Raw genomic sequence first — 72089 nt, forward strand, 5'->3', positions numbered from 1 at the left:
TCAAGTATATGATCTCACTTATTTGTGGAACATAACAAAGAGCACGGTGGACATGGGGAGATGGAGAGGAGAGGGAGTTGAAGGAAACTGGAAGGGGAGATGAACCCTGAGAGACTATGGACTCTGAAAAACAACCAGAGGGTTTTGAAGGGGCGGGGGGTGGTGGTGGGAGGTTGAGGAACCAGGTGGTGGGTAATAGGGAGGGCACGTATTGCATGGAGCACTGGGTGTGGTGCAAAAACAATGAATACTCTTACGCTGAAAATAAACAACAAAAAAAAATTAAAAAAAAATGGAGTGATAGGTAACGGTATGAAATCATGGGAATCAGGTTGCCTTGGGATCCAGAAAGACATGTGCTTGAATTTCAGCTCTGCCCATTGTTAGCTACATGGCCATCATCAGTTTCTCTGGAATGTAATTTGATTTCTCATCTGCAAAAATGGGAACAATAGTATCATGTTTTTGGAGGACTTTTTTGAGAATTAGAATCAACAAATATAAAGTGCTTGGTACATGACTCAATGATGGTATTTATTATTGTGTACTTACTAATGCTTCTCATCCTAAAAAGCATCATAAACATTTACTAAGATTATAGTCCTCAGCCATTTGCATCTTCCTCAAAGTTTTATTCTTCTTCTTTATGTTTTCTACTTATTTTAAGGTTGTCTTATCTCTTGACTAAACTTTGAATTTCCTGGCCCAGGGATTGTTTCTTGTTTATCTTTATGCAGAAATAGATCAGGAAATGTGTATTTAATTAACTTTAAGGAGGAAAAATGAGATCCACCCCAGTGTGAAGAGTGAGAGGATGTGTTTTTTAAGGGACTCCAGTAGGTACCCCCAGAGCTATTAGGGGACATCCCGAGAACTGCCTGCACTTGATGGGCACAGAGCTGTTGAAGATCAAGGGTTTTTAAGATTTGACAACTTCACAATTTGTCTAGCTGGAGATGATAAAGAGCTGTTAACTTCAGTGTAGTGCAATGTGCATTTTGGAACAGAACCTGCAGTCACCTAGGTTTGAGTTCAAATTTATATTTTTCCTTTAACTTCTTTTAGCTTCCTGAGCCTCAGTTCACCCATCATAAGTCCATTGAGAATAACAGTACAAACTCTGGAGGGTTTTGGATGAAATAAATTCTATGTGAATTGCCTGGCATAAATACTTTTATCTTCAAGTGTGATATCTGAGAAATTTAAAGGAACATGGCCAAAGGGCAGGATTAGCCTAATTTCTAATTCCAAAGAAACTCTGACACATTAAACCGTCTCTTTGGTTATAAGAAATCTCCCTTATGGTTCCATGGGTTATTAACACAGACACCAAATACTAGAAGTGATGCTGAAAATCATATGTCATAACCACCTGCCTTTGGTTCTTCACAAGATGGAGGGGTATGGGTGGGGAGGAAGGGGATGCAGGGGACTTTGACTGCTGTTCATGCTTATTAGAGGCCAAAGTGAGTTGAGAAGTCAAACAGTAGTCAAGTTATTGCTGAGTTAATGATGAAAGAAGCCTCGAATTCATGATTGTCTGACTCTAAGACCCAGGGTTTCTCCTTGAGGCCACATTTTCTTAAAGATGAAGAAAACATAGTATCAGTAATTGTGAAGCTTGTTGTCTATCCCAGCTTTCATATGAGAAATGAATGAACTTATTGATATGATCAGAAAGAAGAAGAACCACATGCCCTTAGTGACCAAAAATTAAAACCAAAAAAGTGCCTAGATTCTTTTTGATTCACCACCACCTCTTATCAACTCCTGTTAGCTGAAGAAACCTCCTGCCCTTTTATTCTCCCTTCAAAGCAGAAGAACAGAACAAAGATATAGCAAAAATCTTTTCCTATGTCAGCTTTGGGCATGGGGAGAAGAGAAATGTGTAGGAAAGATACCTGGATTAATTACAGAAAGCAGAGCAACTGGAGCCAAAGAGTTGCCATGAAATTTCTAAATCCCATCATACAAAGTAACTGTGTATGATTCTCTATGGTGTGGGAATCTGATTTCATAAAAGGAAAATGCCCCCTCACAACCCCAGCAGACAAACTCAAGGTGGGTTGCGACACCTCATCACTCTGAGGGGCTGGAAAGTGACCAGGAGAAACATCATGGAGTCCCCTGAGGGAGAGTTGAGACCCACAATTTGATACTGATCTGTTGACTTGAGAACAGATCTGTTGATGTGAATGTGACACTGGCTTTCAGCATTTAGCATGTTTGACTTCCTCAATGTGGCACCCGGTTACTTTCTACAGATTTAACCTGGAATAAAGGATTAGGCTTCAAGAAAGAGGGGCCTTTTGTTTTTAAATGGGTAACACATAATAGAACTGGAAGCAATCTTGAAGATGTGGTTAGTACAATGCCCCCCATGCCCAACTTTATCGGTAGATTTTAAGGTCCAGAGAGGTGAAGGAACATGCCTAAAAGTCACACAGCCTGCTAATTGCAGTAACAAAATTGTCTTAAAAACAATTCAGCACTCTTTCCATTACACACAACTGCAGAATAATACATTATAGCACTCCTGTAAAATGAGAGGCTCACTCATGGATCCCAAAGCAGCCATGCAAATATGGATTTATCTCAAGCCACAACATTCCCTGATCCTCTAGAAATTCTAAGTCCATCCTTTCCTAGCCTGGAATAGTGAAATTAACCTGTTAACATCCTTGAGGAGAAGAAGCATGAATTGTTCATTTTCTTAATGCCTTCTTAGCCCCCATCTCACTTCTCCCATCTCTCCTGTCAAGCACCACACCTTGCAGAGAATGGGGAGTGGGTGCTGAGGGGGCATGGCTACTATGCTGAGGTCCAGTATGATGAGTTAATACAAACTGAACAAATGTAAAATAAAACCATGAAAAAATGAATCATCTATATTTTCTTTTTACATTTTGAATTAATATCTTCGCAAATTCATAAAATAGAGTGAGTTTGCAAAATATAAATAAAAAAGTATTCTATATTTGTTCATGTCCATAATGATATGTAACTTTTTACATGTATAAAATATACATTTTATATTGATTTTTTAATTTTATATATATATATTTTAAAAATTTATTTCTTTATTTTTTGGTCACCTGTATGATATTTCACTTTTTTTTAAATTTATTTAATGTGCCCTCCCTATTACCCACCACCTGTTCCCCCAACCTCCCACCCCCGACCCTTCAAAACCCTCAGGTTGTTTTTCAGAGTCCATAGTCTCTTATGGTTCACCTTCCCTTCCAATTTTTTTTATATTTATTTCTTATTTTTTAATAATCATATAATTTTTTTTTATCCCCAGGGTACAGGTCTGTGAATCGCCAGGTTTACACACTTCACAGCACTCTCCATAACACATACCCTCCCCAATGTCCATAAGCCCCCCCAAAACCCCCCTCACCCCAACAACAATCAATTTGTTTTGTGAGCTTAAGGGTCACTTATGGTTTGTCTCCCAATCTCCTCTTGTTTCATTTATTCTTTTCCTATCCCCCTAACCTCCCATGTTGCATCTCCACATCCTCATATCAGGGAGATCATATGATAGTTGTCTTTCTTCGATTGACTTATTTCACTAAGCATGATACCCTCTAGTTCCATCCACGTCGTCACAAATGGCAAGATTTCATTTCTTTTGATGGCTGCATAGTATTCCATTGTATATATATACCACCTCTTCTTTATTCATTCATCTGTTGATGGACATCTAGGTTCTTTCCATAGTTTGGCTATTGTAGATATTGCTGCTATAAACATTAGGGTGCACATGCCCCTTCGGATCACTACGTTTGTATCTTTAGGGTAAATACTCAGTAGTGCAATTGCTGGGTCATAGGGTAGCTCTATTTTCAACATTTTGAGGAACCTCCATGCTGTTTTCCAGAGTGGTTGCACCAGCTTGCATTCCCACCAACAGCGTAGGAGGGTTCCTCTTTCTCCGCATCCTCGCCAGCATCTGTCATTTCCTGACTTGTTAATTTTAGCCATTTTGACTGTTGTGAGTTGATATCTCATGGTGGTTTTGATTTGTATTTCCCTGATGCCAAGTGACGTGGAGCACTTTTTCATGTGTCTATTGGCCATCTGGATGTCTTCTTTGCAGAAATGTGTGTTCATGTCCTCTGCCCATTTCTTGATTGGATTGTTTGTTCGTTGGGTGTTGAGTTTGCTAAGTTCCTTATAGATTTGGGATACTAGCCCTTTATCTGATATGTCGTTTGCAAATATCTTCTCCCATTCTGTCAGTTGTCTTTTGGTTTTGTTAACTGTTTCCTTTGCTGTGCAAAAGCTTTTGATCTTGATGAAATCCCAATAGTTCATTTTTGCCCTTGCTTCCCTTGCCTTTGCCGATGTTCCTAGGAAGATGTTGCTGCGGCTGAGGTCGAAGAGGTTGCTGCCTGTGTTCTCCTCGAGGATTTGGATGGATTCCTTTCTCACATTGAGGTCCTTCATCCATTTTGAGTCCATTTTCATGTGTGATGTAAGGAAGTGGTCCAATTTCATTTTTCTGCATGTGGCTGTCCAATTTTCCCAGCACCATTTATTGAAGAGACTCTCTTTTTCCCATTGGACATTCTTTCCTGCTTTGTCGAAGATTCGTTGACCATAGAGTTGAGGGTCTATTTCTGGGCTCTCTATTCTGTTCCATTGATCTTTGTGTCTGTTTTTGTGCCAGTACCATGCTGTCTTGTTGATGACAGCTTTGCAGTAGAGCTTGAAGTCTGGAATTGTGATGCCACACATTTTGGCTTTCTTTTTCAATATTCCTTTGGCTTATTCGAGGTCTTTTCTGGTTCCATATAAATTTGAGGATTATTTGTTCCATTTCTTTGAAAAAAAGTGGATGGTATTTTGATAGGGATTGCATTAAATGTGTAGATTGCTTTAGGTAGCATAGACATTTTCACAATATTTATTCTTCCAATCCAGGAACAAGGAACATTTTTCCATTTCTTTGTGTCTTCCTCAATTTCTTTCATGAGTACTTTATAGTTTTCTGCGGATAGATTCTTAGTCTCTTCGGTTAGGTTTATTCCTAGGTATCTTATAGTTTTGGGTGCAATGGTAAATGGGATTGCCTCCTTAATTTCTCTTTCTTCTGTCTTGTTGTTGGTGTACAGAAATGCAACTGATTTCTGTTCATTGATTTTATATCCTGACACTTTAATGAATTCCTGGACAAGTTCTAGGAGTTTTGGAGTGGAGTCTTTTGGGTTTTCCACATATAGTATCATATCATCTGCGAAGAGTGATAGTTTGACTTCTTCTTTGCCGATTTGGATGCCTTTAATTTCTTTTTGTTTTCTGATTGCTGAGGCTAGGACTTCTAGTACTATGTTGAATACCAGTGGTGATAGTGGACATCCCTGCCGTGCTCCTGACCTTAACAGAAAAGCTTTCAGTTTTTCTCCATTGAGAATGATATTTGCGGTGGGTTTTTCATAGATGGCTTTGATAATTTTGAGGTATGTGCCCTCTATCCCTACACTTTGAAGAGTTTTGATCATGAAGGGATGCTGTACTTTTTCAAATGCTTTTTCAGCATCTATTGAGAGTATCCTATGATTCTTGTTCTTTCTTTTATTAATGTGTTGTATCACATTGATTGATTTGAAGGTGTTGAACCAACCTTGCAGCCCTGGAATAAATCCCAATTGGTTGTGGTGAATAATCCTTTTAATGCACTGTTGAATCCTATAGGCTAGTATTTTGGCGAGAATTTTTGCATCTGTGTTCATCAAGGATATTGGTCGGTAGTTCTCTTTTTTGGTGGGAACCTTGTCTGGTTTTGGGATCAAGGTGATGCTGGCCTCATAAAATGAGTTTGGAAGTTTTCCTTCCATTTCTATTTTTTGGAACAGTTTCAGGAGAATAGGAATTAGTTCTTCTTTAAATGTGTGGTAGGATTCCCCTGGGAAGCCATCTGGCCCTGGGCTTTTGTTTGTTTGGAGATTTTTGATGACTGTTTCAATCTCCTTACTGGTGATGGGCCTGTTCAGGTTTTCTATTTCTTCCTGGTTCAGTTGTGGTAGTTTATATGTCTCTAGGAATGCATCCATTTCTTCCAGATTGTCCAATTTGTTGGCGTAGAGTTGCTCATAGTATGTTCTTATAATTGTCTGTATTTCTTTGGTGTTAGTTGTGATCTCTCCTCTTTCATTCATGATTTTATTTATTTGGGTCCTTTCTCTTTTCTTTTTGATAAGTCTGGCCAGGGGTTTATCAGTCTTATTGATTCTTTCAAAGAACCAGCTCCTAGTTTCATTGATTTTTTCTTTTTTTTTTTTGGTTTCTATTTCATTGATTTCTGCTCTGATCTTTATGATTTCTCTTTTCCTGCTGGGTTTAGGGTTTCTTTCTTGTTCTTTCTCCAGCTCCTTTACGTGTAGGGTTAGGTTGTGTACTTGAGACCTTTCTTGTTTCTTGAGAAAGGCTTGTACCACTATATATTTTCCTCTCAAGACTGCCTTTGCTGTGTCCCACAGATTTTGAACCGTTGTGTTTTCATTATCATTTGTTTCCATGAATTTTTTCAATTCTTCTTTAATTTCCTGGTTGACCCATTCATTCTTTTGAAGGATGCTGTTTAGTCTCCATGTATTTGGGTTCTTTCCAGCTTTCCTCTTGTGATTGAGTTCTAGCTTCAGAGCATTGTGGTCTGAAAATATGCAGGGAATGATCCTAATCTTTTGGTACTGGTTGAGACCTGATTTGTGATCCAGGATGTGATCTATTCTGAAGAATGTTCCATGTGCACTAGAGAAGAATGTGTATTCTGTTGCTTTGGGATGAAATGTTCTGAATATATCTGTGATGTCCATCGGGTCCAGTGTGTCATTTAAGGCCTTTATTTCCTTGTTGATTTTTGCTTGGATGATCTGTCCATTTCAGTGAGAGGAGTCTTAAAGTCCCCTACTATTACTGTATTATTATTGTGCATTTCTTCGATTTTGTTATTAATTGGTTTATATAGTTGGCTGTTCCATGTTCTGGGCATAGATATTCAATATGGTTAGATCTTGTTGGAAAGACCCTTTGAGTATGATATAGTGTCCTTCCTCATCTCTTATTATAGTCTTTGGTAAAATCTACTTGATCTGATATAAGGATTGCCACCCCAGCTTTCTTCTGATGCCCATTAGCATGGTACATTTTTTTCCACCCCCTCACTTTAAATCTGGAGGTGTCTTTGCATCCAAAATGAGTTTCTTGTAGGTACATACAGATGGGTTTGTTTTTTTATCCATTCTGATATCCTGTGTCTTTTGATTGGGGCATTTAGCCCATTAACATTCAGGGTAACTATTGAGAGATATGAATTTAGTGCCATTATATTGCCTGTAAGGTGACTGTTACTGTATATTGTCTCTGTACCTTTCTGATCTACTACTTTTAGGCTCTCTCTTTGCTTAGAGGACCTCTTTCAATATTTCCTGTAGAGCTGGTTTGGTGTTTGCAAATTCTTTCCGTTTTTGTTTGTCCTGGAAGCTTTTTAATCTCTCCTTCTATTTTCAATGATAGCCTAGCTGGATAGAGTATTCTTGGCTGCATGTTTTTCTCATTGAGTGCTCTGAATATATCATGCCAGCTCTTTCTGGCCTGCCAGGTCTCTGTGGATAAGTCTGCTGCCAATCTAATATTTTTACCATTGTATGTTACAGACTTCTTTTCCCAGGCTGCTTTCAGGATTTTCTCTTTGTCACTAAGACTTGTAAATTTTACTATTAGGTGATGGGGTGTGGACCTATTCTTGCTGATTTTGAGGGGGGTTCTCTGCATCTCCTGGATTTTGATGCTTGTTCCCTTTGCCATATTAGGGAAATTTTCTCCAATAATTCTCTCCAGTATACCTTCTGTTCCCCTCTCTCTTTCTTCTTCTTCTGAATCCCAATTATTCTAATGTTGTTTGTCTTATGGTGTCACTTATCTCTCAAATCTCCCCTCGTGGTCCAGTAGCTGTTGGTCCCTCTTCTGATCAGCTTCCTTATTCTCTGTCATTTGGTCTTCTATATCACTAATTCTTTCTTCTGCCTCATTGATCCTAGCAGTGAGAGCCTCCATTTTTTATTGCACCTCATTAATAGCTTTTTTTTATTTCAACTTGGTTAGATTTTAGTTCTTTTATTTCTCCAGAAAGGGCTTTTATATCTCCAGAGAGGGTTTCTCTAATATCTTCCCTACCTTTTTCAAGTCCGGCTAGAACCTTCAGAATCATCATTCTGAACTCTAGATATGACATATTACCAATGTCTGTATTCATTAGATCCCTAGCCTTTGGTACTGCCTCTTTTCTTTTTTTTTTTTTTTTTTTTTTTTTTTGGTGGTGAATTTTTCTGCCTTGTCATTCTGTCCAGATAAGAGTATATGAAGGAGCAAGTAAAATACTAAAAGGGTGGCAAAGACCCCAGAAAAATGTGCTTTAACCAAATCAGAAGAGACCCCAAATTGTGGGGGGGTGGAGAAAGGGGATAAAAAGAGGTTCAGAAAAAAAAGAAAAAAATTTAAATAAGAAAACAAAGAAAAAATATAAAAAAGAAAGGAAAAGTATATATAGCACATAAACTACTTAAAAAACTTTAAAAATGAAAAGGGTAAGAGTTTAAAAAAATTAGCAGAAGAAGAAAAAAGAAAGAACAAAAAATTGAAAAAAAAATTAAATTAACCACAAGACTAAAGAATCATGGGAGAAAGCCATGAGTTCCGTGCTTTGTTTTCTCCTCCTCTGGAATTCCGCTACTGTCCTAGGTATTGAACCTGCTTTCCTTGGTAGATGAACTTCATCCTGGCTGGATATTTTGTTGATCCTCTGGGGGAGGGGCCTGTTGTAGTGACTCTCAAGTGTCTTTGCCTGAGGCAGAATTGCACCGCTCCTACCAGGGGCCGGACTAAGTAATCCGCTCAGGTTCACTTCTGGGAGCTTTTGTTCCCTGAATGCTTTCCGTAGAGTTCCGGAGGACAGGAATGAAAATGGCGGCTTCCCAGTCTCTGGCCCAGAGTAGCTGAGAGCCTGGGGCCCCATTCCTCAGTGCGTCCCCAGAGAACAGCGCCCAATCACTCCCATATCCCCTGCCTCCAGCCGCGCTCCGAGCTCACCCAGCCTGCGACCAGTTCAAGGTAACCCCAAGCTGAGAGATCAGTCCTTGGCTCTGTCTCTGTAGCCGGCTTCTCTGTTCTAATACCTGTGAGCTCTGCGACACTCTGACACCCCCCATCCTTCTGTGACCCTGCGGGACCTGGGGCCACGCTGACCCCGCATGGGCTTCACCCCGGTTTAGCCTCTGGAGCAATGTCCCTCAGTGGAACAGACTTTTAAAAGTCCTGATTTTGTGCTCCATTGCTCCGCCACTTGCCGGGAGCCAGTCCCTCCCCCCCGTGGTCTATCTTCCCGTCATTTTGGACTCACTTCTCCGCCAGTCCTACCTTTCAGAAAGTGTTTGATTTTCTGTTTCTAGCGTTGCTGTTCTTCTTCTCTTCGATCTCCGGTTGGATTTGTAGGTATTTGCAATGCTTAGATAAGCTATCTAGCTGATCTCCTGCTACCTGATATAGTCTCAGCCTGCTACTTCTCTGCCATCTTGACTCTCCTCCCATTTTATATTCTTAAATATTATTTTATATGCTTATTCATGTAAGTCCTATATCTTTGTCATATTTATTCCCAAGTATTTTTCCTAATTTTTAAAAATTTTAAACCTACAAAAAGGATAAAAGGAAAACCTAATTTATCTTTTATCCTAGATAGAATGATTATTAACATTTTCCATATTTTCATTCTCTGTCCCTCACAAACCATTTGTAAATAAGTTGCATAACCATAATCACATCACCCTTAAACGTTCTGCATGTATTCCCTTAGAGCCAAGACATTCTATCACATAACCACAATACCATCAGCACACCCAAGATATTTAACATATAAATTGTTAAATATAATTTAATTTGGAGCAAAACACACTGAAAGAAAACTAAATGGTCATAGCTTATTTCCAGTTAAATTGAGGGAAATTGAACCTCATATTTCTTCAACCTGGTTGACTTGAATTTCAAAGTCTAGATTTTGCATTAATACAAGTCTGGAATTCTGCGTTGGCCTCCTTTACTTCACCTCATCACACTGCATATTTTGAATTTTTCACATTGTAAGCACAGGAACTCTAAAGAAACAAACTAAGGTAAGTCTGCATCTTTTCTCATCTAGAGGCTAGTTTCCAGTTTCCTCAAGGGAAGTCAGGAAATGTAGTTAGACTAGCTTTGTAGAGATCTGGGAACTGGAAGGAAGCAAGACAATTCTTGTTGATTTAATGTATGTATTTCCATTTCATGGAAGCTTCTTGTTTTAAATTCAAAAACAGAGCAGAGCATCATGCAGACATATTTTCCACACTAATGTGTTATTTGCTCTGCTTTCTGAGGTGGCACTTCTAATTGAGGGTGCTAGTAATGCTCCCAGTTTCCTGTAAATGCCATCACGGGCTCCACTTAGCTGGTTGTGTGAAACTACAACTGAGTGGTAAGGAGAGGCACAGTGATACCAAAAGAAGGAGAGGGAGAGAGAAAGGGAGAACAATTACATGAAAAAGCACACCCAAATAGCTAAGTTTGAAAAGGGCCACCAGAGGAAACAGGTTGGTCATTCATTAAGAGAGAAAATAGCAACTTCAAAAAAAAATTTAACAAATCTGCCAAAGTCATAAGGATGTAATTTCAACCCCTAGCAGGTATCCTTAGAACGCTCCAATCTTAGAGCCTGCTAAAAAGATAGTGAATGTAGGATAATATCTTGCCCTCAAGGGATGAGGTAGTCAAAGGATTGAGGAACATTTGAGTGGACTGCATGGTCAGCAGACAGCGTTGCCACTTGCTGCATGAAAGTCCTCAATTTCAGTTATTTAAATGCATCTAGGAGGAGATACAATTTCTGATAAGAAAGGAAACTTACTGTTTTCAAAATTTGTAAAAATTATCAAGAATTTGTAATTGCCAGACCTGAAAGAGCTACATTACCAAAGGAAGTGAAGACTCTGCGGTTCCACATTTGTAAGATGACTAACAATAACAAGAGAAAAACTGAATGAACTTCACATACACATTGACAAATATGAAACTTATACTTTGGTTCCTTTCCTAATAATTGTTTTTATTTGCCCCATATTTTTCTCAAAAGAAAACAAATGCAAGGGGGTTGTAAAAATAGATAGTTGCCTCCGTTAAGGTAGAAATTATTGTAAAAAGAGTATTTTGTAATGGCCAGAATGAAAACATCAAAGGATGCATGCAAGTTAAAAGTTTTGCATTGATACCCATTTTACAGAGTCACTTTGTAAGTAGAAAAGCAAATTTTAAAGAATTTTTAAACTTAATGAATCTGTGGAGGTGGAAATCTAGATATTTCTATCTGTTTCATTAATAAAATGGACTTTAACTGCAGGAAGTGAATATGAGTTTTGGAGATTTTCTTTGTGTATATGAAGAGTCAATGTTCTTTTTCTTTTATTTGATTGTGGAAAATGACATAAAGATACATTCAATTATATAATCTGCTGCCTCTTTCTTGTGTTTGTCTGAGATCACACATTTGATTTTCCATGTCCCCATGTGGTCCCAGGAGTGGAAATTCTGAGAGGTCTTTCATGGGGAGTCCCCTTCCCTCCGCCCCCTCACACCTAAAGGCAAAGCAATCAGAAGTCTACAGCTTGACAAACTTGGCTCTAAAAAGAAACTTTTTTTTTATCCTGTGCATTTTCTTATAAATGGGGGTAAAATTTCTTTTTGGTTTAAGACTATACAGTGGTTTAGCAGGAAGCACATTAGAATTATCCTTCTTATACTGTTCATGCATACCATTTAATTCCTAATTCATAGTTGTCAGAATTGAGGCAATTGTGTTTTGCAACAGTGACAGAGCCACAAAAGCCTTCCTCACTTTCAGTCAATTTTCCAATGAATTCTGGGAAGAAGGATTTGGCTTTGACCTGTCCTTCATTTAGTTGTCTGCTTTTTGTCATCTTTCCATAGCCAGGACACAACATTCAGTTATCAAAACAAACTTATATTTCCACTTCAAACATAGACTTTTTATTATGTTCATTTGGCAGGTGATAATTCTCCTGAAAGTAATTTTACAGAAAATTTTCTAACCCATGTGGTCCTCATTGGGCTTACTTTGTACTTAAGTCATGTAATTTTACATTGTTTTGTTGCTATATCCTCTCTCTACAACTACTGTTTGTTTCCCAGAGAGGGGGACTAAAATTTCATCAGCACCCAGCATGACAACCTATATGTAGTGGACATGTATTCCATGTACTCCCTATTTTAGTGATTATCATGGCCACTCTCCACCACCTTTACCTATTATATTACTTGGAATATTTAGGCATGCAAAGTAGGAAATCACTCATTAGAAATAAACAAAAAACAAAGTAAAACAAACAAAATTTTCTAGACATTTTAAAATTATTAGTTTCTAGTCATTTTAAAGCCCTCATGCGTCTTTCAAAATTCTCTGAACCAGTTGAAAATAAACACATTTTCTAAGAAACACAAACCCTCCATTTTCCTCTTTACAAATATCAAAGAACACAGAAGACATTTTGCAGCTACTGCTAAGGGAACTATGAATACAGGACCCCTGAGACTACTCCAGATCAAGCAGACATACCTATGTCAACCCAGATCCAGACCCTGACCATCCTCTCACAAGCCAACCTGAAAGCCAGTGGTTGTGGTCACCTGGACACAGGGCACATGAAGCAGATGTCATCCTTTCATTGGCCAGTGGTGCCCACACCTCATTCTTGGAATGCCTAGAAGTGGCTTTTCTGTGAATGCTTGTACTAGCATAAAAAAAGAGTTAAAGAAATGTTCATTCTAGAAAGGTGGAGAGGAGCCTGGACCCATAGAAGCAGGTTGTGGAGTTCAGTGTTTCTCTCATGGAATCCACTCATCTCCTCTGGGTTGAGAGCTAAGATTTTACACAACAATTCTGGAAGTCACCTTGCTTAATGAGAGTGTGAGCTGCTTTCTCTCCTAGCGTATGTCCTAGTCATGGCTGTGCCTTACCAACACACATTCCACCATGAATTTCTTTCCTGTCATTGGCTGCAGACATAGGGGTTTATAATGTTATGATGTTTAGGTTCTACTGCAGACAAACTGAAAATAAAACTTTAAGGATGGAGCCCAGGCCTCTCTTTTTTAGGTTGATGTATAATTCTAATGTACAGCCTAAGGTAAGAACCACTGGGCTACCATATTTCCAATGACTGGTTTTGGAGCTTTCACCTGACTCGTTCCTAGCCGCTGAGACATGAAGAGAAGTCCACTGGGAGCTTCTATGAAAGTACCTGTCACCCCTATAGAGGAGACAGTAGCTCCTCTGATTTGTCTGGGTGTGACACCTGGCAGAATAGAAGACATCAGAGTCTCAAGAATCACAGCATGTGCAATCAGAGCTTGATACAGTATCTGGAGTTTGCCTAACTCTGGGCTTCTTATGGTAGGTATTAACACTTTGGTTTATTATTTAAGCCTGTTTGAGGTATGCTTTGGGGTTATTTTAAGAGGGAAACATTGTAACTAATTACTGAGTATGTTCCCTCTGACCCTAGTAAAAAAGTCTGGGAGCCAGGTACATAGTTCAGGCACCCATTTCCTATATGAATTCCTATCAAACACTTGATTTCATTTTATGCATCCTCCATTTGCAATGAGAGAGAATGATGGCTCAACCATAAATCAGATTCTAAATGGTTTGTGAGGGCTCCCTGATTCAGTCTAGATGGCAAAGGGATGTGGGGCTTTGGGTGTGGTCTAGGAGTCAGACTCCAAAGTCTGTGTCTCTTTGGAAAACCAGAGTGCTTTCTTCTGTATGCAGCCAGCCAACTGATCACCTAAGGTAGGGAGCCAACCATGGTACAGACCCCACATTGGGCATTGTGGGTACATCTTCTCACTAAATCTTTACAAAGATGCTGTGAGGTAGATGAGATTACCATCCCATTTTTAGAAGAGGAAAGCAAGGCCCAGAGAAGGCTCACAGTGATGAATCAGGGTTAGAATACTGCTTTAGTTCAGCACACTGGTTGGGTGTATATTGGATGCCCTCAGAATGCCCTGCCAATATGGTGGCTGAAAAGACATAGCCTTATTTGGGCATTAGGCAAATAAAAGATCTCATTCTTGTTTTACAAGTTTCTCTCTGAGTGACCTCAGAAAAATTACTTAATTTTTGAGGCTGGGCTCTCTCATATGCAAAATGGGGATTAGAAAATGTATCCCACATTCATCATGTGGAAGTAATTAATTGAGGGCCAGGACTGGCATCAGTACTCAGCAAATGTTAACTGTGTTCTGCTCATCTTGCTGCATTACCACTCTAAATACCCAAGCTATTTACCCAAAACCTATGGGAAGTTGAGATAGAGAGTCACTGAAATATTAATGTCCCAACATGGCAGGTACCAGTACTGGTAGTGAAAAGAAGGGATGGGGCCAACTGGGAGAAGTGTCCTAGGGCATATAAATCTGATCTGAGCAGACAAAAGCTGTTAATAGAGCCTCACTTGGCTGATCTGGTAAGGTCTAAGACATCACGGTCTGTTTTGGAGGAGAAATGGTTCCTCCTGCAGTGTTGTAATTCATTAGGGTCAGATATGAGGAACGCAAGTTTGGCTGATCACTTTAGTATCTGTGACTAAGACTTCTTTAAAATAGTTTGCCCTACTGAGGGCCAGCATTACAAAAGAGAGCTATATCCAGAAATCACTCATATCCTCCATCTTGAATCTGAACATTTTGACAGGGCCTTTCACAAAACTAGGTTTGGAAATAAGGGTTTGACTCATATCACCAAACTAGTTCAGCCTCTCTCTTGTCATGGATGAAGGGCCTACTGCCTGTCACACATTCCCAGGAGGTGGCAGAGTGGCCTCTGCTAAGTGGAACTTCCACCAACTACCCTCTCACTGAGAAGTACTGTCAGAAGATGAAAAATAGTTTTTCCTAAGGAATGTAAGGTGGAAATTTCCCAGGCTCTGATTTATGTCTCTTAATTGTATTTACAAAGCTACTGAAACTTTGCTTACTTTCAGGGACCAGGTGATGGGGAAGTTTGGTATCCTAAATCAAAACTTCAGGAGGCCTGGATAGAAAAGCATATTGTTCTGGAGCCTCCAACTGTGAGACCCTTTGGAAATATCCAAAGAAATTGAGAGGTGGCTTATAAGCCATTACTATGTACTAGACAAAATTAAAAAAAAAATTTAAAAGGTGGCTGAGGCGTAGGAGACCTTAATTTTATCAGGTCCCAGGAATCTAGCTAGATAGCTATCAAACCATTCTCAATACCTGTGAACTCAACTGGAGATGGAATAAAAGTACAGCTGCAACTCTATGAAGAGAAAAGCAACCATTTTCTGCAAGGTACAAGGTGCAGAGAAGTGAATCCAAGGTGATATATAGGAAGATAGGCCCCAGGGGGTGGGAGCCTCCATCAGCTGGCTACCAGCAAGTGATAGAGCAGAAGGAACCCTCGCTGGGACAGAGTGGTCTCAGAATCCTCAGGATCACAGGAAGACCAGGGGTGCCTGAGTGCAGCAGAGTGCCCAGGCATCGGAGCAGGGAAGCCAGCTGCAAAAAGTGAGACCAGGAGTGGGGTCTCAGCTCAGCTTGGGGTTGTCATAAACTGTGATCCAAGGCATAGTCGGGCTACTACTCTTAAAGTAGAGGTTCAACAAGTAGAATAACTGGGGAGAACCCCCTCCCTCACCTGGGAGTTGCAGCCTGGGAGAGCACTGCAGAAGCCAGCTGGGTTTAGAGACTCCAAACGGGATCATACGCCAGAGATAGAAATGCTCGGTCATAGCCCAGGTGAGCATGGAGTGCTGCCAGAGAACAGGAATACAATAATGATTGACTGATTTTCTCTGAGGGTGCACTGAGAAGTGGGCCCCTGAGTTTTGGCTCTAGGGCCAGAGACTGGGAGGTTGCCATTTTCATTCTCAGCCTCTAAAGCGACATAGAATGTCTTCAGGGAACAAAAGCCACATAGAGCAAACTGGAGCAGATTACTCAGCCTTGTCCCAGGCAAGGGTGGAGCAATTCTGGCTGGGGCAAAGACATTTGAGTATCAACTCAACAGGCCCCTCTCTCAGAAGATGCATGAGTCTGTAGAGTTTGGTACATGCACAGGTGGAGACAGATTGACCTGGAATATCTGTTGAGGAAGGTGGACCATGACATTGCAGCTCTGGATCGAAGATTCCTACACAGCCATATTTGCTCTATCCCTCTGAAGAGAAATGGAAAGATGCTAGGGAATAAAAGCTGCACAGTCAACCAGTTCATATTAAGCCATTTCCCTGTCAAGGGGTGGGGTAGCCCACTCAAGCTAAGACACCACAGAAGCTGAGCAGCAGGCCCCTCCCACAGAAGACCGACTGGAAGAACAGGTGAATAATATTAAGCTTATTTCCCACAGGACTATAAAACTCCAGCACCAGGGGAATATAACAGAAGGAGCTCCAGGTGTTCCCTTGTGACTAGCTCATACTTCAGGCTAAAATTTTACATTTCTTTTTTAGTTTCTTTTTTTATCCTTCTTTCTTTTTTAACCTTGCTCCCATCTCTTATAGATTATTATTTCCCAACCTATGTTTTAAGTCATTTCTCAACTTCTATTTATTTTTTCTCGCATACATGTTTTATAAATTTATGCCCCATACTAACCCATTTCCCGCTCTATTCAATTTTATTATATATATGTGTCTATATCATATATATATTGAATATATATAAATATATATGTGTTAGAAGATACTATATCCCAAAAAAAAGAAGATACTATATCCCAACACTGCAAATAAATCACTATATATATAATATATACATATACAGATATATATACATATAAATACATATATAAATATATGTAAATATAAATATATTTATATATAAATATTTATAAATATAAAATATATAAAATATAAATATATATTTATTTATAATGTTTATATTATTTATATTATATTTATATATTTATCATATATATTAACATATATCATATACATGATCATATATATTAATATTTCTCATATATACTATATATAGAAATCACTATATATATATGATACATATCATATATAGATATATCCATATACCTTTATATATTTATATATTATATTTATATAAATATATTTAATATAAATTTATATTTATATTAATATTTAAATTTAAATTTAAATTTAAATTATTATATATTATATTATATTATTATACTATTAATATATATTACATAATATATTATTATATTTATATTTTATATTATATTTATATTAATATTTATATTAATATTGATATTCATATTTATATTAGATTATATATCATAATTGCTAAGGAAATGTTGAAAAACAAAAACAAAACTGGCGGCATCACGTTACCCGATTTCAAGCTTTACTACAAAGCTGTGATCACCAAGACAGCGTGGTACTGGCATAAAAACAGACACATAGACCAGTGGAACAGAGTGGAGAGCCCAGATATGGACCCTCAACTCTATGGTCAAATAATCTTCGACAAAACAGGAAAAAATATTCAATGGAAAAAAGACAGTCTCTTCAATAAATGGTGCTGGGAAAACTGGACAGCGATATGTAGAAGAATGAAACTCGACCATTCTCTTACACCGTTCACAAAGATAAACTCGAAATGGATAAAAGACCTCAACGTGAGACAGGAATCTATCAGAATCCTAGAGGAGAACATAGGCAGTAACCTCTTCGATATCAGCCACAGCAACTTCTTTCAAGATAAGTCTCCAAAGGCCAAGGAAACAAAAGCAAAAATGAACTTTTGGGACTTCATCAAGATCAAAAGCTTCTGCACAGCAAAGGAAACAGTCAACAAAACAAAGAGGCAACCCACGGAATGGGAGAAGATATTTGCAAATGACAGTACAGACAAAAGGTTGATATCCAGGATCTACAAAGAACTTCTCAAACTCAACACACACAAAACAGATAATCATATCAAAAAATGGGCAGAAGATATGAACAGACACTTCTCCAGCGAAGACATACAAATGGCTATCAGACACATGAAAAAATGTTCATCATCACTAGCCATCAGGGAGATTTAAATTAAAACAACATTGAGATACCACCTAACACCAGTTAGAATGGCCAAAATTAGCAAGACAGGAAACAACGTGTGCTGGAGAGGATGTGGAGAAAGGGGAACCCTCTTACACTGTTGGTGGGAATGCAAGTTAGTGCAGCCACGTTGGAGAACAGTGTGGAGATTCCTGAAGAAATTAAAAATAGAGCTTCCCTATGACCCTGCAATTGCACTGCTGGGTATTTACCCCAAAGATACAGATGTAGTGAAAAGAAGGGCCATTTGTACCCCAATGTTTATTGCAGCAATGGCTACAGTCGCCAAACTGTGGAAAGAACCAAGATGCCCTTCAACGGATGAATGGATAAGGAAGATGTGGTCCATATACACAATGGAGTATTATGCCTCCATCAGAAAGGACGAATACCCAACTTTTGTAGCAACATGGACAGGACTGGAAGAAATTATGCTGAGCGAAATAAGTCAAGCAGAGAGAGTCAAGTATCATATGGTCTCACTTATTTGTGGAGCATAACAAATAACATGGAGGACATGGGGAGATGGAGAGGAGAGGGAGTTGAGGGAAACTGGAAGGGGAGATGAACCATGAGAGACTATGGACTCTGAAAAACAACCAGAGGGTTATGAAGGGGCGGCGGGAGGGGGTGGGGTGGGGTGGGAGGTTGAGGAACCAGGTGGTGGGTAATAGGGAGGGCACGTACTGCATGGAGCACTGGGTGTGATGCCAAAACAATGAACACTGTTATGCTGTAAATAAGCAAATAAAAATAAATAAATTAATTAAAAAAAAGATTATATATCATATTATATTGTATATTATATATAATATTATATTATTATATTATTTTTATATATTAAATATATCATTATATATTATATATTTATATATTAAATATATTATTATATTTATATTTAAATTTAATATAAATTTATATTAAATATATTTATATAAATATAATATATAGTATACATATACTATATATATATATAGAAATCACTATATATGTAGTGATTTCTTTGCAGTGTTAGGATATAGTGTCTTCTAACACAGAGACCAAAAATCAAGCAAGAATGGACATATCACCCTGCTTTGTCCACCATGAGAAATTATAATCTCTCTCCCTGCCCCCCTTTTTCTTTTTCTTTCTTTATTTTTTGTTGTTTTGAATCATCTTGCTTCTGGTGGTATATCTGAGAAAGCGTTCCAACACTTCAGATTTTTTTCTATGGTGCATTTCCTTGGGTTGTGGTTGATATTTTGGACTCTGTTCATTCCCTCAACCATCCCTCTATAGATTGAATAGGAGGAGGAACACCCAACAAAGCAAAGAACCAAAAGAAATGACCTCTGCCACAGATCTAATGGATATGGATATAAGCGAGACGTCAGAGAGAGAATTCAGAATAACAATCATAAAGTCAATAGCAAAGCTTGAGGAAAGCATTAGTGACAATATAGAATCTCTAAGGGCAGAAATGAGATCCAATCAGGCTGAACTTAAAAAGATAATGAATGAGATCTTGGTGGTCTGAGGAGGGGTAAGATGGTGTAGAAATAGGAGACTGTGTTTCAACCTATCCCCTAAAGTGAGCTAAATATCTACCAGAACACTCTGAACACCCAGAAAAATCAGCCTGAGATATAAGATTATATACTTACGGATCTCTACAGGGACAGAAGACATCAGTGGAGACGTAAAGTGCAGTGGGAATACTCTGATGGATATCAGAGGATAAACAGAAAGGGAAGAAGCCACCAGAAGTAACCCACTAGACAGTAATATCCCAGTACAAAAGTACCTTGTGGTTGGGGAACAGCATTAACTTGGAGTCTGGTTAAAAGCATTCAAAAAGAGCAAAAGATCTTAAGGGGCAACTGGTAGAATCAGGCAGTCATGGGCATGGGTCTAAGCCCACGAACCCAGGACGGCCACTTCTGGTGACCACACATGCCAGAGAGAGTGCAACAGAGCCTCCAGTCAATGGCCCCTGTGCCCCCAGCTTTCTGCTGCTTGCATCACTGCTCAGTGATGCACACTCCCACCCTCGCTTGAGAGTCTGGTAAGGACGCTGGTTGGCGCACTCTATGTCGACAGTCTTCTGTGCTCTGCACACCCTGCACAAATGCAGGCTCTGAGTACACTCCTGTCCCCTCCTGAGAGAGCTTGATGTGGGTGCCAGTTGGTGGTCTCTAGGACCAGCCAAGGGTCAGAAAGCTCCCAGCCCATGCCTGAGAGAACCCTGCCTGATCGCTGGTGGGGATCAGACCTGAGTGACAGCAGGGTCTGAGTGCACCCTGCATGGGCCTGGACCCCAGAAAGCAGTCCCAGCAAAGACTGGAAGCGGGCTACCTGGACCAATAGCACTCATGGTTTTAGTGGCATGGGGGGGGTGTGCAGAGAAAAACAGGCACCTCAAGCGACCACTGAGACAGTGGCTGAGAGTGTGCTCCACCTGTGGGGGTTGTGCTGTTCACTGGAGCTTGCAGATGTGGAGTCTGTGTGTTCTGGGCCACCTCAGAAGACAGGCTTCTCTCTGAGGTGGAGGTCTGAGCATAGTTTGCTTTCCACTAAATCTTGAAAAAACTGCAAAAAGCCACCAAAGAACAAAAGCCTCCAGAGAACAAAAGCCTGAAAAACCAGTTTCCACAGAGCCCAGCCCCTTAATAGGGTGCAGGACAACGCAACCCAAGCAAGATTGACTGAAAAACCCCATGGCAGGCCCCTCCCCCAGAACGCAAGCAAAAAGAATGAGAGGACAAACACCATAAAACTGTAAAACCCCAACAACAGGGGAAAACAATATATTAAGTTCATGGTATTGCCCTAAAACCTGTATATTTCATAAACACCACTTTGTTTTTTTTAATTGTTCTCATGATTCTTGTTCTTTTAATTTTTTTAACCTACTTACTATTACAACTAGAGGTTTTTTTTTTTAAGATTTATTTATTTGACAGATAGAGATCACAAGTAGGCAGAGAGGCAGGCAGAGAGAGAGGAGGAAGCAGGCTCCCAGCCAAGCAGAGAGCCCGATGCGGGGCTCGATCCCAGGACCCCGGGACCATGACCTGAGCTGAAGGCAAAGGCTTTAACCCGCTGAGCCACCCAGGCGCCCCTACAACTAGAGTTTTAATAAAACATATTCCATAATAACCTTTTAACTTGAACTTTTTGCATACATATACCTGTGTTTTTCTTTTTCATTTTTTTTCTATTTTTTATTTTTTATTTTTTATTTAAGATTTTATTTATTTATTTGACGGAGAGAGAGATCACAAGCAGGCAGAGAGGCAGGCAGAGAGAGAGGAGGAAGCAGGCTCCCTGTGGAGCAGAGAGCCTGATGCAGGGCTCGATCCCAGGACCCTGAGATCATGACCTGAGCCGAAGGCAGCGGCTTAATCCACTGAGCCACCCAGGGGCCCCTTTTCTATTTTTTAAATATGCATAAAGGTATAAACCTCAATGTACTCCTTTTCCCTTATTCAATACTACCCCTATATATAAACTGTTTTAATCTCCCTTTATCTCTGGAAAGTTGAAAACTTAAACAAAGATATCAAGATACACCCGGGAAGAACCAAAATAACATTCCTCGCCCACACTGAGGGTTTATAACCACCCTCCCTTCTTTTTCTTCTGTCAGTGTTTCTGTGTATTTATTTTTGTTCTGGTATTATATAAATCTTACTCTTGGGGTTCATTTTGGTTGAGTATTTTTTTCTTATCATTTACATTGTCAGTCTTTTTGTTTTTCTATTTTTGTTTATATACCTTATAAATCTTATTTTGGGGGCTTATTTTAGCTGGGTTGTCTCTTTCTCTCTTTCTTCATTTTTTCTTTCTTTATTGTGGTGACTTCTGGTTGCTCTTAAATGTTTCAGGGTGCACCTTGCCTGGGTCATGGTTGATATATTCAGCTATACATCATCTCAACCACCTCTCACCAAAATGATTAGGAGGAGGAAAAACCAACAGAGAAAAAAATTCAGAGACTATACCCTCTCCATCAGAGCTATTGGATATGAATATAAACATTATGTGAGAAAGGGAATTCAGGGTAAGAATTATCCAGGCAGTGGCTAGGTTGGAGAAAACCATTAGTGACATCATACAATCTCTAAGGGTGGAAGTGAGAGCTGACCTGGCAGAAGATAAAAATACTATCAATGAGATCCAATCTATACTAAATCCTCTAACAGCTAGGGTAAATAAGGAGGAAGACAGAATTAGTGATCTAGAGGACAAACTGATAGAGAAAAAGGATCAGCAAAGACCTGGAGCAAACAAAATAGAAGACATGGAAACAGAATTAGTGAAATAAAAGAAATAAATGGAACGTTCCAAAATCAGAATTATTGGGATCCTGAGGAGGTAGAAAAAGAGAGAAGACAAGTAGATATGGTTGACGAAATTCTGGATGAAAATTTACCCAAACTGGAGAATGGAACAAGCGTTCATGTCCTAGAGGCAGAAAGAACAACTACCAAGATCAAGGTATATAGAAAGAACTCAAGACACTTGATGGTGAAACTGACAAATCATAATTTTAGAAAAGGGCTTCAGAGGGCAGCTAGGGGGAAAAGATTCCTTAAGTACAGAGGAAGGTCCATCAGAATAACATCAGACCTGTCCACAGAAACCCGGCAAGCCAGAAAGTGTTGGCAAAACATATTCAGGGCACTAAATGAAAAAACATGCAGCCAAGAATACTTCATCTAGCAGGGCTCACATTCAGAATGGACAGAGAGATAAAGAGCTTCCAAGACAATCAAGGTTCAAAAGAGTATGTGACCACCAAGCCGGCACTATAAGAAATATAAAAGGGGGTTCTATAAAACATATCTTTTAATAATCATTCTCAATGTGAACATCCTAAATACTCCCATTAAACAGCACACGGTTGCAGATTGGATTAAACAACAGGACATGTCCACATGCTGTCTACAAAAGACATATTTGAACCTAAAGATACATCCGGACTGAAAGTAAAGGTACGGATAAGCATCTATCATGTCAATGGGCCTCAAAAGAAAGTTGTGGTAGTGATTCTCATATCAGATAAATTAGCTTTTAAGCTAAAGACTGTAGTGAGAAATACACAAGGACACTACCTCGTTCTTAAAGGGTCTAACCACCAAAAAGATCTAATAATTGTAAATATTTATGCCCTCAATATGGGAGCAGCCAACTACATAAGACAATTGTCAAGATAAAGAGTCATATTGATATGAACACATGTAATAGTAGAAGAGCCAAACATATTACTCTCAATAATAGATCATCCAAGCAGACAGTCAATAAAGAAACAAGAGCACTGAAAGACTCATTGGACAAGATGGACCTCAAAGATACATACAGAACATTCCACCCTAAAACAACAGAATACTCATTCTTCTCAAGTGCACATGGAACCTTCTCCAGAATAGACCACATACTGGGTCACAAATCAGGGCTAAATTGATACCAAGAGATTGAGATAATTCCCTGCATATTCTCAGGTCAGATCGGATCATATTCTTTGAAACTGGAGCTCAACCACAAGGAAAAGTTTGGAAGGAACTCAAACACCCGAAAGCTAAAGACCACCTTGCTAAGAATGTTTGGATCAACGAGGAGATCAAAGAAGAACTTAAACAATTCATGGAAACCAATGAGAATGAAGACATTTCAGTCCAAAACCTATGGGGATACAGCAAAGGCGGTCCTAAGGGGGAAATACATAGCCATCCAAGCCTCCTTCAAAAAAATGGAAAAATCAAGAATACATCAGCTGTCTATACACCTTAAAGAACTGGAGAATCAACAACAAATTAAGCCAACTCCACACACAAGAAGGGAAATAATCAAGATTAGAGCAGAGATCAATGAGATAGAAACTAGAGATACAGTAGAACATATCAATGAAACCAGAAGATGGCTTTTTGAAGGAATCAATAAGATCAATTGGCCAAACTAATTTAAAAGAAAAGAGAGAAGGCCCAAATTAATAAAATTATGAATGAAAAGGGAGAGATCACAAATAATACCAAGGAAATAGAAACAATCATCAGAAATTTTTATCAACACTTATATGCCAAGAAGTTAAGCAACCTAGATGAAATGGATGCATTCCTGGAAAACTATAAACTCCCAAAATTGAACCAGGAAGAAAATGAAAACATGAATAGACCAATATCTAGTAACAAGATTGAAGGAGTGATCAAAAACCTCCCAAAACACAAGAGCCCGGGACCTGATGGATTCCCTGGGGAATTCTACCAAACCTTCAAAGAAGAAATAACACCTATTTTCCTGAAGCTGTTCCAAAAAAATTGAAACAGAAGGAAAACTTCCAGACTGTTTTTATGAAGCCAGCATTACCCTGATCCCCAAACCAGGGGAAGACCCCACCAAAAAGGAGAATTTCAGACCAATATCCCTGATGAATATGGATGCTAAGATTCTCAACAAGATCTTAGCAAATAGGATCTGACAGCACATTAAAAAGATTATCCACCGGGGGGGGGGGGGGAGGAGTCAAGATGGTGGAGAAGTAGCAGGCTGAGACTACATCAGGTAGCAGGAGATCAGCTCGATAGCTTATCTGAACATTGCAAACACCTACAAATCCAACAGGAGAGCGAAGAGAAGAAGAACAGCAACTCTAGAAACAGAAAATCAACCACTTTCTGAAAGGTAGGACTGGCGGAGAAGTGAATCTAAAATGACGGGAAGATACACCGCGGGGGGAGGGGCCGGCTCCCGGCAAGCGGTGGAGGAACGGAGCACAAAATCAGGACTTTTAAAAGTCTGTTCCACTGAGGGACATTGCTCCAGAGGCTAAACCAGGGTGAAGCCCATGCGGGGTCAGCGTGGCCCCAGGTCTTGCAGGGTCACAGAAAGATCGGGGGTGTCGGAGTGTCGCAGAGCTCGCAGGTATTAGAACGGAGAAGCCGGCTACAGAGACAGAGCTGAGGACTGAACTCTCAGCTCAGAGTTACCTTGAACTGGTCGCGGGCTGGGTGAGCTCGGAGCGCGGCTAGAGACTGGGGATATGGGAGTGATTGGGTGCTGTCCTCTGGGGGGGGCACTGAGGAGTGGGGCCCCAGGCTCTCAGCTACTCTGGGCCAGAGACTGGGAAGCCGCCATTTTCATTCCCGTCCTCCGGAACTCTACGGAAAGCGTTCAGGGAACAGAAGCTCCCAAAAGTGAACCTGAGCCGATTACTTAGTCCGGCCGCCCGTAAGGGCGGTGCAATCCCGCCTCGGGCAAAGACACTTGAGAGTCACTACAACAGGCCACTCCCCCAGAAGATCAACAAAATATCCAGCCAGGATGAAGTTCATCTATCAAGGAAAGTAGGTTCAATTCCTAAGACAGCAGCGAAATTCCAGAGGAGGAGAAAGCAAAGCACGGAACTCATGGCTTCCTCCCCATGATTCTTTAGTCTTGTGGCTACTTCCATTTTTTTTCTTTTTTCAATTTTTTTTCTTTTTTCTTTTTTCTTCTTCTGCTAAATTTTTTAAAACTTTTACCCTTTTCTTTTTTAACGTTTTTTGACTAGTTTACCTAAATATATATATATTTTCTTTCTTTTTTATATTTTTTCTTTATTTGTTTTATTTTTAAATTTTTTTTTCTTTTTTTTCTGAACCTCTTTTTATCCCCTTTCTCTCCCCACAATTTGGGGTCTCTTCTCATTTGGTTACAGCGCATTTTTCTGGGGTCTTTGCCACCCTTTTAGTATTTTATTTGCTCCTTCATATCCTCTTATCTGGACAAAATGACAAGGCGGAAAAAATCACCACAAACAAAAGAACAAGAGACAGTACCGAAGGCTAGGGACCTAATCAACACATACATTGGTAATATGTCAGATCAAGAATTCAGAATGACGATTCTGAACATTCTAGCCGGGCTCGAAAAAGGCATGGAAGATATTAGAGAAACCCTCTCTGGAGATATAAAAGCCCTTTCTGGAGAAATAAAAGAACTAAAATCTAACCAAGTTGAAATCAAAAAAGCTATTAATGAGGTGCAATCAAATATGGAGGCTCTCACTGCTAGGATAAATGAGGCAGAAGAAAGAAGTAGTGATATAGAAGACCAAATGACAGAGAATAAAGAAGCCGAACAAAAGAGGGACAAACAGCTACTGGACCATGAGGGGAGAATTTGAGAGATAAGTGACACCATAAGATGAAACAACATTAGAATAATTGGGATTCCAGAAGAAGAAGAAAGAGAGAGGGGAGCAGAAGGTCTATTGGAGAGAATCATTGGAGAGAATTTCCCTAATATGGCAAAGGGAACAAGCATCAAAATCCAGGAGGTGCAGAGAACCCCCCTCAAAGTCAACAAGAATAGGTCCACACCCCGTCACCTAATAGTAAAATTTACAAGTCTTAGTGACAAAGAGAAAATCCTGAAAGCAGCCCGAGAAAAAAAGTCTGTAACATACAATGGTAAAAATATTAGATTGGCGGCAGACTTATCCACAGAGACCTGGCAGGCCAGAAAGAGCTGGCATGATATATTCAGAGCACTCAACGAGAAAAACATGCAGCCAAGAATACTCTATCCAGCTAGGCTATCATTGAAAATAGAAGGAGAGATCAAAAGCTTCCAGGACAAACAAAAACTGAAAGAATTTGCAAACACCAAACCAGCTCTACAGGAAATATTGAAAGGGGTCCTCTAAGCAAAGAGAGAGCCTAAAAGTAGTAGATCAGAAAGGTACAGAGACAATATACAGTAACAGTCACCTTACAGGCAATACAATGGCACTAAATTCATATCTCTCAATAGTTACCCTGAATGTTAATGGGCTAAATGCCCCAATCAAAAGACACAGGGTATCAGAATGGATAAAAAAACAAAACCCATCAGTATGTTGCCTACAAGAAACTCATTTTAGACGCGAAGACACCTCCAGATTTAAAGTGAGAGGGTGGAAAACAATTTACCATGCTAATGGGCATCAGAAGAAAGCTGGGGTGGCAATCCTTATATCAGATCAATTAGATTTTAAGCCAAAGACTATAATAAGAGATGAGGAAGGACACTATATCCTACTCAAAGGGTCTGTCCAACAAGAAGATCTAACCATTTTAAATATCTATGCCCCTAACGTGGGAGCAGCCAACTATATCAACCAATTAATAACAAAATCAAAGAAACACATCAATAACAATACAATAATAGTAGGGGACTTGAACACTCCCCTCACTAAAATGGACAGATCATCCAAGCAAAAGATCAACAAGGAAATAAAGGCCTTAAATGACACACTGGACCAGATGGACATCACAGATATATTCAGAACATTTCATCCCAAAGCAACAGAATACACATTCTTCTCTAGTGCACATGGAACCTTCTCCAGAATAGATCACATCCTGGGCCACAAATCAGGTCTCAACCGGTATCAAAAGATTAGGATTATTCCCTGCATATTTTCAGACCACAATGCTCTGAAGCTAGAACTCAATCACAAGAGGAAAGCTGGAAAGAACCCAAATACATGGAGACTAAGCAGCATCCTTCTAAAGAATGAATGGGTCAACCAGGAAATTAAAGAAGAATTGAAAAAATTCATGGAAACAAATGATAATGAAAACACAACAGTTCAAAATCTGTGGGACACAGCAAAGGCAGTCTTGAGAGGAAAATATATAGCGGTACAAGGCTTTCTCAAGAAACAAGAAAGGTCTCAAGTACACAACCTAACCCTACACGTAAAGGAGCTGGAGAAAGAACAAGAAAGAAACCCTAAACCCAGCAGGAGAAGAGAAATCATAAAGATCAGAGCAGAAGTCAATGAAATAGAAACCAAAAAAAAAATAGAAAAAATCAATGAAACTAGGAGCTGGTTCTTTGAAAGAATCAATAAGATTGATAAACCCCTGGCCAGACTCATCAAAAAGAAAAGAGAAAGGACCCAAATAAATAAAATCATGAATGAAAGAGGAGAGATCACAACTAACACCAAAGAAATACAGACAATTATAAGAACATACGATGAGCAACTCTACGCCAACAAATTGGACAATCTGGAAGAAATGGATGCATTCCTAGAGACATAAACTACCACAACTGAACCAGGAAGAAATAGAAAACCTGAACAGGCCCTTCACCAGTAAGGAGATTGAAACAGTCATCAAAAATCTCCAAACAAACAAAAGCCCAGGGCCAGATGGCTTCCCAGGGGAATTCTATCAAACATTTAAAGAAGAACTAATTCCTATTCTCCTGAAACTGTTCCAAAAAATAGAAATGGAAAGAAAACTTCCAAACTCATTTTATGAGGCCAGCATCACCTTGATCCCAAAACCAGACAAGGATCCCACCAAAAAAGAGAACTACAGACCAATATCCTTGATGAACACAGATGCAAAAATTCTCACCAAAATACTACCCAATAGGATTCAACAGTACATTAAAAGGATTATTCACCACGATCAAGTGGGATTTATTCCAGGGCTGCAGGGTTGGTTCAACATCCGCAAATCAATCAATGTGATACAACACATTAATAAAAGAAAGAACAAGAACTATATGATACTCTCAATAGATGCTGAAAAAGCATTTGACAAAGTACAGCATCCCTTCCTGATCAAAACTCTTCAAAGTGTAGGGATAGAGGGCACACACCTCAATATTATCAAAGCCATCTACGAAAAACCCACCGCAAATATCATTCTCAATGGAGAAAAACTGAAAGCTTTTCTGCTAAGGTCAGGAACACGGCAGAGATGTCCATTATCACCACTGCTATTCAACATAGTACTAGAAGTCCTAGCCTCAGCAATCAGACAACAAAAAGAAATTAAAGGCATCCAAATTGGTAAAGAAGTCAAACTATCACTCTTTGCAGATTATATGATACTATATGTGGAAAACCCAAAAGACTCCACTCCAAAACTGCTAGAACTTGTACAGGAATTCAGTAAAATGTCAGGATATAAAATCAATGCACAGAAATCAGTTGCATTTCTGTACACCAACAACAAGACAGAAGAAAGAGAAATTAAGGAATGGAGAGCTTCCAGGACCAGCAGAAACTAAAGGAATATATGACCACCAAGCCAGCCCTGTAAGAAATATTAAAGGGGCTTGTCTAAAAGAAGACCACAAAAGTAATATAGACCAGAAGTTTACATAGGTAATCTATAGAAATGAGGACTTTACAGGCAATACAATGGCACTAAATTCATATATTTCAGTAGTTACTCTCAATGGGAATGGGCCGAGTGTTCCCAACAAGAGACACAGGGTTTCTAATTGGATAAAAAAAGACATGATCAATTCATATGCTGTCTATAAGAGACTTGTTATGAACCTAGTCACCTCCAGTTTGAAAGTGAGGGGATGGAGTACAATTTACCATGCCAACAGTACTTAAATGAAAGCTGGACAAATTAGATTTTAAACCAAAGCCTGTAGTAAGAGATACAGAGAGACACTGTATCATATTTAAAAGTCTATCCAACAAAAAAATCCAAGAATTATAAATATCTACATCTCCAACATGGGAACAGACAACTACATAAACCAACCTATAACCAAAATAAAGAATCATATCAATAACAATACTTTAGTATTAGGAGACTTCAACACTCCACTCACAGCAATAGACAGATCATTTAAACAGAAGATCAACTGAGAAACAAGAGCTTTGAAGGACCCATTAGACCAGATGCACTTCACAGACATATACAGAACATTCCATCTTTAAAACAACAGAATACTCATTTTTAAAAAACAAAAACAAAAACAAACCCAAAACAAACAAACAGAAAAAAACACTCATTCTTCTCAAGTGCACATGAAACTTTCTCCAGAATAGATCACATACTGGGTCGTAGTCAGGTCTCAACCAATACCAAAAGATTAAGATAATTCCCTGAATATTCAGACCACAATGCTTTGAAACTTGAACTCAATACAAGGAAATATTTGGAAGGAATGCAAACACTTGGACATTAAAAAGCATCCTGCTAACAGCGATATGTAGAAGAATGAAACTCGACCATTCTCTTACACCGTACACAAAGATAAACTCGAAATGGATAAAAGACCTCAACGTGAGACAGGAATCTATCAGAATCCTAGAGGAGAACATAGGCAGTAACCTCTTCGATATCAGTCACAGCAACTTCTTTCAAGATATGTCTCCAAAGGCCAAGGAAACAAAAGCGAAAATGAACTTTTGGGACTTCATCAAGATCAAAAGCTTCTGCACAGCAAAGGAAACAGTCAACAAAACAAAGAGGCAACCCACGGAATGGGAGAAGATATTTGCAAATGACAGTACAGACAAAAGGTTGATACCCAGGATCTATAAAGAACTCCTCAAACTCAACACACACAAAACAGATAATCATATCAAAAAATGGGCAGAAGATATGAACAGACACTTCTCCAACGAAGACATACAAATGGCTATCAGACACATGAAAAAATGTTCATCATCACTAGCCATCAGGGAGATTCAAATTAAAACCACATTGAGATACCACCTGACACCAGTTAGAATGGCCAAAATTAGCAAGACAGGAAACAACGTGTGTTGGAGAGGATGTGGAGAAAGGGGAACACTCTTACACTGTTGGTGGGAATGCAAGTTAGTGCAGCCACTTTGAAGAACAGTGTGGAGATTCCTCAAGAAATTAAGAATAGAGCTTCCCTATGACCCTGCAATTGCACTGCTGGGTATTTACCCCAAAGATACAGATGTAGTGAAAAGAAGGGCCATCTGCACCCCAATGTTTATTGCAGCAATGGCTACGGTCGCCAAACTGTGGAAAGAACCAAGATGCCCTTCAACGGATGAATGGATAAGGAAGATGTGGTCCATATACACAATGGAGTATTATGCCTCCAACAGAAAGGATGAATACCCAACATTTGTGGCAACATGGACGGGACTGGAAGAGATTATGCTGAGCGAAATAAGTCAAGCAGAGAGAGTCAAGTATCATATGGTCTCACTTATTTGTGGAGCATAACAAATAACATGGAGCATATGGGGAGATGGAGAGGAGAGGGAGTTGAGGGAAACTGGAAGGGGAGATGAACCATGAGAGACTATGGACTCTGAAAAACAACCAGAGGGTTTTGAAGGGGCGGGGGGGGCGGGGTGGGAGGTTGAGGAACCAGGTGGTGGGTAATAGGGAGGGCACGTACTGCATGGAGCACTGGGTGTGATGCCAAAACAATGAACACTGTTATGCTGTAAATAAACAAATAAAGGAATAAAAAAAAAAAGCATCCTGCTAAAGAATGAATGGGTCAACCAGGAAATAAAGAGGAACTTAAACAATTCATGCAAACCAATGAAAATGAAAACACATTGGTTCAAAACCTCTGGGATACTGCAAAGGTGGTCCATAGAGAGAAGCACATAGCCATCCAAACCTCTCTCAAAATAAGAAAAATCCCCAATGCATAAGCTAACCTTACACATAAAGGATCTGGAGAAAGAACAGAAAATAAAACCTAAAACATGCAGAAGAACAGAAAAGATAAAGATTGGAGCATAAATAAATAAAATAGAAACTAGAAGAATGGTAGAACTGATCAACAAAACCAGAAGTTGGTTCTTTGAAAGAATTAATAACATTGATAAACCTCTGGTCAGATTTATCCAAAGAAAATAAACCTATATTAATAAAATCATGAATGAAAGGGAAGAAATCACTACCAATACCAAGGAAATAGAGATAATTATTAGAACTTATTATCAGGAGACATATGCCAACAAACAAGGCAATCTGGAAGAAATAGATGCATTTCTGGAAACTTATACACTACCAAGACTGAAACAGGAAGAAATAGATAATTTGAACAGACCCATGACCAGCAACAAAATTAAAACAATAATGATAAACCTCCCAAAAAATCATAATCCAGGACCAGATGGATTTCCAGGGGAATTCTGCCAAACATTTAAAGAATAAATAATGCCTATTCTACTCAAGGTGTTCCAAAAAAAAATAGAAATGGAAGGAAAACTTCCAAACTCATTCTACAAGATCAGTATTACTGTGGTCCCCAAACCAGGCAAAGACCCCATCAGAACGGAGAATTACAGACCAATATCCCTGATGAACACCATGGCAAAATACTCACCAAGATCCTAGCCAAGAGGACCAAACAGTACATTAAAAGGATTATTCACCATGATCAGGTGGGATTTATTCCTGGGAAGAAAGGATGGTTCAACATTTGCAAATCAATCAACATGATAGATCACATTAATAAAGGAAGAGACAAGAACCCTATGATCCTCTCAATATGCAGAAAAATCATTTGACAAAATACAGCATTCTCTCCTGATTAAAATTCTCCAGAATATAGGGATAGAGGGAACACACCTCAATTTCATAAAAGCCATCTATGAAGAGACCGCAGTGAATGCCATTCTCAACGACAAAAAGCCAAAAGCTTTTCCTCTAAGGTCAGCAACACGACAGAGATGTCCACTCACACCCCCTTTTTTAAAATTTAATTTAATTTTTTCAGTGTTCCAAGATTCATTGTTTATGCCCCACATCCTTTGCTCCATGTACTACGTGCCCTCCCTAATACTCACTACCAAGTTCACTAACCCCCAACCCCCACCCCTCCAAAACCTTCAGTTTGTATCTCAGAGTCCACAGTCTCTCATGGTTCATTTCCCCCTTCAGATTTCCCCAAATTCACTTTTCCTTTCCATTTCCTAATGTTTCCATGCTATTCCTTATGCCCACACATAAGTGAAACCATGTAATAATTGATTTTCTCTGCTTGATTTATTTCAGTCAGCATAATCTCCTCTAGCCCCGTTCATGCTGGTACAAAAGTTGGGTATTCAGCCTTTCTGATGGCTGAGTAATATTCCATTGTATATATGTACCACATCTTCTTTATCCATTTTTCTGTTGAAGGACATCTCAGCCCTTTCCACAATTTGACGATTGTGGCCATTGCTGCTATGAACATTGGGGTACAAATGGCCCTTATTTTCACTACATCTGTATCTTTGGGGTAAATACTCAGTACTGCAATTGCTGGGTCATAGGGTAGCTCTATTTTCAACTTTTTGAGGAAACTCCACACTGTTTCCCAAAGTGGCTGTACCAACTTACATTCCCACCAACAGTGTAAGAGGGGTCCCCTTTCTCCACAACCTCTCCAACATTTGCTGTTTCTTGACTTGTCAATTTTTGCCATTCTAACTCGTAGAAGGTAGTATCTCAATGTGTTTTATTTTATTTTATTTTTTTTATTTGTTTATTTACAGCATAACAGTGTTCATTGTTTTGGCATCACACCCAGTGCTCCATGTAGTACGTGCTCTCCCTATTACCCACCACCTGGTTCCTCAACCTCCAACCCCGCCCCCCCCCGCCCCTTCAAAACCCTCTGGTTGTTTTTCAGAGTCCATAGTCTCTCATGGTTCATCTCCCCTTCCAGTTTCCCTCAACTCCCTCTCCTCTCCATCTCCCCATGTCCTCCATGTTATTTGTTATGCTCCACAAATAAGTGAGACCATATGATACTTGACTCTCTCTGCTTGACTTATTTCGCTCAGCATAATCTCTTCCAGTCCCGTCCATGTTGCCACAAATGTTGGGTATTCATCCTTTCTGTTGGAGGCATAATACTCCATTGTGTATATGGACCACATCTTCCTTATCCATTCATCCGTTGAAGGGCATCTTGGTTCTTTCCACAGTTTGGCGACCGTAGCCATTGCTGCAATAAACATTGGGGTGCAGATGGCCCTTCTTTTCACTACATCTGTATCTTTGGGGTAAATACCCAGCAGTGCAATTGCAGGGTCATAGGGAAGCTCTATTCTTAATTTCTTGAGGAATCTCCACACTGTTCTTCAAAGTGGCTGCACTAACTTGCATTCCCACCAACAGTGTAAGAGTGTTCCCCTTTCTCCACATCCTCTCCAACACACGTTGTTTCCTGTCTTGCTAATTTTGGCCATTCTAACTGGTGTCAGGTGGTATCTCAATGTGGTTTTAATTTGAATCTCCCTGATGGCTAGTGATGATGAACATTTTTTCATGTGTCTGATAGCCATTTGTATGTCTTCGTTGGAGAAGTGTCTGTTCATATCTTCTGCCCATTTTTTGATATGATTATCTGTTTTGTGTGTGTTGAGTTTGAGGAGTTCTTTATAGATCCTGGATATCAACCTTTTGTCTGTACTGTCATTTGCAAATATCTTCTCCCATTCTGTGGGTTGCCTCTTTGTTTTGTTGACTGTTTCCTTTGCTGTGCAGAAGCTTTTGATCTTGATGAAGTCCCAAAAGTTCATTTTCGCTTTTGTTTCCTTGGCCTTTGGAGACATATCTTGAAAGAAGTTGCTGTGGCTGATATCGAAGAGGTTACTGCCTATGTTCTCCTCTAGGATTCTGATAGATTCCTGTCTCACGTTGAGGTCTTTTATCCATTTCGAGTTTATCTTTGTATACGGTGTAAGAGAATGGTCGAGTTTCATTCTTCTACATATCGGTGTCCAGTTTTCCCAGCACCATTTATTGAAGAGACTGTCTTTTTTCCATTGAATATTTTTTCCTGTTTTGTCAAAGATTATTTGACCATAGAGTTGAGGGTCCATATCTGGGCTCTCCACTCTGTTCCACTGGTCTATGTGTCTGTTCTTATGCCAGTACCACGCTGTCTTGGTGATCACAGCTTTGTATTAAAGCTTGAAATTGGGTAACGTGATGCCGCCAGTTTTGTTTTTGTTTTTCAACATTTCCTTAGCAATTCGGGGTCTCTTTTGATTCCATACAAATTTTAGGATTATTTGCTCCAGCTCTTTGAAAAATACCGGTGGAATTTTGATCGGAATGACATTAAAAGTATAGATTGCTCTAGGCAGTATAGACATTTTAACAATGTTTATTCTTCCAATCCAAGAGCATGGAACAGTCTTCCATCTTTTTGTGTCTTCTTCAATTTCTTTCATGAGTGTTCTGTAGTTCCTCGAGTACAGGTCTTTTACAATGTGGTTTTTTAAAAATTTATAATTATTTTTAGCGTAACAATACTCGTTTTTGCAATGTGGTTTTGATTTCTAGTTCCCTGATGGCTAGTGATGTGGAACATTTTTTCATGTGTCTGTTAGCCATTTGTATGTCTTCTTTGGAGAAGTTTCTATTCGTGTCTTCTGCCCATTTTTACATGATTATCTGTTTTGTGGGTGTTGAGTTTGAGGAGTTCTTTATAGATCTTGGATATCAGCCCTTTTTCTGTAGTGTCATTCACGAATATTTTCTCCCATTCCGTGGTTTCCCTCTTTGTTTTGTTGCCTGTTTCTTTTACTGTGAAGAAGCTTTTAATCTTGACAAAGTCCCAAAAGTTCATTTTTGCTTTTGTTTCCTTTGCCTTTTGAAACAGATCTTGAAAGAAGTGGCTGTGGCCAGTGTCAAAGAGGTTACTGCCTATGTTCTCCTCTAGGATTTTGATAGATTCCTTCCTCATATTGAGGTCTTTTATCCATTTCAGTTTATCTTTGTTTATGGTGTAAGAGAATGGTCAAGTTTCATTCTTCTATACATAGCTGTCCAATTTTCCCAGCACCATTTAGTGAAGAGACTTCTGACACCAACTACCTGAACTTGGCTAAACTTCACAGGTTAAGAGCACTATCCCTACCAAGACTGCCCTCATTTCTGACATTAGCCATAAAATCCAGGATCCCCCCCCAGACTACACGCACATCTGGTCCACTGGGTACAAATTCAGAGGTGCCCATAACCCCTCAGGTTCAATAATTCACTAGAATAACTCAGACAACTCAGGAAAATGCTGTATACATGATTACAGTTTTATTATAAAGGATATAAATCAGGACCTAGACCAAGGACCTAGATGAAGTCCCAGACACAGAGCTCTGTGCCCTCTGCCCATGTCCTCAGGATCTACCACCCTCCTGGAACACTGATGTGTTTAACAAGCAGTATGCTCCACTGAGTCCTGGGGTTCAGAGTTTCTATTAGGGGTTTATCTCATAGGCATAATTGATTGAATCCTTGGTCATAAGATTGACTCAATCTCTAGCCCTCTACTACTCTCCAGAGGTTAGAATGACCTCACATGACTGGAAGTCCCAATGTTCTAATGACATTGTTGGTCTTTCCAGCTTGGCTTGGTCTTTCCAGCTTGGCTACTGCCATCCTGATGTATTTAGGGACTACCAGGATTCACTCCATCAGCATAAACTACAAGGGACCACGAGAAATAACAAAAATACTCCAATTACTGGGAAAATTCCCTCCCAGAAACTTACACAAAGGCCAGGCAGGTTCTTTGTTAAGCAGGAGGAGTGTGTGTATCTATATGTGAATGTTCATGAATGTACACATGTGCTCATCCCCTGTCATCCAAAGAATAAAATTGTATATTCTTAACATGCCATGTAAAGTCCTTAATTACTTGGCCTCATCTCACCTTACCAGCTCACATTCTGCCACACTGAATTCCTAATTCCTGGACATCAAGCCCCTCTATGACGTCCAAGACCCACCTCCAACCTTCATTTCCTAACACAAGGATCCTTCATAAGACCCTTTTCATGTAGGCTCTCCCCAGGTCCTCTGAGCAGGACTGATTGTTTGATCTTTTGTGTAGCCAAACTCTTTGAATATATTTCTATAGTCATAATTAATACTATTATTCTTCTATTTAATTTAATAGTTATCTCCACTTGATTTTTTAAATTAATTTCTTTTCAGCATAACATAATTCATTGTTTATGCACCACAACCACTGCTCCATGCCATACGTACCCTCTATAATACCCACCACCTGGCTACCCCAACCTCTCACCCCCTGCCCCGTCAAAACCCTCAGAATGTTTTTCAGAGACCATAGTCTCTCATGGTTCATCTCCCCTTCCAATTTCCCTCATCTTCCTTCTCCTCTCCATCTCCCCATATCCTCTTATGTTATTTCTTATGCTCCACAAATAAGTGAGACCATATGATAATTGACACTCTCTGCTTGACTTATTTCACTCAGCATAATCTCTTCCAGTCCCGTCCATGTTGATACAAAAGTTGGGTATCGGGGGGAGGAGTCAAGATGGCGGAGAATTGGCAGCCTGAGACTACATCAGGTAGCAGGAGATCAGCTCGATAGCTTATCTGAACATTGCAAACACCTACAAATCCAACGGGAGAGCGAAGAGAAGAAGAACAGCAACTCTAGAAACAGAAAATCAACCACTTTCTGAAAGGTAGGACTGGCGGAGAAGTGAATCTAAAACGACGGGAAGATACACCGCGGGGGGAGGGGCCGGCTCCCGGCAAGCGGCGGAGGAACGGAGCACAAAATCAGGACTTTTAAAAGTCTGTTCCACTGAGGGACATTGCTCCAGGGGCTAAACCGGGGTGAAGCCCACGCGGGGCCAGCGTGGCCCCAGGCCCCGCAGGGTCACAGAAGGATCGGGGTTGTCGGAGTGTCGGAGAGCTCGCAGGTATTAGAACGGAGAAGCCGGCTGCAGAGACAGAGCCGAGGACTGAACTCTCAGCTCGGGGTTACCTTGAACTGGTCGCGGGCTGGGTGAGCTCGGAGCGCGGCTAGAGGCTGGGGATATGGGAGTGATTGGGTGCTGTCCTCTGGGGGTACACTGAGGAGTGGGGCCCCAGGATCTCGGCTCCTCCGGGCCGGAGACTGGGAGGCCGCCATTTTCATTCCCGACCTCCGGAACTCTACGGAAAGCGTTCAGGGAACAGAAGCTCCCAAAAGCAAACCCGAGCCGATTACTTAGTCCGGCCGCCGGTAAGGGCGGTGCAACCCCGCCTCGGACAAAGACACTTGAGAGTCACTACAACAGGGCCCTCCCCCAGAAGATCAACAAAATATCCAGCCAGGACGAAGTTCATCTATCAGGGAGAAAGCAAATTCAATTCCTAAGACAGCAGAGCAATTCCAGAGGAGGAGAAAGCAAAGCACGGAACTTATGGCTTTCTCCCCATGATTCTTTAGTCTTGCGGCTACTTCAATTTTCTTTTCTTTTTTCAATTTTTTTTTCTTTTTTCAATTTTTTTTTCTTTTTTCTTTTTTCTTCTTCTGCTAAATTTTTAAAAACTTTTACCCTTTTCTTTTTTAACGTTTTTTGACTAGTTCATCTAAATATATATTTTTTTCTTTCTTTTTTATATTTTTTGTTTTATTTTTTAAATTTTTTTCTTTTTTTTTCTTTTTTTTTTCTTTTTTTTTCAGAACCTGTTTTTATCCCCTTTCTCCCCCCCCACAATTTGGGGTCTCTTCTGATTTGGTTACAGCACATTTTTCCGGGGTCTTTGCCACCATTTTAGTAGTTTATTTGCTCCTTCATATCCTCTTATCTGGACAAAATGACAAGGCGGAAAAAATCACCACAAAGAAAAGAACAAGAGACAGTACTGAAGGCTAGGGACCTAATCAACACAGACATGGGTAATATGTCAGATCAAGAGTTCAGAATGACGATTCTGAACATTCTAGGCAGGCTCAAAAAAGGCATGGAAGATATTAGAGAAACCCTCTCTGGAGATATTAAAGCCCTTTCTGGAGAAATTAAAGAACTAACATCTAACCAAGTTGAAATCAAAAAAGCTATTAATGAGGTGCAATCAAAAATGGAAGCTCTCACTGCTAGGATAAATGAGGCAGAAGAAAGAATTAGTGATATAGAAGACCAAATGACAGAGAATAAGGAAGCCGAGCAAAAGAGGGACAAACAGCTACTGGACCATGAGGGGAGAATTTGAGAGATAAGTGACACCATAAGACGAAACAACATTAGAATAATTGGGATTCCAGAAGAAGAAGAAACAGAGAGAGGAGCAGAAGGTCTATTGGAGAGAATCATTGGAGAGAATTTCCCTAATATGGCAAAGGGAACAAGCATCAAAATCCAGGAGATGCAGAGAACCCCCCTCAAAGTCAACAAGAATAGGTCCACACCCCGTCACCTAATAGTAAAATTTACAAGTCTTAGTGACAAAGAGAAAATCCTGAAAGCAGCCTGGGAAAAGAAGTCTGTAACATACAATGGTAAAAATATTAGATTGGCGGCAGACTTATCCACAGAGACCTGGCAGGCCAGAAAGAGCTGGCATGATATATTCAGAGCACTCAACGAGAAAAACATGCAGCCAAGAATACTCTATCCAGCTAGGCTATCATTGAAAATAGAAGGAGAGATCAAAAGCTTCCAGGACAAACAAAAACTGAAAGAATTTGCAAACACCAAACCAGCTCTACAGGAAATATTGAAAGGGGTCCTCTAAGCAAAGAGAGAGCCTAAAAGTAGTAGATCAGAAAGGTACAGAGACAATATACAGTAACAGTCACCTTACAGGCAATACAATGGCACTAAATTCATATCTCTCAATAGTTACCCTGAATGTTAATGGGCTAAATGCCCCAATCAAAAGACACAGGGTATCAGAATGGATAAAAAAACAAAACCCATCAGTATGTTGCCTACAAGAAACTCATTTTAGACGCGAAGACACCTCCAGATTTAAAGTGAGGGGGTGGAAAACAATTTACCATGCTAATGGGCATCAGAAGAAAGCTGGGGTGGCAATCCTTATATCAGATCAATTAGATTTTAAGCCAAAGACTATAATAAGAGATGAGGAAGGACACTATATCCTACTCAAAGGGTCTGTCCAACAAGAAGATCTAACCATTTTAAATATCTATGCCCCTAACGTGGGAGCAGCCAACTATATCAACCAATTAATAACAAAATCAAAGAAACACATCAATAATAATACAATAATAGTAGGGGACTTGAACACTCCCCTCACTAAAATGGACAGATCATCCAAGCAAAAGATCAACAAGGAAATAAAGGCCTTAAATGACACACTGGACCAGATGGACATCACAGATATATTCAGAACATTTCATCCCAAAGCAACAGAATACACATTCTTCTCTAGTGCACATGGAACCTTCTCCAGAATAGATCACATCCTGGGTCACAAATCAGGTCTCAACCGGTATCAAAAGATTAGGATTATTCCCTGCATATTTTCAGACCACAATGCTCTGAAGCTAGAACTCAATCACAAGAGGAAAGCTGGAAAGAAGCCAAATACATGGAGACTAGACAGCATCCTTCTAAAGAATGAATGGGTTAACCAGGAAATTAAAGAAGAATTGAAAAAATTCATGGAAACAAATGATAATGAAAACACAACGGTTCAAAATCTGTGGGACACAGCAAAGGCAGTCCTGAGAGGAAAATATATAGCAGTACAAGCCTTTCTCAAGAAACAAGAAAGGTCTCAAATACACAACCTAACCCTACGCGTAAAGGAGCTGGAGAAAGAACAAGAAGGAAACCCTAAACCCAGCAGGAGAAGAGAAATCATAAAGATCAGAGCAGAAATCAATGAAATAGAAATAAAAAAAAAATAGAAAAAATCAATGAAACTAGGAGCTGGTTCTTTGAAAGAATCAATAAGATTGATAAACCCATGGCCAGACTCATCAAAAAGAAAAGAGAAAGGACCCAAATAAATAAAATCATGAATGAAAGAGGAGAGATCACAACTAACACCAAAGAAATACAGACAATTATAAGAACATACGATGAGCAACTCTACGCCAACAAATTGGACAATCTGGAAGAAATGGATGCATTCCTAGAGACATATAAACTACCACAACTGAACCAGGAAGAAATAGAAAACCTGAACAGGCCCATAACCAGTAAGGAGATTGAAACAGTCATCAAAAATCTCCAAACAAACAAAAGCCCTGGGCCAGACGGCTTCCCAGGGGAATTCTACCAAACATTTAAAGAAGAACTAATTCCTATTCTCCTGAAACTGTTCCAAAAAATAGAAACGGAAGGAAATCTTCCAAACTCATTTTATGAGGCCAGCATCACCTTGATCCCCAAACCAGACAAGGATCCCACCAAAAAAGAGAACTACAGACCAATATCCTTGATGAACACAGATGCAAAAATTCTCGCCAAAATACTAGCCTATAGGATTCAACAGTACATTAAAAGGATTATTCACCACGATCAAGTGGGATTTATTCCAGGGCTGCAGGGTTGGTTCAACATCCGCAAATCAATCAATGTGATAGAACACATTAATAAAAGAAAGAACAAGAACCATATGATACTCTCAATAGATGCTGAAAAAGCATTTGACAAAGTACAGCATCCCTTCCTGATCAAAACTCTTCAAAGTGTAGGGATAGAGGGCACATACCTCAATATTATCAAAGCCATCTATGAAAAACCCACCGCAAATATCATTCTCAACGGAGAAAAACTGAAAACTTTTCTGCTAAGGTCAGGAACACGGCAGGGATGTCCATTATCACCACTGCTATTCAACATAGTACTAGAAGTCCTAGCCTCAGCAATCAGACAACAAAAAGAAATTAAAGGCATCCAAATTGGTAAAGAAGAAGTCAAACTACCACTCTATGATACTATATGTGGAAAACCCAAAAGACTCCACTCCAAAACTGCTAGAACTTGTCCAGGAATTCAGTAAAGTGTCAGGATATAAAATCAATGCACAGAAATCAGTTGCATTTCTGTACACCAACAACACGACTGAAGAAAGAGAAATTAAGGAGTCAATCCCATTCACAATTGCACCCAAAACTATAAGATACCTAGGAATAAACCTAACCAAAGAGACTAAGAATCTATACACAGAAAATTATAAAGTACTCATGAAAGAAATTGAGGAAGGCACAAAAAAATGGAAAAATGTTCCATGCTCCTGGATTGGAAGAATAAATATTGTGAAAATGTCTATGCTACCTAAAGCAATCTATACATTTAATGCAATCCCTATCAAAATACCATCCATTTTTTTCAAAGAAATGGAACAAATAATCCTAAAATTTATATGGAACCAGAAAAGACCTCGAATAGCCAAAGGAATATTGAAGAACAAAGCCAAAGTTGGTGGCATCACAATTCCGGACTTCAAGCTCTATTACAAAGCTGTCATCATCAAGACAGCATGGTACTGGCACAAAAACAGACACATAGATCAGTGGAACAGAATAGAGAGCCCAGAAATCGACCCTCAACTCTATGGTCTACTAATCTTCGACAAAGCAGGAAAGAATGTCCAATGGAAAAAAGACAGCCTCTTCAATAAATGGTGCTGGGAAAATTGGACAGCCACATGCAGAAAAATGAAATTGGACCACTTCCTTACACCACACACGAAAATAGACTCCAAATGGATGAAGGACCTCAATGTGAGAAAGGAATCCATCAAAATCCTTGAGGAGAATGCAGGCAGCATCCTCTTCGACCTCAGCCGTAGCAACATCTTCCTAGGAACAACGGCAAAGGCAAGGGAAGCAAGGGCAAAAATGAACTATTGGGATTTCATCAAGATCAAAAGCTTTTGCACAGCAAAGGAAACAGTTAACAAAACCAAAAGACAACTGACAGAATGGGAGAAGATATTTGCAAACGACATATCAGATAAAGATCTAGTATCCCAAATCTATAAGGAACTTAGCAAACTCAACACCCAAAGAACAAACAATCCAATCAAGAAATGGGCAGAGGACATGAACAGACATTTCTGCAAAGAAGACATGCAGATGGCCAACAGACACATGAAAAAGTGCTCCACGTCACTCGGCATCAGGGAAATACAAATCAAAACCACAATGAGATATCACCTCACACCAGTCAGAATGGCTAAAATTAACAAGTCAGGAAATGACAGATGCTGGCGAGGATGCGGAGAAAGGGGAACCCTCCTCCACTGTTGGTGGGAATGCAAGCTGGTGCAACCACTCTGGAAAACAGCATGGAGGTTCCTCAAAATGTTGAAAATAGAACTACCCTATGACCCAGCAATTGCACTACTGGGTATTTACCCTAAAGATACAAACATAGTGACCCGAAGGGGCACGTGTACCCGAATGTTTATAGCAGCAATGTCTACAATAGCCAGACTATGGAAAGAACCTAGATGTCCATCAACAGATGAATGGATCAAGAAGAGGTGGTATATATACACAATGGAATACTATGCAGCCATCAAAAGAAATGAAATCATGCCATTTGCGACGACGTGGATGGAACTAGAGCGTATCATGCTTAGTGAAATAAGTCAATCGGAGAAAGACAACTATCATATGATCTCCCTGATATGAGGACATGGAGAAGCAACATGGGGGGGTAGGGGGATAGGAGAAGAATAAATGAAACAAGATGGGATTGGGAGGGAGACAAACCATAAATGACTCTTAATCTCACAAATAAACTGGGGGTTGCTGGGGGGGGTGGGATTGGGAGAGGGGGAGCGGGCTATGGACATTGGGGAGGGGAGGCGAACCATAAGAGACTATGGACTCTGAAAAACAACCTGAGGGTTTTGAAGGGTCAGGGGTGGGAGGTTGGGGCAACCTGAGGGTTTTGAAGGGTCAGGGGTGGGAGGTTGGGGGAACAGGTGGTGGGTAATGGGGAGGGCACGTTTTGCATGGAGCACTGGGTGTTGTGCAAAAAGAATGAATAATGTTACACTGAAAAAATAAATAAAATGAAAAAAAAATATATAAAAAAAAAAAAGTTGGGTATTCATCCTTTCTTTTCTTTCTTTTTTTTTTTTTAATAAACATATAATGTATTTTTATCCCCAGGAGTACAGGTCTGTGAATCACCAGGTTTACACACTTCACAGCACTCACGATAGCACATAGCCTCCCCAATATCCATAACCCCCTCCCCATCTCCCAACCCCACCTCCCCCCAGCAACCCCACTTTGTTTTGTGAGATTAAGAGTCATTTGTGGTTTGTCTCCCTCCCAGTCCCATCTTGTTTCATTTATTCATCTCCTATCCCCCTAACCACCCATGTTGCATCTCCACGTCCTCATATCAGGGAGATCATATGAGAGTTGTCTTTCTCCGATTGACTTATTTCACTAAGCATGATACCGTCTAGATCCATCCACATTGTCGCAAATGGCAAGATTTCATTTCTTTTGATGGCTGCATAGTACTTCATTGAGTATATATGCCACATCTTCGTTATCCATTCATCTGTTGATGGACATCTAGGTTCTTTCCATAGTCTGGCTATTGTAGACATTGGTGCTATAAACATTCGGGTACACGTGCCCCTTCGGGTCACTATGTTTGTATCTTTAGGGTAAATACCCAGTAGTGCAATTGCTGGGTCATAGGGTAGCTCTATTTTCAACATTTTGAGGAACCTCCATGCTGTTTTCCAGAGTGGTTGCACCAGCTTGCATTCCCACCAACAGTGGAGGAGGGTTCCCCTTTCTCTGCATCCTCGCCAGCATCTGTCATTTCCTGACTTGTTAATTTTAGCCATTTTGACTGTTGTGAGTTGATATCTCATGGTGGTTTTGATTTGTATTTCCCTGATGCCGAGTGCTGTGGAGCACTTTTTCATGTGTCTATTGGCCATCTGGATGTCTTCTTTGCAGAAATGTGTGTTCATGTCCTCTGCCCATTTCTTTTTTTTTTTTAAATTTATTTATTTATTTTTATTTGTTTATTTACAGCATAACAGTGTTCATTGTTTTGGCATCACACCCAGTGCTCCATGCAGTACGTGCCCTCCCTATTACCCACCACCTGGTTCCTCAACCTCCCACACCCCCCCCCCGCCGCCACCCCTTCATAACCCTCTGGTTGTTTTTCAGAGTCCATAGTCTCTCATGGTTCATCTCCCCCTCCAGTTTCCCTCAACTCCCTCTCCTCTCCATCTCCCCATGTCCTCCATGTTCTTTGTTATGCTCCACAAATAAGTGAGACCATATGATACTTGACTCTCTCTGCTTGACTTATTTCGCTCAGCATAATTTCTTCCAGTCCCATCCATGTTGCTACAAAAGTTGGGTATTCATCCTTTCTGTTGGAGGCATAATACTGCATTGTGTATATGGACCACATCTTCCTTATCCATTCATCCGTTGAAGGGCATCTTGGTTCTTTCCACAGTTTGGCGACCATAGCCATTGCTGCTGCCTCTGCCCATTTCTTGATTAGATTGTTTGTTCTTTGGGTGTTGAGTTTTCTAAGTTCCTTATAGATTTTGGATACTAGCCCTTTATCTGATATGTCGTTTGCAAATATCTTCTCCCATTCTGTCAGTTGTCTTTTGGTTTTGTTAACTGTTTCCTTTGCTGTGCAAAAGCTTTTGATCTTGATGAAATCCCAGTAGTTCATTTTTGCCCTTGCTTCCCTTGCCTTTGCCGTTGTTCCTAGGAAGATGTTGCTACGGCTGAGGTCGAAGAGGATGCTGCCTGCATTCTCCTCAAGGATTTTGATGGATTCCTTTCTCACATTGAGGTCCTTCATCCATTTGGAGTCTATTTTCGTGTGTGGTGTAAGGAAGTGGTCCAATTTCATTTTTCTGCATGTGGCTGTCCAATTTTCCCAGCACCATTTATTGAAGAGGCTGTCTTTTTTCCATTGGACATTCTTTCCTGCTTTGTCGAAGATTAGTAGACCATAGAGTTGAGGGTCGATTTCTGGGCTCTCTATTCTGTTCCACTGATCTATGTGTCTGTTTTTGTGCCAGTACCATGCTGTCTTGATGATGACAGCTTTGTAATAGAGCTTGAAGTCTGGAATTGTGATGCCACCAACTTTGGCTTTCTTTTTCAACATTCCGTTGGCTATTCGAGGTCTTTTCTGGTTCCATATAAACTTTAGGATTATTTGTTCCATTTCTTTGAAAAAAATGGATGTATTTTGATAGGGATTGCATTAAATGTATAGATTGCTTTAGGTAGCATAGACATTTTCACAATATTCATTCTTCCAATCCAGGAGCATGGAACATTTTTCCATTTCATATAATTGTCTGTATTTCTTTGGTGTTAGTTGTGATCTCTCCTCTTTCATTCATGATTTTATTTATTTTGGGTCCTTTCTCTTTTCTTTTTGATAAGTCTGGCCAGGGGTTTATCAGTCTTATTGATTCTTTCAAAGAACCAGCTCCTAGTTTCATTGATTTTTTCTTTTTTTTTTTGGTTTCTATTTCATTGATTTCTGCTCTGATCTTTATGATTCTCTTCTCCTGCTGGGTTTAGGGTTTCTTTCTTGTTCTTTCTCCAGCTCCTTTACGTGTAGGGTTAGGTTGTGTACTTGAGACCTTTCTTGTTTCTTGAGAAAGGCTTGTACCGCTATATATTTTCCTCTCAAGACTGCCTTTGCTGTGTCCCACAGATTTTGAACCGTTGTGTTTTCATTATCATTTGTTTCCATGAATTTTTTCAATTCTTCTTTAATTTCCTGGTTAACCCATTCATTCTTTAGAAGGATGCTGTCTAGTCTCCATGTATTTGGGTTCTTTCCAGCTTTCCTCTTGTGATTGAGTTCTAGCTTCAGAGCATTGTGGTCTGAAAATATGCAGGTAATGATCCTAATCTTTTGATAATGGTTGAGACCTGATTTGTGACCCAGGATGTGATCTATTCTGGAGAAGGTTCCATGTGCACTAGAGAAGAATGTGTATTCTGTTGCTTTGGGATGAAATGTTCTGAATATATCTGTGATGTCCATCTGGTCCAGTGTGTCATTTAAGGCCTTTATTTCCTTGTTGATTTTTGCTTGGATGATCTGTCCATTTCAGGAGGGGAGTGTTAAAGTCCCCTACTATTATTGTATTATTATTGATGTGTTTCTTTGATTTGGCTATTCATTGGTTGATATAGTTGGCTGCTCCCACGTTAGGGTCATAGTTATTTAAAATTGTTAGATCTTCTTGTTGGACAGACCCTTTGAGTAGGATATAGTGTCCTTCCTTGTCTCTTATTATAGTCTTTGGCTTAATATCTACTTGATCTGATATAAGAATTGCCACCCCAGCTTTCTTCTGATGCCCATTAGCATGGTAAATTGTTGTCCACCCCCTCATTTTAATCTGGAGGTGTCTTCACGTCTAAAATGAGTTTTTTGTAGGCAACATATTGATAGCTTTTGTTTTTTTATCCATTCTGATACCCTGTGTTTTGATTGGGGCATTTAGCCTATTAACATTCATGGTAACTATTGAGAGATATGAATTTGGTGCCATTATTAGTCTGTAAGGTGACTGTTACTGTATATTGTCTCTGTACCTTTCTGATCTACTACTTTTAGGCTCTCTCTTTGCTTAGAGGACCCCTTTCAATATTTCCTGTAGACCTGGTTTGGTGTTTGCAAATTCTTTCAGTTTTTGTTTGTCCTGGAAGCTTTTGATCTCTCCTTCTATTTTCAATGATAGCCTAGCTGGATAGAGTATTCTTGGCTGCATGTTTTTCTCGTTGAGTGCTCTGAATATATCATGCCAGCTCTTTCTGGTCTGCCAGGTCTCTGTGGATAAGTCTGCCGCCAATCTAATATTTTTACCATTGTATGTTACAGACTTCTTTTCTCGGGCTGCTTTCAGGATTTTCTCTTTGTCACTAAGACTTGTAAATTTTACTATTAGGTGACGGGGTGTGGACCTATTCTTGTTGACTTTGAGGGGGGTTCTCTGCATCTCCTGGATTTTGATGCTTGTTCCCTTTGCCATATTAGGGAAATTCTCTCCAATAATTCTCTCCAATAGACCTTCTGCTCCCTTCTCTGTTTCTTCTTCTTTTGGAATCCCAATTATTCTAATGTTGTTTGTCTTATGGTGTCACTTATCTCTCGAATTCTCCCCTCATGGTCCAGTGGCTGTTTGTCCCTCTTTTGCTCGGCTTCTTTTTTCTCTGTCATTTGGTCTTCTATATCACTAATTCTTTCTTCTGTCTCATTGATCCTAGCAGTGAGAGCCTCCATTTTTGATTGCACCTCATTAATAGCTTTTTTTATTTCAACTTGGTTAGATTTTAGTTCTTTTATTTCTCCAGAAAGGGCTTTTATATCTCCAGAGAGGGTTTCTCTAATATCTTCCATGCCTTTTTCAAGCCCGACTAGAACCTTCAGAATCGTCATTCTGAACTCTAGATCTGACATATTATCAATGTCTGTATTGATTAGGTCCCTAGCCTTTGGTACGCCTCTTGTTCTTTTATTTGTGGTGATTTTTTCCGCCTTGTCATTTTGTCCAGATAAGAGGATATGAAGGAGAAAGTAAAATACTAAAAGTGTGGCTAAGACCCCAGAAAAATGTGTTGTAACCAAATCAGAAGAGACCCCAAATTGTGAGGGGGGGGGGGAGAAAGGGGATAAAAAGAGGTTCAGAAAAAAAAGAAAAAAATTTAAAAAATAAAACAAATAGAGGAGTCAAGATGGCCGGGGACGTAGGAGGAGGTACCGTTTCAACCTGTACCCTAAAGTGAGCTGATTACCTACCAAAAACTCCGACCACCCATGAAATCAGCCTGAGATCAGAATTATACATGTCTGGATCTCTACAGGAGCAGAAGACGCCAGTGGCAGGTAAAGCCGACTGGAAGCACAGGACTGATATTGGAAGATAAACAAAAGGGGGAGGGAACCACCAGAGGTGACCGATTGGAAAGTAATACCCCAATACGAGAGTGCCCTGCGTCTGGGGACCAGCATTAACTTAGAGTCTGGTTGAAAACACTCAAAAAACAAAGAGCAAAGGATCGCGGGGGGATATATTGGGAACCTGGGCAGTTGGGGTCAGGGACCTAAGTCTCTGGACCCAGGACAGCCTCCCCTGGTGCTGAGCCAGAGAGAGCGTGGCAGAGAAATCAGGCCTCTGTCCCTGAGCCGCAGTGCACCTGACCCGCTAGCACACCCAAGAATGAGTGGGGTCTGGTTCCCGGGAGGGGCTGGGACCCTGGTCAGACGGCAAATCTGAAACGTGTGCGTCCCACACCCTCCCTTGGGAGAGGTGCTCATAGGCGCTAGCCTGGAGCTCTGGCATCCAGAAAAACCAGACATTCCCAGCCCGGGACAGCGGGAAAATCTCAGTGTGCGATCTCTGCTCGAAACCTCTCTGGTGGTCTGGAGCTGCCTAGACAGCCACCGCTGCCCTGGTATTGGGTACAACGAGGAGCTCCTGCATCCACAGGGACAGTGACTCAGAACCGACTCTGCCAGCAGCTCTGCAGAACATCCTGAGGCTTCTCTCTGAGAGGGAGGTCAGGGTGCAATTTGCTCTCCTCTAAAACTCCAAAAACCATCAAAAGCTGTCAAGGCGAGAGAAAACAGATGAAAGAACATAAAAGCCCCACAGAGAACAAAAGCCTGAAAAAAACAGTTTCTTCCCTTGAGGGGAGTGGGAAAACCTAACTCAGGGAACATCATTGTCTGAAAACCCAAGTGGCAGGCCCTCCCCCAGAAAACCAACCAGGAAGGAAGGAAAAAAAAAAGAAGACTACAAGAGAACAACCACCACTACTTCATAAATACAACTTTTATTGTTAACTCTTTCCAATATTCTGGTTCTTTTTTTTAAATACATACAGATAATTTTTTAACCTATTTACCATCACACTGAGATGTACACCAAATTCTTTAATAACCTTCTAACCTGAACTTTTTGATACATACACCCTTGTTTTTCTTTTGCTTTTCTATTTTTTAAATTCTTTTTTAATTTTATCTTAGTTTAGTCTAGTTTATTCTTTTTTAATTTTTATTTTCTACTATACATATAGAGTTAAACTTTAAGGTAATCCCCTTTCCCCAATCAATGCTACCCCTATAGGCAAACCAGTTTCTAATCCCCTTGTAACTTAGGAAAGTTGAGTCCCTTAACAAAAACATCAAGATACATTCAGGAAGAATCAAAATAACCTTCCTCACTCACACTGAGAATTTATAAGCACTCTCCCAATTTTTCCTTCTGTCAGGGGAGGGCCTCTGCATCCTCCCAGCAAGGACTCTTGTGTTTGTCCTGATAATATATAAATCTTATACTTGGGGTTCTTTCTGATGAGGTTCTTCCCTTTTTTTTTGGTTTTATATATATTATTTTTCTCTTGTCATATACTTTTATCAGTCTTTTTGTTTGTCTGTTTTTGTTTGTATACTTCACAAATCTTACCTTGTGGCCCATTTGGGCTGAGGCTTCTCTTTTATCTTCCCTTTTTTTTCCTATCTCTCTCTCTCTCTCTCTCTCTCTTTTCCTTTTTTCTTTTCGCTTTTTTTTTCTTTCTTCTTCTCTATTTCTTTTTCTTTCTATTTCTTTTTCTCTCATTTGGGTGGGGAATCCTGATTGCACAGAAGCGTTCCAGGGTGCACATTGACTGCACCACAATCGATAAGTCCATCTGCATCTGTTCAGTCATCTCTTACCAAAATGACTAGGAGGAGGAATACCCAACAGAACAAAAATATAGAGGATGGACCTTCAGCAACAGAGCTAATGGCTATTGACATAGACAATATGTCAGAAAAGGAATTCAGACTAACAATTATCCAGGCAATAGCTAGGTTGGAGAAAGCCATGGATGACCAAAGAGAATTGATTAGGGCAGAACTGAAAGCCACCAGGGATGATGTTCACAATGTTAGGGCAGAACTGAAAGCCACCAGGGATGATGTTCAAAATGCTCTCAATGAGTTCCAACCTAATCTAAATTCTCTAAAAGCTAGGGTAACTGAGACAGAAGATAGAATTAGTGATCTGGAGGACAAACAGATAGAGAGAAAGGATCAGGAGGAAGCCTGGAACAAACAGCTCAGAAGCCATGAAAACAGAATCAGGGAAATAAATGATGCCATGAAACGTTCCAATGTCAGAATTATTGGAATCCCTGAAGGGGAGGAAAAAGAAAGAAGTCTAGAAGATATAGTGGAAGAAGTTGTCTATGAAACTTTTCCCAATCTCACGAATGGAAACAACGTTCATATACTAGAGGCAGAGAGATTTCCTCCCAAGATTTTAGATTCTCGAAAGTCTTCACAACACCTTATAGTTAAAATGAGGAATTATGTTTCATGACAGACCCTCTTAAAAGCAGCTAGGACAAAGAAGCTCCTTACATACAGAGGAAAGCCCATTAGAATAATGTCAGACCTTTCCACAGAGACCTGGCAAGCCAGGAAGGGCTGGAAAAATATATTCAGAGTACTAAATGAGAAGAACATGCAACCAAGAATACTCTATACAGCAAGACTGACATTTAAAATGGATGGAGAGATAAAGAGTTACCAAGACCAGCAAGGCTTAAAAGACTATGCAACCACCAAGCTGACACTGCAGGAAATATTAAGGGGGGTCCTATAAAAGAGAAAAAATCCTGAGAATATCATTGAACAGAAATATAGAAACAATCTACAGACAGAAAGACTTCAAAGGCAACACGATGTCAATAAAAACCTATCTCTCAATAATCACTCTCAATGTGAATGGCCTAAATGCACCCATAAAATGACACAGGGCTGCAGAGTGGATAAAACGACAGGACCCATCCATATGTTGTCTACAAGAGACCCATTTTGAACATAAGGATACACTCAGACTGAAAGTGAAGGGAAATAGAAGCATCTTTCATGCCAATGGGCCTCAAAAGAAAGTTGTGGTAGTGATTCTCATATCAGATAAATTAGACTTTAAACTAAAGACTGTAGTCAGAGATACAGAAGGATACTACATAATTCTTAAAGGGACTATCCACCAAGAAGATCTAACAATTGTAAATATCTATGCCGCCAATATGGGAGCACCCAATTACATAAGAAAACTATTAATCAAGATAAAGAGTCATATTGATATGAATACAATAATAGTAGGAGATCTTAATATGCCTCTCTCAAAAGTAGACAGATCATCAAAGCAGAAAATTAATAAAGAAATAAGAGCATTGAATGAAACATTGGACCAGATGGGCCTCATCAACATATACAGAACACTCTACCCTAAAACAACAGAATACTAATTCTTCTCAAGTGCACCTGGAACCTTCTCCAGAATAGACCACATACTGGGTCACAAAGCAGGACTCAACTGATACCAAAAGACTGACATCATTCTCTGCATATTCTCAGATCACAATGCTTTGAAACTGGAACTCAATCACAAGGAAAAGTTCAAAAGGAACTCAAACACCTGGAAGCTAAAGACCACCTTGCTTAAGAATGCTTGGATCAACCAGGAGATCAAAGATGAACTTAAACAATTCATGGAAACCAATGAGAATGAAGACACCTCGGTCCAAAACCTATGGGATACAGCAAAGGCGTTTCTAAGGGGGAAATACATAGCCATCCAAGCCTCCCTCAAAAACATTGAAAAATCCAGAATACACCAGCTGTCTCTACACCTTAAAGAACTGGAGAATCAACAACAAATCAAACCAACTCCACATGCAAGAAGGGAAATAATCAAGATTAGAGCAGAGATCAATGAGGTAGAAACGAGAGATACAGTAGAAAGTATCAATGAAACTAGAAGCTGGTTTTTTGAAAGAATCAATAAGATCGATAAACCATTGGCCACACTAATCCAAAAGAAAAGAGAGAAAGCCCAAATTAATAAAATTATGAATGAAAAGGGAGAGATCACAACTAACACCAAGGAAATAGAAACAATCATCAGAAATTATTACCAACAGTTATATGCCAATAAGCTAAGCAACCTAGATGAAATAGATGCATTCCTGGAAAACTACAAACTCCCAAAATTGAACCAGGAAGAAGTTGACAACCTGAATAGACTGATATCTAGTAACGAGATTGAAGAAGTGATCAAAAACCTCCCAAAAAACAAGAGCCCAGGACCTGACGGATTCCCTTGGGAATTCTACCAAACTTTCAAAGGAGAAATAACCCCAATTCTCCTGAAGCTGTTCCAAAAAATTGAAGCAGAAGGACAACTTCCAGACTCTTTTTATGAAGCCAGCATTACTCTGATCCCCAAACCAGGCAAAGACCCTAACCAAAAGGAGAATTTCAGACCAATATCACTGATGAATATGGATGCAAAGATTCTCAACAAGATCCTAGCAAACAGGATCCAGCAGCACATTAAAAAGATTATCCACCATGACCAGGTGGGATTCATCCCTGGGTTGCAAGGTTGGTTCAACATTCGCAAATCAATCAATGTGATAGAACAAATCAATAAGAGAAGAAAGAAAAACCACGTGGTCCTCTCAGTTGATGCAGAAAAAGCGTTTGACAAAATCCAGTATCCGTTCCTGATGAAAAGGATTCAGAGTATAGGGATGGAGGGAACATTCCTGAACTTCATAAAATCTATCTATGAAAGACCCACAGCAAATATCATCCTCAATGGGAAAAAGCTTGCAGCCTTCCCATTGAGATCAGGAACACGACAAGGATGCCCACTCTCACCACTCTTGTTCAACATAGTATTAGAAGTCCTAGCAACGGCAATCAGACAACAAAGAGAAATAAAAGGTATCCAAATTGGCAAGGAAGAAGTCAAACTCTCTCTCTTCGCAGATGACATGATTCTTTATATGGAAAACCCCAAAGACTCCACCCCCAAACTACTAGAACTCATAGAGCAATTCAGTAACGTGGCAGGATACAAAGTCAATGTTCAGAAATCAGTGGATTTCTTATACACTAACAATGAAAATACAGAAAGGGAAATTAGAGAATCAATTCCATTTACTATAGCACCAAGAACCATAAGATACCTTGGAATAAACCTAACCAAAGAGGTAAAGGACCTGTACTCGAGGAACTACAGAACACTCATGAAAGAAATTGAAGAAGACACAAAAAGATGGAAGACCGTTCCATACTCTTGGATCGGAAGAATAAACATTGTTAAAATGACTATACTGCCTAGAGCAATCTATACTTTTAATGCCACTCCGATCAAATTCCACTGGTATTTTTCAAATAGCTGGAGCAAATAATCCTAAAATTTGTATGGAATCAGAAGAGACCCCGAATTGCTAAGGAAATGTTGAAAAACAGAAACAAAACTGGCGGCATCATGTTACCCGATTTCAAGTTTTACTACAAAGCTGTGATCACCAAGACAGCGTGGTACTGGCATAAAAACAGACACATTGACCAGTGGAACAGAGTGGAGAGCCCAGATATGGACCCTCAACTCTATGGTCAAATAATCTTCGACAAAACAGGAAAAAATATACAATGGAAAAAAGACAGTCTCTTCAATAAATGGTGCTGGGAAAACTGGACAGCGATATGTAGAAGTATGAAACTCGACCATTCTCTTACACCATACACAAAGATAAACTCGAAATGGATTAAAGACCTCAACGTGAGCCAGGAATCCATCAGAATCCTAGAGGAGAACATAGGCAGTAACCTCTTTGATATCAGCCACAGCAACTTCTTTCAAGATATGTCTCCAAAGTCCAAGGAAACAAAAGTGAAAATAAACTTTTGGGACTTCATCAAGATCAAAAGCTTCTGCACAGCAAAGGAAACAGTCAACAAAACAAAGAGGCAACCCACGGAATGGGAGAGGATATTTGCAAATGACAGTACAGACAAAAGGTTGATATCCAGGATCTATAAAGAACTTCTCAAACTCAACACACACAAAACAGATAATCATATTAAAAAAATGGACAGAAGATATGAACAGACACTTCTCCAACGAAGACATACAAATGGCTATCAGACACATGAAAAAATGTTCATCATCACTAGCCATCAGGGAGATTCAAATTAAAACCACATTGAGATACCACCTGACACCAGTTAGAATGGCCAAAATTAGCAAGACAGGAAACAACGTGTGTTGGAGAGGATGTGGAGAAAGGGGAACCCTCTTACACTGTTGGTGGGAATGCAAGTTAGTGCAGCCACTTTGAAGAACAGTGTGGAGATTCCTCAAGTAATTAAGAATAGAGCTTCCCTATGACCCTGCAATTGCACCACTGGGTATTTACCTCAAAAATACAGATGTAGTGAAAAGAAGGGCCATTTGCACCCCAATGTTTATTGCAGCAATGGCTATGGTCGCCAAGCTGTGGAAAGAACCAAGATGCCCTTCAACGGATGAATGGATAAGGAAGATGTGGTCCATATAAACAATGGAGTATTATGCCTCCATCAGAAAGGATGAATACCCAACTTTTGTAGCAACATGGACGGGACTGGAAGAGATTATGCTGAGTGAAAGAAGTCAAGCAGAGTGAGTCGAGTATCATAGGGTCTCACTTATTTGTGGAGCATAACAAATAACATGGAGGACATGGGGAGATGGAGAGGAGAGGGAGTGGAGGGAAACTGGAAGGGGAGATGAACCATGAGAGACTATGGACTCTGAAAAACAACCAGAGGGTTTTGAAGGGGCGGGTGGGAGGGTGGGAGGTTGAGGAACCAGATGGTAGGTAATAGGGAGGGCACGTACTGCATGGAGCACTGGGTGTGAGGCCAAAACAATGAACACTGTTATGCTGTAAATAAACAAATAAAAAAAAATAAAACAAATAAAAAATATAAAAAAGAAAGAAAAAATATATATTTTAGATAAACTAGTCAAAAAACGTTAAAAAAGAAAAGGGTAAAAGTTTTTTAAAAAATTTAGCAGAGAAAAAAAAATTTAGCAGAAGAAGAAAAAGAAAGAAAAAAAAATTGGAAAAAAAATTGAATTAACCGCAAGACTAAAGAATCATGGGGAGAAAGCCATGAGTCTGTGCTTTGCTTTCTCCTCCTCTGGAATCCCGCTGCTGTCTTAGGTATTGAACCTGCTTTCCTTGATAGATGAACTTCGTCCTGGCTATATATTTTGTTGGTCTTCTGGGGGAGGGGCCTGTTGTAGTGACTCTCACGTGTCTTTGCCAGAAGCGGAATTGCACCGCCCTTACCAGGGTGGGTCTATGTAATCCACTCGGGTTCACTTTTGGGAGTTTCTGTTCCCTGAACGCTTTCCATAGAGTTCCAGAGGATGGGAATGAATATGGCAGCCTCCTAGTCTCTGGCCCGGAGGAGCCGAGAGCCCGGGGCCCCACTCCTCAGTGTGCCCCCAGAGGACAGCACCCAATCACTCCCGTATCCCTAGCCTCCAGCCACGCTCTGAGCTCACCCAGCCTGCGACCAGTTCAAGGTAACCCCGAGCTGAGAGTTCAGTCCTTGGCTCTGTCTCTGTAGCCAGTTTCTCCGTTCTAACACCTGCGAGCTCTGTTATACTCTGACACCCCCGATCATCCTGTGACCCTGCGGGACCTGGGGCCACGCTGACCCCGCGTGGTCTTCACCCTGATTTAGCCTCTGGAGCAATGTCCTTCAGTGGAACAGACTTTTAAAAGTCCTGATTTTGTGCTCTGTTGCTCCGACGCTTGCCAGGAGCCGGCCCCTCCCCCCGTGGTCTATCTTCCCTTCATTTTGGACTCACTTCTCCGCCAATCCTTCCTTTCAGAAAGTGGTTGATTTTCTGTTTCTAGAATTGCTGTTCTTCTTCTCTTCGATCTCCCGTTGGATTTGTAGGTGTTTGCAATGTTTAGATAAGCTATCAAGCTGATCTCCTGCTACCTGATGTAGTCTCAGCCAGCTACTTCTCCACCATCTTAACTCCTCTCTACTTTTAATTTCTTAAGGAATCTCCACACTGTTCTCCAAAGTGGCTGCACCAACTTCCATTCCCACCAACAGTGTAGGAGGGTTCCCCTTTCGCAACATCCTCTCCAACACACATTGTTTCCTGTCTTGCTAATTTTGGCCATTCTAACTGGTGTAAGTTGGTATCTCAATGTGGTTTTAATTTGAATCGCCCTGATGGCTAGTGATGACGAACTTCAAAGGAAACATGATGTCAATAAAAACGTATCTCTCAATAATCACTCTCAATGTAAATGGCCTAAATGCGCCTATAAAACGACACAGGGTTGCAGATTGGATAAAATGACAGGATCCATCCATATGCTGTCTGCAAGAGACCCATTTTGAACCTAAGGATACACCCAGACTGAAAGTGAAGGGATGGAGAAGTATCTTCCATGCCAATGGGCCTCAAAAGAAGGCCGAGGTAGCTATTCTCATATCAGATAAATTAGATTTTAAACTAGAGACTGTAGTCAGAGATACAGAAGGATACTACATAATTCTTAAAGGGACTATCCACCAAGAAGATCTAACAATTATAAATATTTATGCAGCCAATATGGGAGCAGGCAATTACATAAGAAAACTGTTAATCAAGATAAAGAGTCATATTGATATGAATACATTAATAGTAGGAGATCTTAACATGCCTCTCTCACTAATAGACAGATCATCCAAGTAGAAAATCAATAAAGAAACAAGGCATTGAATGACACATTAGACCAGATGGACCTCACAGATATATACAGAACATTCCACCATAAAACAATAGAATACTCATTCTTCTCAAGTGCACCTGGAACCTTCTCCAGAATAGACCACATACTGGGTCACAAATCAGGGCTAAATTGATACCAAAAGACTGAGGTTATTCCCTGCATATTCTAAGATCAGAATGCTTTGAAACTGGAGCTCAATCACAAGGAAAAGTTTGGAAGGAACTCAAACACCTGGAAGCTAAAGACCACCCTGCTTAAGAATGCTTGGATCAATGAGGCGATCAAAGAAGAACTTAAACAATTCATGGAAACCAATGAGAATAAAGACACTTCAGTCCAAAACCTATGGGATACAGCAAAGGTGGTCCTGAGGGGAAAATACATAGCCATCCAAGCCTCCTTCAAAAAAAAATGGAAAAATCCAGAATACACCAGCTGTCTCTACACCTTAAAGAACTGGAGAATCAACATCAAACTAAGCCAACTCCACACACAAGAAGGGAAATAATCAAGATTAGAGCAGAGATCAATGAGATAGAAACTAGAGATACAGTAGAACATATCAATGAAACTAGAAGCTAGTTTTTTGAAAGAATCAATAATATCAATAAACCACTGGCCACACTAATCCAAAAGAAAAGATAAAAGGCTGAAATTAATAAAATTATGAATGAAAAGGGAGAGATCAAAACTAACACCAAGGAAATAGAAACAATCATCAGAAGTTATTATCAATATTTTTATGTCAAGAAGTTAAGCAACCTAGATGAAACTCCCAATATTGAACCAGGAAGAAATTGACAACCTGAATAGACTAATATCTAGTAACGAGATTGAAGCAGTCATCAAAAACCTCCCAAAACACAAGAGCCCGGGACCTGATGGATTCCCTGGGGAATTCTACCAAACCTTCAAAGAAGAAATAACACCTATTCTCCTGAAGCTGTTCCAAAAAATTGAAACAGAAGGAAAACTTCCAGACTCTTTATATACAGCCAGCATTACCCTGATCCCCAAACCAGGGGAAGACCCCATCAAAAAGGAGAATTCCAGACCAATATCCCTGATGAATATGGATGCTAAGATTCTCAACAAGATCCTAGCAAATAGGATCTGACAGCACATTAAAAAGATTATCCACCTTGGGGCGCCTGGGTGGCTCAGTGGTTTAAGCTGCTGCCTTCGGCTCAGGTCATGATCTCAGCGTCCTGGGATCGAGTCCCGCATCGGGCTCTCTGCTCGGCAGGGAGCCTGCTTCCCTCTCACTCTCTCTGCCTGCCTCTCTGCCTACTTGTGATCTCTCTCTGTCCAATAAATAAATAAAAATCTTAAAAAAAATGTCTGTATCATCATTACTAATTATTAAAAAAAAAAAAAAGATTATCCACCTTGACCAGGTGGGATTCATCCTGGGTTGCAAGGATGGTTCAACATTCACAAATCAATCAATGTGATAGAACAAATCAATAAGAGAAGAGAGAAGAACACATGGTCCTCTCAATTGATGCAGAAAAAGCATTTGACAAAATCCAGCATCTGTTCCTGATTAAAACACTTCAAAGTATAGGGATGGAGAGAACATTCCTGAACTTCATAAAATCTATCTATGAAAAACCCACAGCAAATATCCTCAATGGGGAAAAGCTCAGCCTTCCCATTGAGATCAGGAACACGATAAGGATGCCCACTCACCTCTCTTGTTCAACATAGTATTAGAATTCCTGGCAACAGCAATCAGATAACAAAGAGAAATAAAAGGTATCCAAATTGGCAATGAAGAAGTCAAACTCTCCCTCTTCTCCACTTGATTTTTAAAAATATTTCATTTATTTGTTTGGTGGAGAGAGACACAGCAAGAGAGGGAACACAAGTAAGGGGAATGGCAGAGGGAGAAACAGAGTTCCCACTGACAGCAGGGAGCTCAATGCGTGGCTCGACCCCAGAACCCTGGGATAATGACCCAAGGTGAAGGCAGACACCTAGTTGCCCCTCTCTAGTAGGTTTTTTAGCCTGTGTATACATTTAAATATGTTTTCCTGGCTACAAGTAACAGGAAAACCTGGATTGAAGCATGGAGATATTTCTAGTTTACTTAAGAAGTCCAGAGATAGATGAGCTCAAGGTGTTTCAGCCACTCAGTAATGCTGTTAAGGACTAACTTATTTTTGTTCTTCTATTCTGCCATGTTTGGAGAGTTGGGCTTTCTACCAAGTGTATAACAAACAAGAGCAACAGCAAAAAGCAAGGTTCTAGCTTGTAGATATTTTTAAGATGAGTGTACTTTACAACTAAACCATATCAAGATGATTTACTATACCTTAATAGTTTTCATACTTTTAGAGCAAACAAACTTTTATGTTAAAAAAATCTATTTTTTTTTTCATTCCATGGGTCAGTGCAAAACAAAGATAATCTATTTTCCATCCAAAAATGACTTGCACCACATACTTTTGGCTCATTTCTGGTTTGCTCTTGGAAAAAATATTTCTCAGCCATTTTCTCACATATAAACAATTTCTTTGGAGATTGGCAAGGGAGCAGAACAGAATTAAATAGTAAACTTTGCAAGCTTATTTTTTTCAAAGATGCACTTTCTCCCAAACCCTCAATGTGTGGGGCCTTTGTTAAAGTAATTCTTAGGTTTTCAGGCATTGTTGGTTGAATCTCAGCAACCACATTCTAGAAAGCCCAGATTTATGAGTCTTCCTTCTATGATGCCTGTGTTAGAAAAAGGGCAAGACAGTAGATGCACATCAGAAATTGTGTCCAAGAAACAAACGGACTAAGGGGAAGACTTGCACCCCTCCCCACAATGTCTAAATATAAAAAGGGCTCAGCCAGGCCATGGGTGGTGATATGTGGACCTATTTTCACTTCCCTGCTGCCGGGTGGATCCAAGCCAGTTTCAATGGTTTTGACAATGAAACTCACCTGGGTGTGTGTGGTTTGGCTTTGTTCTTCAGGTTTTGATGTTCCCTAAGGTCAAATTGAAACCCTCAAACTGGTGTCTTATAATAAGCTGACCCGTAATGTAATGTAATGTAATGTAATGTAATGTAATGTAATGTAATGTAATGTAATGTATGTGTAATGTACTATGTGTTTCAAATTCATGTCAGCTGAAATCAGTGGGCTTCTTACAGATAAACAGGACTCACCTCCTTGACCAGCAACATCGTGGAGTCATGAACTAACAAACTGGCCCTTGCCTTCAGTACTGACTCAGAATGAAGGACATCTTGAACCCCCCAAAACCCCCATTCACTTTAGACATTTTAAACCTGTTTCCAGTATACAGAGATGATGTAAATCCTTCACATTAATACTAAAAGGAAGTAATTATAAATATATTACATATACAAATATATAACATACCTATACAAACACATATGTCCACACATGTTTACGTATGTGTGTTTATGTATATGGTTCTTAATATCACTTTTTCACTTAACAATACTACTTGTAGGAAAAAGTGAATTGGGGGAAATCAGAGGAGGAGATGAAGCATGAGAGAGTGTGAACTCTGAGAAACCAACTGAGGGTTTTGGAAGGGAAGGGGGTGGAGGGATGGGTGAGCCTGGTGGAGGTATTAAGGAGGGCATGTTCCCCAATTCACTTTTCCTTTCCTTCTCTTAATGTCTTCCATGTTATTCCTTATGCTCCACGAGTAAGTGAAACCATACTATAATTGACTTTCTCTGCTTGACTTATTTCACTCAGCATCCATTTTAAATTTTGACAGATACTGCCCACCAAAATGGTTGGACAAATTACCTTCACACCAGTTTGACCAGAGACTGTTGTGTAAACTCCACCAATGCCAAATTTTACCAAGCTTTATTGGGTAACAATGGTTTATAGGTAGCCCTTTATACTGCATTGTTGTTTTGATTTGCATTTCTTTAATTATGAGCATTACTGAAAAATCTGTCCCATGTTTGATGGCTAGTTGCATTTTATTGCCATGAACAAGCTATTAATAGCCTTTTTAAAATAGAATTATTCACCTTTTTCTTACTGATATGACAGAGTTCGTTGTACAGTAAAGAAAGAATCCTAAGGTCTATCATATGTTGCAAAATTGTATCTTTTGGTTTGTGTATTTTATGTAAATTTTTAATTTCTTTTGAAAAGTTAAACAACATTTTCTTTCATTATTTCCTGGACTTCTCCTTCATCAAGATTATTTTTTAAATCAATTATCTTTTCTTAGAACTTACTGTTATGACTAATTGCAATATGTAACACACCTTTTAACAGATGGTAGTTATTAATTCACAAACTCAGTGATTCCTGGGTGATGTTCCTGTGCAACATTTGACAGTTGTAGGTGAACTTGTATTCTAAGTATTCTTTTTCCCAAGGGTTACAAAGTCAAATGCCATTAGTTCCCTGACCTTTTCAAAATGTGAAAAGATGACTATTTGAGAAATTAGCCTGTCAAATAATTATATAAACATTCATGGTAGCAATTGTCAAGTTTCCTATTTTTTTATTATTGTGCAAGATTCGTGGGCTGTTACAGTTCTAATTAAACCTACTGTTTACCTTATTCAATTGTGATGTATTTCTTTTTTGTTTAATTGGGGTAATATTCCTTTTGATGAAATTTTGTGAAAGAATGTAAGGGCTGTAGAGAATTGCTGCTAAACATTTTTTTTTTCATTTTATTTAGCTGCTAAACATTTTAAAGACATTTGATGAGTTGGCAGATGAATGGATAAAGGAGATGTGGTATACATATATGATTAATAAATTAATAAATATTAGTCAGCCATAAAAAAGAATGACATCTTTCCATTTGCAAAAAAATGGACAGAGCTAAAAGTATAATGCCAAGCCACATAAATCAGCTAGAGAAATACCATATGATTCACATATGTGGAATTTAATAAGCAAAACAAATGAGCAAAGAAAAAAAGGGAGAGAGAGAAGCCAAGAAACAGGCTCTTAACTATAGGGAATGAACTGATGGTTAAAGAGGGGAGGTGAAGGGGGATGGGTGAAATAGGAGATGGGGATTAAAGAATACACTTGTCCTGATGAGCACTGAGTAATGTATAGAATTACTGAATCACTATATTGTACACCTGAAACTAATAGAACTGCATACGTTAACTATACTGGACTTAATAACTTAATGACAAATAAATAAATAGTTAATATCTCAGGTAATTGGGGGAGAATTCAAAATGGGATACAAATTATAGCAATCACCTAGTTGTGTAACAGAAGAATAACATAACCATAATAAAGACTTTGAAAAAGAAACCAAAATTATAATAATGGTAATAAAATACACTTAAAATATAAAAAAATTCTTATGTTAAAAAAAGAAATCTGTTGTGGATAATGTGGTTATTACATAATGAAAAAAATATTAGTCTTACTTTATTTGTTTCAAAATGAGAGAATTAAAAATATCTAACCTGGGTCCTAAGAATCCCATCACATGTTTTAAAGAACTGAAAGGTATCAGGAATGATTGCAGCTGAAAGTAAAAGGGTTAGAGGCAGTTAATACCTGGAGCCCAGAAAAGGGAAAATCATTGCTGCCTGTCCTGGGAAAGTCAGAGGCTTGTTCTGGCAGCACTCTACAAGAAGCCGATCAAACCAGACAGGCCCAAGGTTGTTGGTGCCATGACAGGAAACCCCTGACCAAATAAGGAAGACATGAAAACACTGCTTCCAAGAAATCCCTGCCCCAAATAATGAATATCCCTTCTACCAGTTAACAACTGTCAATAAACCCAACCTCCCAGAGCATGCAATACTCTCCTGTTCTCTCTCACTCAAGCTCTCCTACTTTCACATCTCAAGAGTGTACTTTCACTTTAAAAAACTTTCCCATTTGTGTTTCTCATCCACTGTATTGTGTTCCTGTTCTTGAATTCTTTCTCATGAGGAGACCAAGAAACTTTAACAACATTCTTGGGTTGAAGCTCCAGGGTCAAGACTTTCATCAGTCCAGCCAGCAACAAAAGAAAATGTGGGTAACAATAACTTATGTAATAGGGTACTTGTTTGGCAGGGCTGTCACACAAGGCACTACAAACAGTTTATTTACTCAAAGGCTGGAGATTGGGGAAGTCTAAGATCAAGGTGTCAGCAGCACTGGTTTCCTCTGTGTCTACTCTCCTTGTCTTATAGATGGCTACCCCTTCACATGATCTTTCCTCTGTGCCTGAATATCCCTGTGTCTCTTATTGTGTCCAAATTTCCTCTTATTATAAGGACACCAGCCACATTGGATTGGGACAAACTCTAATGGCCTCATTCTAACTTAATTGAACTTATCTCCAAATATAACTATGTTCTGAAGTATTAGAGATCAGAACTTCAAAACAGTATTTAATCACCAAAAAAATTGAAGTGTGACAATAGGCAGTCCAGCAGCTGGTGCAGGAGCTCACCAATATCAAAAAGAGCTTTTCTGTGTTCCTTGTTGTCTTTCCTTTATGGTTGCAAGATGGCTCCAGTCTGAGGCCTTCCTTTTGCAATAAAAGAAGAAATAGGTAAAGGTGGTGCCAGAATTTTATGTTTGTTTGTTTGTTTTGTTTTTTTTTAGATGGTAAGAACTATCATGCAAGCTTCCTGGTAGACTTCCTTTTCCACTTCAATAGCCAGGACTGTGCCACATAGCTATTCCTGGATGCTCTTGCCTGAACATGTTCAATACTTATGTCTATAGTAGAGGTACAAAGGGAAGGAGGATGGGAGTTGGGTTAGCCAACAGTGTTTGCCACATGGGTTCCTCTCTGGCGCTCTGAGCTCATGCTTCCATTTATATATTTATATATAATTTGTGGTTCTGGTGCCTTTTGAGAATGGTTTATATCATGCTAAAGATTACTGTGGTGAAAACATTTATAACATATCAAAATGGGAAATTGCTCTTCATTCATGCCAAAACTACATTATTTTTTTCACTTACATTTACTTTTCTATAATGCTAATGCTTATGTAATAAACACATGTTAATTTTATACTTTCTTTTTGAAAGATTTTATTTATTTATTTATTTGAGAGAGAGAAGGGGAGCACAAGTGAGAGAGCAGGAATGGGAGTGGAGGGGCAGAGGATGAGGGTCAAGCAGACTCCCTGCTGAGCAGGGAGTCTGATGTGGGGCTTGATCACAGGATCCCTGGAATCATAATCTGAGCCAAATGCAGATGCTCAGCTGACAGAACAACCCAGGTGCCCCAAATTTTACATTTTCAAAAAACAATGGATGTGGGGGGGAATTCAAATTACAATACTATAGAGTTTCATTTTTAAACCAATGTGGGAGGATGAGAATATGAGAAACATACTATACAGAATACATGAACTGATGGGAACCTGAAGACCAGCTGGTCAAACACCTGTTTGCTATCCATAAGAAAACAAAGACATGGAGACTTCATCAAAGTCAGTCAGCAAATTAGTGTTCAAGTCCCAGTGAAAGCCCAGATCTTCCCATTCCAAGTATAGTATTCTCTATCCTAACATATTCTCTTACATGAACTAAAGTGTTGGTTAAATATGTTTAGAGACCTGCAGCATGTAGTATAAGTATTTGGTTTCCTTCAAGGAGGGACCTCTTATCAAGGAGCAGCTCATGGTAACTTCCTGGAAAGACCTGTGGGATTGTGACACTGCTCTTCAGTCCCAGCTGCACTGCTGCTCAGGGACTATCTTTTGCTTGGTGTCCTTCATGACCCAGAGGAGGAATCCCAAAACACTAAAGACTGCCATTCACTGAGGACTTGCTATGTATGCCAGGTACTCAGTTCCATTGCTTTTAATCTTCAAAACAACTATGCAAAGAAGAGCTATTAGCCCCATTTTATTATGATGGTATTTTTAAGGGTTCCACTGTAACCTTCTCAAAGGCATATTGAAATCCTAATGTCTCCCACTACCTCAGAATGTAACCTTATTTGGAAATATGGCCCTTGCTCATGTAGTTAATTAATATGAGGTACCTGGAGTTGGATGGGTCCTTAATCCAATATTTCTGCTGTCCTTAAAAAGAGGAGACAGACATGAGACAGACACATAGGGAAAAGATGGTCATGTGGAGACAGAAGGAATGCCAGAAACCACCAGAATGTAGAAAAGAGAGAGCATATGGCCTTGCTGACACCCTAATTTTAGATTCTTCTTCCAGAACAGTGAGGCAACACATTCTTCTTGCTTTAATCTACCCTATTTTTAGTAATTTGGTGTGACAGTCCTTGCAAACTAATACAGATACTGAGGCTCCTTAAGTAGAAAGTATGCCCAAATCTACTTAGCCAGAATTCAAATTGAGGTCTTCCTGGCTCAATAAAAGTCATGTTTCTTCTTTCTTTCATATTGTCCATCTAAGCCCAAAAGAATGGTGAAGGTGGTATGATGGCACATCCCCAAAGACAAGGGAAGAAGGGGAAAGCTCTTTTGAAGAGTGTTCCTTACAAAAGCAAAAATGAACTTTTGGGACTTCATCAAGATCAAAAGCTTCTGCACAGCAAAGGAAACAGTCAACAAAACAAAGAGGCAACCCACATAATGACATACAGACAAAAGGTTGATATTCAGGATCTACAAAGAACTTCTTAAACTCAACACACACAAACAGATAATCATGTCAAAAAATGGGCAGAAGATATGAACAGACACTTCTCCAATGAAGACATACAAATGGCTATCAGACACATGAAAAAATGTTCATCATCACTAGCCATCAGGGAGATTCAAATTAAAACCACATTGAGACACCACCTGACACCAGTTAGAATGGCCAAAATTAACAATACAGGAAACAATGTGTGTTGGAGAGGATGTGGAGAAAGGGGAACCATCTTATACTGTTGGTGGGAATGCAAATTGGTGCAGCCACTTTGGAGAACAGTGTTGAGATTCCTTAAGAAATTAAAAGTACAGCTTCTCTATGACCCTGCAATTGCACTACTGGGTATTTACCCCAAAGATACAGATGTAGTGAAAAGAAGGGCCATCTGTACCCCAATGTTTATAGCAGCAATGGCCATGGTCACCAAACTGTGGAAAGAACCAAGATGCCCTTCAACAGACGAATGGATGAGGAAGATGTGGTCCATAAACACTATGGAGTATTATGCCTCCATCAGAAAGGATGAATACCCAACTTTTGTGTCAACATGGTTGATACTCTCTCTCTCTAGACATTTTTCATTTTTTCCGTTTTTTTCAGACATCACAGAACAGAAAAGAAACTTATCTCATCTAGAACAAGGCACCCACCCACACAGTGAAGACTGTAAGAGGGAGTGTGGTTAATCATTTCACACAGAGAGAAACATTTCTCTGGAGAAAGCAAAGAGAGAAGAGGTAGAACTCTTTGCAGATTTACAAAATAAAATTAGAGAATTAGTATTCATCCATAAGGCCAAGCGAGAAAGAGAAGTATTGAAAGAACAGCTACACAGAGTATCCTACCAGTCTGGGTCTTTCATGACCCCATTGCCCTTCTCCATTTTTCTGGAAACTCAGATTTTGAGGGAACTTTTTAAGGACTGGTTATGGGGAAAGAGGGATCTAGAAAAAAACTGTTAGAATCAAGTAGGAGTTTTGCATTTCTGACCTTAAACCTGTGTGGACAACAAATAGAACTTCCCGTCTATAACTAGAATTGATTTTTCTTTGTGTCTGTTTCACTGGTTGGCAAAACTTATTTTCACCCAAGCCAGGCCTCTAACCCCTCCCCACCCACAGGCGTCTGTTTTAGCATGAAAACCAAGCTTTCTTCTTATAGGCCTGTATAACTCTGGACCACACTCAGGTATACAGAAAAATCCCTCTGTTGTTGGCTGTTGGTGCCTTGGTTGGAACACCATGAGCAGCATACGGTCATCTTTCCAGACACACCATTTTTATTTTTGCCTTATTGGTAATTCTCTTTCATCCTGTGGCCATCTCTCACTCCATATTGCCACTGTACTAGGAGTCATCTAGAGCTTCAGAGGAAAGTTATGCACAACATAAAAGGCAGTGAGAACTCTATGCCTGTGTTGCTATTTGATCCTACAAGGAGAAAAAAAGTTCTTAAGTTGCTGCCAGCCTATTGGATTATTTTTTTGATATTTTTTATAATGGTGTGTTAGTCACCATACAGTACACTGTTAGATTTTTATGTAATGTTCCATGATTCATGGTTTGTGTATAATACAGTGCTCCATGCCCTCCTTAATATACATCACTGGGCTGACCCAATCCCCACTTCCCTCCTCTCTAAAACCCTCAGCTTGTTTTCTAGTGTCCATAGTCTCTCATGGTTCACCTCCCCTTCTAATTTCCCCCCCTTCATTTTACCTCTCTTCTCCTAATTGTCTTCCATGCTATTCCTTATGTTCCACACATAAGTAAAACCATATGATAATTGTCTTTCTCTACTTGACTTATTTCACTTAGCATAATCTCCTCCAGTCCCATCCATGTTGATGCAAACATTGGGTATTCATCCTTTCTGATGGCTGAGTAATATTCCATTGTATGTATGTATCACGTCTTCTTTATCCATTTGTCTGTTGAAAGGCATCTCAGCCCCTTCCACAATTTGATGATTGTAGCTATTGCTGTTATGAACATTGGGGTACTAATGGCCCTTATTTTCACTACATCTGTATCTTTGGGGTAAATACTCAGTACTGCAATTGCTGGGTCATAGGGTAGCTCTATTTTCAATTTTTTGAGGAACCTCCACACTGTTTCCCAAAGTGGCTGTACCAACTTACATTCCCACCAACAGTGTAAGAGGGTTTCCCTTTCTCCACAACTTCTCCAACATTTGCTGTTTCTTGACTTGTCAATTTTTGCCATTCTAACTCGTAGAAGGTGGTATCTCAACGTGGTTTTGATTTCTATTTCCCTGATGGCTAGTGATGTGGAACATTTTTTCATGTGTCTCTTATCCATTTGTATGTCTTCTTTGGAGAAGTGTCTGTTCATGTCTTCTGCCCATTTCTTCACTGGGTTATTTGTTTTTTAGGCATTCAGTTTGAGAAGGTCTTTATAGGTCTTGGATACCAGCCCTTTATCAGAAATGTCATTTGCAAAGATCTTCTCCCATTCTGTGGGTTGTCTCTTAGTTTTGTTGACCGTTTCCTTTGTTGTGCAGAACATTTTGATATTGAGGAACTTCCAAAAGTTCATTTTCACTTTTGTTTTCCTTGCCTCTGGAAATGTGTCTTGAAAGAAGTTGCTGTGGTTGATGTAAAAGAAATTAAGGAGTCAATCCCATTTACAATTGCACCCAAAACCATAAAGGAATAAACCTAACCAAAGAGGAAAAGAATCTATACTCAGAAAACTATAAAGTACTCATGAAAGAAATTGAGGAAGACATAAAGAAATGGAAAAAATGTTCCATGCTCATGGATTAGAAGAACAAATATTGTGAAAATGTCTATGATACCTAGGCAATCTACACACTTAGTGCAATCCCTATCAAGATCCCATCCTTTTTTTTTTTTTTTTTTCAGAGAAATGGAACAAATAATCCGAAAATTCGTATGGAACCAGAAAAGACCTCGAATATTGAAAAAGAAAGCCAAAGTTGTTGGCATCACAATTCCAGACTTCAAGCTCTATTACAAAGCTGTCATCATCAAGACAGCATGGTACTGGCACAAAAACAGACACATAGATCAATGGAACAGAATAGAGAGCCCAGAAATAGACCCTCAACTCTATGGTCAACGAATCTTCGACAAAGCAGGAAAGAATGTCCAATGGAAAAAAGACAGCCTCTTCAATAAATGGTGCTGGGAGAATTGGACAGCCACATGCAGAAAAATGAAATTGGACCACTTCCTTACACCACACACGAAAATAGACTCAAAATGGATAAAGGACCTCAATGTGAGAAAGGAATCCATCAAAATCCTTGAGGAGAACACAGGCAGCAACCTCTTCAACCTCAGCCGCAGCAACATCTTCCTAGGAACATCGGCAAAGGCAAGGGAAGCAAGGGCAAAAATGAACTATTGGGATTTCATCAAGATCAAAAGCTTTTGCACAGCAAAGGAAACAGTTAACAAAACCAAAAGACAACTGACAGAATGGGAGAAGATATTTGCAAATGACATATCAGATAAAGGGCTAGTATCCCAAATCTATAAGGAACTTAGCAAACTCAACACCCAAAGAACAAACAATCCAATCAAGAAATGGGCAGAGGACATGAACACACATTTCTGCGAAGAAGACATGCAGATGGCCAACAGACATGTCAAAAAGTGCTCCACATCACTCGGCATCAGGGAAATGCAAATCAAAACCACCATGAGATATCACCTCACAACAGTCAGAATGGCTAAAATTAACAAGTCAGGAAATGACAGATGCTAGCGAGGATGCGGCAAAAGGGGAACCCTCCTCCACTGTTGGTGGGAATGCAAGCTGGTGCAACCACTTTGGAAAACAGCATGGAGGTTCCTCAAAATGTTGAAAACAGAGCTACCCTATGGCCCAGCAATTGCACTACTGGGTATTTACCCTAAAGATACAAACATAGTGATCCGAAGGGGCACGTGTACCCGAATATTTATAGCAGCAATGTCTACAATAGCCAAACTATGGAAAGAACCTAGATGTCCATCAACAGATGAATGGATAACGAAGAAGTGGTATATATACACAATGGAATACTATGCAGCCATCAAAAGAAATGAAATCTTGCCATTTGCGACAATGCGGATGGATCTAGATGGTATCATGCTTAGTGAAATAAGTCAATCAGAGAAAGACAACTATCACCCCCTCACTTTAAATCTGAGGTGTCTTCGCATCTAAAATGAGTTTCTTGTAGGCAACATATTGATGGGTTTTGTTTTTTTATCCATTCTGATACCCTGTGTTTTGATTGGGGCATTTAGCCCATTAACATTCACGGTAACTATTGAGAGATAATGAATTTAGTGCCATTATATTGCCTGTCAGGTGACTGTTACTGTGTATTGTCTCTGTACCTTTCCGATCTACTACTTTTAGGCTCTCTCTTTGTTTAGAGGACCCCTTTCAATATTTCCTGTAGACCTGGTTTGGTGTTTGCAAATTCTTTCAGTTTTTGTTTGTCCTGGAAGCTTTTGATCTCTCCTTCTATTTTCAATGATAGCCCAGCTGGATAGAGTATTCTTGGCTGCATGTTTTTCTCATTGAGTGCTCTGAATATATCATGCCAGCTCTTTCTGGTCTGCCAGGTCTCTGTGGATAAGTCTGCTGCCAATCTAATATTTTTACCATTGTATGTTACAGACTTCTTTTCCCTGGCTGCTTTCAGGATTTTCTCTTTGTCACTAAGACTTGTAAATTTTACTATTAGGTGATGGGGTGTGGACCTATTCTTGTTGACTTTGAGGGGGGTTCTCTGCATCTCCTGGATTTTGATGCTTGTTCCCTTTGCCATATTAGGGAAATTCTCTCCAATGATTCTCTCCAATAGACCTTCTGCTCCCCTCTCTGTTTCTTCTTCTTCTGGAATCCTAATTATTCTAATGTTGTTTCGTCTTATGGTGTCACTTATCTCTCAAATTCTCCCCTCATGGTCCAGTAGCTGTTTGTCCCTCTTTTGCTCGGCTTCCTTATTCTCTGTCATTTGGTCTTCTATATCACTAATTCTTTCTTCTGCCTCATTGATCCTAGCAGTGAGAGCCTCCATTTTTGATTGCACCTCATTTATAGCTTTTTTGATTTCAACTTGGTTAGATTTTAGTTCTTTTATTTCTCCAGAAAGGGCTTTTATATCTCCAGAGAGGGTTTCTCTAATATCTTCCATGCCTTTTTCGAGCCCGGCTAGAACCTTCAGAATCGTCATTCTGAACTCTAGATCTGACATATTATCAATGTCTGTATTGATTAGGTCCCTAGCCTTCAGTACTGCCTCTTGTTCTTTGTGTTGAATTTTTCTGCCTTGTCATTCTGTCCAGATAAGAGGATATGAAGGCGCAAGTAAAATACTAAAAGTGTGGCAAAGACCCCAGAAAAATGTGCTGTAACCAAATCAGAAGAGACCCCAAATTGTGTGTGGGGGGCAGAAAGGTGATAAAAAGAGGTTCAGAAAAAAAGAAAATAAATTAAAAATGAAAACAAATAAAGAAAAATATAAAAAAGAAAGAAAAAAATATACATAATAGATAAACTAGTTAAAAAATGTTATAAAAGAAAAGGGTCAAAGTTTAAAAAAATTTAGCAGAAGAAGAAAAAAGAAAGAAAAAAAAATTGAAAAAAAGAAATTAAATTAACCACAAGACTAAAGAATCACGGGGAGAAAGCCATGAGTTCTGTGCTTTGCTTTCTCCTCCTCTGGAATTCCACTGCTGTCCTAGGTATTGAACCTGCTTTCCTTGGTAGATGAACTTCGTCCTGGCTGGATTTTTTGTTGATCTTCTGGGGGAGGGACCTGTTGTAGTGACTCTCAAGTGCCTTTGCCCGATGCGGAATTGCACCGCCCTTACCAGGGGCTGGACTAAGTAATCTGCTGGGTTCACTTTGGGGAGCTTTTGTTCCCTGAATGCTTTCTGTAGAGTTCTGGAGGACGGGAATGAAAATGGCGGCCTCCCAGTTTCCGGCCCAGAGGAGCCGAGAGCCCGGGGCCCCACTACTCAGTGTGCCCCCAGAGGACAGCACCCAATACTCCCATATCCCCAGCCTCCAGCCGCGCTCCGAGCTCACCCAGCCTGCAACTGTTTCAAGGTAACCCTGAGCTGAGATTTCAGTCCTTGGCTCTGTCTCTGTAGCCAGCTTCCCTGTTCTAATACCTGCAAACTCTGCAACACTCTGAAACCCCCGATCCTTCTGTGACCCTGGA

This window comes from Meles meles, chromosome 5 (assembly GCF_922984935.1).
Source record: "Meles meles chromosome 5, mMelMel3.1 paternal haplotype, whole genome shotgun sequence".
In the NCBI taxonomy this organism is placed as follows: domain Eukaryota; kingdom Metazoa; phylum Chordata; class Mammalia; order Carnivora; family Mustelidae; genus Meles; species Meles meles.